The sequence below is a fragment of the Prosopis cineraria genome, unplaced genomic scaffold (genome assembly GCF_029017545.1).
Source record: "Prosopis cineraria cultivar Desert tree isolate PC_DT_omini unplaced genomic scaffold, ASM2901754v1 PC13, whole genome shotgun sequence".
Classification (NCBI taxonomy): domain Eukaryota; kingdom Viridiplantae; phylum Streptophyta; class Magnoliopsida; order Fabales; family Fabaceae; genus Prosopis; species Prosopis cineraria.
The window spans coordinates 36687075-36759163 of NW_026555344.1; the positions used below are offsets into that span (position 1 = coordinate 36687075).

At 31.2% G+C, this 72089-nt stretch overlaps 6 protein-coding genes across 7 annotated transcripts; 4 read left to right on the forward strand and 2 right to left on the reverse strand.

The window, feature by feature from the left end:
- Positions 1–5354: 5354 nt before the first annotated feature.
- LOC129290077 (uncharacterized) lies at positions 5355–7728 on the reverse strand. The gene is made up of 2 exons (XM_054926786.1): positions 7558–7728; positions 5355–6023 (listed from the first exon to the last, which is right to left on the reverse strand). The coding sequence occupies exons 1-2, from the start codon at positions 7726–7728 to the stop codon at positions 5484–5486; spliced, it is 711 nt and encodes a 236-aa protein (XP_054782761.1). The 3' UTR covers positions 5355–5483.
- Positions 7729–11573: 3845 nt separating this feature from the next.
- On the forward strand, positions 11574–15920 carry LOC129289785 (uncharacterized). The gene is made up of 5 exons (XM_054926541.1): positions 11574–11873; positions 12546–13479; positions 13740–13835; positions 13949–14085; positions 15529–15920. Exons 1-5 carry the CDS (start codon positions 11629–11631, stop codon positions 15704–15706), a joined length of 1590 nt encoding a protein of 529 aa, XP_054782516.1. The 5' UTR covers positions 11574–11628; the 3' UTR covers positions 15707–15920.
- Positions 15921–18570: 2650 nt separating this feature from the next.
- Positions 18571–23913, forward strand: LOC129291781 (vacuolar-sorting receptor 1-like). Of its 2 annotated transcripts, none has more exons than XM_054929308.1 (12): positions 18571–19028; positions 19309–20004; positions 20503–20591; positions 20716–20785; positions 20867–20950; positions 21264–21340; positions 21443–21524; positions 21718–21803; positions 22347–22413; positions 22576–22704; positions 22803–22909; positions 23597–23913. In XM_054929308.1, the coding sequence occupies exons 1-12, from the start codon at positions 18731–18733 to the stop codon at positions 23690–23692; spliced, it is 1881 nt and encodes a 626-aa protein (XP_054785283.1). In that variant the 5' UTR covers positions 18571–18730; the 3' UTR covers positions 23693–23913. The 2 variants fall into 2 exon arrangements, with proteins under 2 accessions (XP_054785283.1, XP_054785284.1); XM_054929309.1 differs by having other exon boundaries at positions 21721–21803.
- A 1503-nt stretch (positions 23914–25416) lies between these two features.
- Positions 25417–32184, reverse strand: LOC129291072 (protein FATTY ACID EXPORT 3, chloroplastic). Its single transcript, XM_054928192.1, is given in 7 exon segments — positions 25417–25890; positions 27389–27426; positions 27566–27612; positions 29780–29947; positions 30268–30475; positions 30477–30653; positions 31721–32184. Coding segments are annotated over 7 exon segments (945 nt in total). The 5' UTR covers positions 31937–32184; the 3' UTR covers positions 25417–25799.
- Positions 32185–39230: 7046 nt separating this feature from the next.
- LOC129290304 (leucine-rich repeat receptor-like protein kinase PXC2) lies at positions 39231–43225 on the forward strand. Its single transcript, XM_054927040.1, is given in 3 exon segments — positions 39231–40623; positions 40626–41283; positions 41416–43225. Coding segments are annotated over 3 exon segments (2892 nt in total). The 5' UTR covers positions 39231–39836; the 3' UTR covers positions 42863–43225.
- An 8266-nt stretch (positions 43226–51491) lies between these two features.
- On the forward strand, positions 51492–52745 carry LOC129290078 (putative pentatricopeptide repeat-containing protein At3g16710, mitochondrial). Its single transcript, XM_054926787.1, has one exon. The coding sequence runs from the start codon at positions 51492–51494 to the stop codon at positions 52743–52745; it is 1254 nt and encodes a 417-aa protein (XP_054782762.1).
- Positions 52746–72089: the final 19344 nt, after the last annotated feature.

Consider the following 72089-nt stretch of genomic DNA (forward strand, 5'->3'; position numbering starts at 1 on the left):
AAGATTCATTAAAATCTTCAAAATCATCGAGAATAGGAAACAAAGACAAGAAAAAAAAACCTATTGATAAGTTTTTATATTGTCATGCTGGTCGAAATTCTCTCAAAAGACCAATTGTTCCTATTAGTCCTAGGTTTCAAGCAAATGTTCCAAGGTGGGAAAGCCCCATAGTCAAAAGGACACATCAAAATAATGGATAAGGATCATTATCATAATGGGGTGAATAGAACTAAAAGGTCTTGTGTATAAAGTTTTTGATCATGTACAAGTATACCAATTTCATTATATGTACTATTCTCCTTTTACCTTTTATTTCTTTATTTCTTTATTCCATACTTATATTTTCAACAAAAAGACATGGCATTGATTAGGAATTGATGTATCATTGTGTGATCTAGATGCAATATAATTAAATATATTTTTAGTGTATGACTCACTAGATAATAAATGAACCAAAAAAAAACTAAGACGCTTAACCTTGTATATTTAAGGTGTTTTAAAAAGGGTTAAGGGCAAAAATTCCTTACAACTATTCTCAAAGAAGCACTCAATATTTTAAACTTTCAAGTGGAGTAATGTTGCCCTTAACTTCATAAAAATGGACCAATGTTGTCCCTGTCATCAAAAGAGAGAAAATGTCCATTATCTAGAGGTGTAGGCCCTACAACATTGTTTGGAAGTTTTATCAAAGGAGTGACCACTTTTATTTAATAATTATTTAAAAATTATTATAAAATTAATAGACTTGAATTAGATATAATTATATTTTCAATATGTATTAAGGTGAGAGAAAGTAAAAGAGTGAGAAGGGTTAAGAAGGATGAGGATAATTTTATAATAAAATTATTTATATCAAGCTATTCTATTAGGAATCAGAAAAAATGGGCTAAGGATGGCTTGGAAGGCCATCCCAAGCTATTCCACTCCCTTTTTTAAAAAATTATCCTAACAATAGTGTAGAACTTTTAACCATCCCACTTTATGCCATCCTATATATATATATATAAACTCCTAAACAATATCTGAGTGTGAAGTGTGATCCCCAGAACAAAGAGCATGATATGTACATAAAGTCTTCATCCCTTTTATAGTCTTCAGAGGCTCTCTTGCATTAGTATTCTTCTAGGTAGGGGTGTTCACTAGACAAGATAGGAATAGCCCTATCCCATATCTCGTCACAACAATCACAAGTGACCTCCAAGCTACTAGTATTATAACAATAATACAATTATTGAGTTACATAACTTAGTGAGCAAATAGTAATGTAAAAATAAAATTAAAAATAAAAAGCATATATACATTAAATCTAATTGAGTAAATAAAGTATTAAATATTAATAAAATAAAATAAAAAATATATAATAATATATTCAGGATAGGATATGATGTCTTAATAATGATCTCATGTCCCATTTCATGCCAAACATATGATTCTCCTATTCCACTCTTTTTTTTTTAGTTAGGAAAAACCCATCCGACTTGATCAAGACAAAACTAGGCCAACCAGGACGGAACAAGCATGAATGCCTCTACTTCCAACCACTCTTCTAAAATGGTGTCAAGTTCATTTGCAATTTTCTTCATGGCCTTTTCATGTCCATCCAAATCCAACCATCAAAGATGGGAGTTCTTCCCTTACATGAAAGGCGTTTACCTTTGGGAAAGAGGCGACAGTGAGACTAAGTTAGAGAAGAAGAAGTAGTTGCGCCTATAAGGAGAGCAAGTTAAGAGTGATTGTCATATAAAGGATGGAATCCAAGTGCAATGCTTATGCCAACTAGGACTTGAGAGATAGAGAGAGAGAGAGAATTGAGTTGGAGAAGTAGCTGTGCTTGTAAGGATGCAAGGAGAGAGAGTGTTCTTTTTCCTTAAATTTTTGTATAGTTTTCCAAGTTGATGCCAAGTGTATGCCACATATACATATTTGTAAGGGATATACCTCTAAATATTAAAGTTTTCTCTCCCTTGATGGTAGAGGTAACGTTACTTTGTTTTTATAAGGACAACATTGCTTCACTTAAAAATTTAGGATACTGAGTATTCCTCCACAAATAGTTCAAGGACCAAAAATGCCCTTTAATGTTTTTTTAAATTATTTTCCCTTTTAATAAAAGAATTGTTTGGATAGGTTCTATTTATTAACTTGTCCTCAAAACTTATTTCTATTTTTAAGTTTTAAAATGGGAAAATAAGAACAACAGTGGTTTTGTGCTTATTTTTATTTTTATTCTCATTTATCACTAATTACATCAATTACCACTAACTATTGCTAGTTAGGGATACCTAGGGACGAGCTTCACCTTAACTTGATGATTGGCCTAATGTTTGAAAATTGAGCTACTTGAAGGTTCAGGCCGAGTTTTTGGCCAAACCAAAAAATCATTATAAAAATTATTAAAAATTTAAAAATAATTTTATTAATAAAAATATAAAATATAATTATTTAAAATACATTAATTTTAAAACCAATACTAAGATTAAAAGTAATAATTTTTTAAATTATATATAATTAACAATTTTCCATTATTTTCACATAACATGATGTTAAAAAATCAATGTTAAATTTGGAAAAAAGATTAGAAAAATTGAAATCATTAAAATATTCATAACATAAAAACAATATAATACATAAAAAACTAAGTAAAATAACACTATAAAATAGTTAATTTTCAAAAACAATTAGAAAAAACAAAACAAAAAAGTTCAGGTTGTGATAGCTTTAAACCTAGCCCTATGCTCGGTTTGAAGCTAAGCTCGACTATCTCGAATAAAATTAGGCTGACAAGGTTGTTGGGCTACTTGCACAACCCTATTGCTTGGCCTGACTCAATATATTTGTTTTTATTTGAGTAAATAAGTAAATTACCTTTTGAACTTTAAATCCAGTGATACTATAGATCTTGAGCTTGTTTATTATGCAAATTATTAGCTCAATTTCTGAAAACGATGCAATTTGACCTCTATCATTAGCAAAAATTAACTTTAACCGTTAGTTATCTAGAAAATGATAGAAAAGAATATAAAAAATTATAGAAAATGATCAAAAATTTACAATAAAGAACCAAACAAAATTAAAGACAAGGACACAAAATCACAGAAAAGGAAAACAATTTTGTTTGGTCCTTTTCTATAATTATTGAGATTTTTTTCTATTATTTTTTAATAAATTAATGATCAAAGTTAATTTTTATTAATGATAAGTTTTGTTTGGTCATTTTCTATAATTTTTAAAATTATTTTGTGTCATTTTCTAGCAAACTAATGATTAAAGTTAATTTTCATTAACAATAGGAGCAAGAGTGCATCAATTTCAAAAGTTAAGGGAATAATTTACATGATAAATGAGTTTAGAGTTTATAGTACTACTAAACTTAAATTTCATAGAGTAATTTGCTCATTTATCCTTCTCATTTTTATGTTATGTTGGGCAATATGTTTGTATTATCAAATTTATTGTTTTGAATTATGAATGTTGGATAATGAACATTATTAGTTTATACTTTTTATGGACGCTAAACATTACGCCTTTGTTGCGTTATTTGTATTATTATTTTTGGATAATTAATGTTAGACGATTAGTTGATAGTATTATTTGTTGTGTCATATGCTTATGTTAAATGTTTGTTATTTGTATTGTAATTGGTTCAATAATTTCATATTTCTAGGTTGTTTTTTGTGTGTGACTTTTTGAAGTTTTCATTGTTGTTGATAACTAGGTAAAATCATTTTAGGAGTCAAATTGGGCATATAAGTCCAAGCAAGCTCGATCCGGCCTGCCGGGCCCATCCAACCGTGTGCATGGTCAGGCATTAAGTTGAATTTCATGCCTAAATGGGGTTTATGGTTGGACAATGAATTATTACCCTATTCATACAGAACTCTACTGATTACACTATAACAAAAAAAAAAAAAGTTTTTTTACAATTGTTAAAAAATACTTTTTACATTGATTCACAAAGTAATATTATTTTAGGAGATATAAAACATTGGTTATAATTAAAATTGATGTAGAAAGTGAATTTTTTATATCAATTCTAGCTACAACTCATGTAAAAAATGAATTTTTTATAATGGTTGTGGCCAAAACCGACAACTCATGTAAAAAAGGGTATTTAAAAAAAAACAGAGTTTTTTTGGTTGTAGGATTTACAACAAAAGAAAAAACACCCTTAAAATAAATAAATAAAATCAAAAGAGATAAAATTGATCAACAGCCATAACATAAGAAAGAAATATTTTATTTAGTCAAATACAAAACAATTCATGTCTAACTTTTATTTGTTCAAATCATAACAAAAGAATTGAAATGACAATTAAATAATATAAATAAAATTTTTGTATGCTAGAAAAACATAAAATTCCTTAGATGCAGATGCTTTATCATTCATATCAGGAACATATTACACCTAGTACAGGCACTCTTGAGTACGTTAAAAAACAAAAGAGTGCAGCTGGCTAAACTCACGACTTTGAGAAAACTATCATACTCTGATAAGGATTATTTCACCCAGTGCGCCTAAAAGAGTAATGAAATTCCAAGAACATATTTATCATTAAATTCCTACCGTTGGCATCAAATAACAAATTACAAGAGGAAGACAGCAAAATCCCAAAATTTAAGGCAGAAGGAATCTTTCGGAGAGAGTTACCATGCTAGAACCTAACTAATTCAACAATAAACTATGAACACAAAATACGCAGTGAGGGGAAAATAAACTGACCTTCACCACAGCCGAGCTTGACAGTCATAAAGCAAGTTTGAATATGGAGGAACTCAAGCAGAGTAGTTGAACTTTACATATACAGAGCATACAATAACAATATTATCTTTTTATTATCTATAATGCTCTTAAGAAGTGGCTAAACCATATTACAAGCAACAGAGTGAACTTTTAGAAATTACAAATTCATAACATGTTGTGGCTAAACCAGAGGAGGTGAACCCGTAAGAAGTGGCTGAAGTCGGCACGAGGTAGATGGAACCGAACAGTGGTGTAATAACAACAAGCATTTAGCTGAGCAATAGAGATGACGAAATGATTATTGGACAATCGCTATTCGATATTATCCATTAATGTGCTTAAAACATGTTTTCAAAAGATTTTTTTTCCATGTTTATTGATATGATTTTGAAAACAAATGATTGAAATAGATTTTTTTTTTTAATTTCTTGTTACCAAAACTTATATATAGCTTCCCAAAACTATTCCGAGAACGTAAAAGTAGAAACAGAATCATACAAGCACTTTCGCACTTTTACATCTATATTTTTACATAAGTATCACATTGGGAAAAGAGGTTATAATTCTATAATAAAATGATCTTTAATAAAAGAATCAATTACACGGCAGGAGATGTTGTAAATTCTATAAATAGATACAATGAATCAATACACACACACAGACATACACACTGATGTGTAACATAAAATTCACAAGAAGTTATGTTATTGGCAAGTGTAGCATCTAGTATCTAGTATTTATTCTATTTTGAAGTGATGCAATACTGCTTATGGGTATTTTTACAGGGAAATTTGGGGACAAAATCTTGCTGATGGAACACACAAATCAGAGCCAAAGAGGACAACGCGAGAGCAATAGGACCAAACATCCACAGCAACAAAGGCACACTAAAACACAAAACTCTGTTCGCAATAAGACCCAAAGCGAAGCCTCTCTCTAACACCGTCTCTGCGTGGTTTTCGGGCAAGAGATTGCCGGAGGCATTCATCAAGAAATTCGCGTCAATGAGAAACCCTATGGCCATGGAACTGCAGACGAAGCTAATCAGCACGCAGAAAGATGCGGAGGCGTACTTAAAGGCGTAGATTTTGTCTGATTTTGAGCCCAGCAGTGTGCCGGTGAAGAGCTGGTGGTGGTTGTGGCCGTGGCTGGCGGTGTAGGTGGCACTTGTCACGGCGGCAAAAGCGAAGTTGATGAGAACGGTTATGGTTGCTGTGAGGATCGTGGTCATAAGAGTGTTTCTCAGGCTTTGTACTACTAGCATTGCCTTCTCTTTACCTCCCTGCTCCAGCAAAACACAATCAGTGAGTGGAAATTCATGAATTCATATTTGCTGGTTTGTCTTCAAGCACAATCAGTGAGTGGAAATAAAGAGGTTGGTTTCGTATCTACATACATGGATCTAATCGAAATCTAGTTCACACACATTTTTCACCTATCACTTTCTGACTTCAATCATAAAATACTTCCTCCAGTTTTTATTATAAACTACTTTAATCATTTCATGCATTTAAAAAAAAAAATTTCATATTGTACTTTTTTGTTATCTTTAACTTTAAATAATAATATAACTATATTAAATATTTATACGTTAATCAAAAATAGATAAAATTAAAAAAATATAGTTAATTATTGTAAAGTATCTTATATTTTAAATTAAAAATTATTTTTAAAAAGTGTTTTATAAATAGAATCAAAAAGAGTATTGATTAATGAGAAATTGGGTTAGGACTTCTAGTTGGCCTTTTTAGCCCTTCTGTTATGCCATGCCTTCCCAACATCTTTTTTGAGTTATTGGCTATATTTTGATGTCTCAAAGTCCTATAATGATAGATTTTTGTATTTTGAGATAAGGATATTTTTATTCTTAAACTTAATATGAAAGGTCATAAATGTTTTTAAATTTAACTATGGGTCAATTTTGTCACTCAACATTCACTTTGTTATTACTCTAACGTTAAAAATACTTAACATTCATTAATTATTAGTAGGTTTCACTATTTTTTTAATAATATTTTTAGGTTAAAATATATATTACTCTTTTAAATTTTAAACCATGTATACATAACTTTTTTAACTTTTAAAATTTTACAATGAACCCTCTGAACTCTTATATTTATATAGACAACTCTATATGATTAATTTTATACACTAATTATCTACGCATAATTTTAAGTTTAAGAGAGTTATCTGTATATCAATCAAAGTTTGGGGATTTGAATGTACACAAAAATGAAGCTTAAGGTGTATATAATTAATGGCTTGGGGTTATTTGCAAAAACTTAAAAGTTCAAGGAGCTTTATTATTAATTTTTAAAGGTTAAAGAGGTTTTTTGTATATGATTCAAAGTTTAGAGAGTTGTGTATAATTTAACCTATTTTTTACCAAGTTAAGAGTTATTTTTATCTCTCTACTTTTATTCGAAGGGTTATTTTTGTCTTTTAACTCAAATATTTTATAATAAAAACTTGAAAAAAATATATAATGTGGGATTCACTAACAATGAAAAAATGACAAGGTAATGAGGAAGAGAATATTTAAAATTAAGGGATAGAATTGACCCTTAATTAAATTTAAAAATATTTTGATCTTTTGTGTAGAGTTTTAAGATAAAAATGACCCTTAACTTTTTTTTTTTTTTGTTGCCATTCTTCAATTATAAAAGTCACTTAAAGAAAAAAAAAAAAAAAGAAACAAATTCGAGAGGCAGGACACTAGCGAAAAACACATTAAACACCCAGGTTTAAAAAAAAATCTTTTAACAATCACATAGCTAAGATTTTGGATAGAACAAAATTGGGTTGAAGGGGAAGACCTGATTTAAGTGGAGAAACCAAGCGGATCTTCTTTGCCTCTTGATTCCATAAGCAGTTGTGGAGGGTTTGTTCTTGATGTAGTGACAGAGATAGCCATGGTACGCTGCTACAAGGAACACACTCACTGGGATCAAAACGACATCCAAATAATCACCTCCTTCCATTCCCATCCTTCTACACTTCTCATCTTTGAGGTTTCATTTGGTTCCTTCTTATAATGCCTTGCCTGTAAAACAAGTTCCAAATTGCTTGTTATAATATTGTTAGTGCTCTTCATATAGTGGAAATTCTACACTCTTCACTAGCTTTGTTGTGCAATTTGAGTCATATCAAAAATGGTGATAATATACTAAACGTCTGTGTATGACTGTCTTCAACTCTGCTTGCAATCTTACAGTTAATATTTTAATCTTCGCAATCTCAGTGACACTTCTTATGAAGATTAATAAATAAATGATGAGAGTTAAACAATCGATGCACTCAGTTGTTATTTTAAACTATGAAGAGATAATAACAACCATATGCATTGTGGTATGATTTCACATGTGCTTGGTGTCTTTTAATTTGCCAATAAAAAGCATAGTTAGGTCTCCCATTCTTTTGAAATTATAGAGGATAACTTTTAAAAATAATTAAGTACGGCTCCAAAAAATAACTAATTTTTACATAAGGAGTAGACTAAAAAATAGTAAAGATTATCTCCTTTAAAATATTTGAGGTAAATAGTAGGTCTCTCTTAATTAAATTATTACATAAACAAAAAATATGTGATTCAAACTCTCAATATTTATTTAAATGACAAGAGCTCACAAATAATTGAGATTCAAAGTAATATTCTTTCGGTGGGCATTGGCATTAAGAGACACTAAATGGTGGTGCTTAAGTCACTAGGCCTTAGATGAGAATAACTTTACTTTGGTTTCTTATAAATATGATTTTTTGTTTAATTGAGCCTTTTATAAAGTTTGGGTCATGTATTATACACATACTCTCTGGTTCATAATATAGGCATTTTCTAGAAGTCATGCTTGGTCTTAAATATTAGGTATGGAGTCATTCTTGTAGTTTTTTGGTTAAAATATATCCATGCTTCATTTTTTTTAAAAAAAAAGATCTATTAGAATTTCAATTATTACTATGACTGATGAGAGTATAATTAAAAAAATGTACAATTTTTTGAAAAATTAAAGTTTAAACTAATTGTTTTAGAATGGTAAAATATTTACCAAAATTTTATATAATAATAGGTGGGAGAAAGTATATATTACTAACAAACCAGACACAGAGTTCAATACATATATAGACACAGAACTGAAACAAAACCATGGAGCAGGCAAGAATGCTAACTAGAACAAGAATATTGTTATTGACGATCATAAGGAAAACATCCACCATGACAGTTGCACCAACCCAATTACCTAACTGAGTAATTATTCACAAATAACATATCTTTTAACCTCATCAATCATAAAGCTTTCATTTTGATTTTTCATTTACGAGTCCTTTTCATTTTTTTTCTTTTTAAATTTGGCCGCTTTCAAATAAAATTATTATCAACAATGATGTTTTATCAGTCTACTATAAATGATGATGGCAATAGTAATTAATGATATGTAGTGCATTTTTTAAAGACAAGTCCGGCAATGTAATGATAGTTTGGTAAAAAAATATGGATAGCAATTTCATTTGTGAAAGTTTAATTCAAAACTATCTTTGGATTGAAAAAAAAAATACTGGGGAGAACTATTCCCAATTTAACTCATCATTTGAATCTGGCAATATTCCTAAATGTTATTATCAATCAATATATAGGCATTATAAATGGGATTGAAGTAAATAATTAAAAGAAAACATAACTTTAGGTTATTACATTTTATTTACATTTTGCTTTTGGTCCTTGCACTTATTTTCAGTGTTCTATGTCTCTACATTTTTTTTTTTCATTGTTTCCACATTTTGTTTATGAAGGGATCTAAAATAATAAAAAATAAAAATACAAGGACTTAGAATATAAAAAAAAAGTGTAAGGTTCAATAATAAAATAAAAACAAAATGCAGAGGTTAAAAGTTATGTTTTCTTAATAATTAAACTTAAAAGTCACACACTCTTGCCTTCATGTTTGTAATTAGCCAAAAAAAATGAAGAGAACAAAATGTAGAAATCCAAATCTTACAAGAGAAATTAAATTAGAGATAGTTTTACGAAAAAAACGTTCTATCTATGTTCCTTAGGTTAAAAATTAGATGCATTCGTAGTGCATTGAAAGAAATTAGAAAAATAATATATAAAATGCATAACTCATGAATAATGGCATTTGTTAAAAAAATTATATTTTCTAAATAATAATTTTTTATAAAACAATCTAATTTTTTTTATTATTGTATCAAGTTTACTTATTGTCAAATCCTATTAAAATAACTCTCCCAATGTAATTTTTTTTCTATTCATAGGAAAACATCTTAGTTAAAAAGATTTGAATTCCTTGCATAAACACAATTTAACAGAATTATTTTTTTATAAACACAATTTATTTTATATGACCTATTGGGAAGAGTTGGTGAGAGAAACTGTTTCTGCAGTGAACATGAGAAAGGCTGGGTTGAATAACGAATCCAGTGAATGAAACTGAAAATGGGCTTAACCGCAAAAATGGAGCACAGATTCTTTATATTAGGGCCTCTGATTTTTGTAAAAATATAGGGGGATGGAATTTCAATCTTTTAAGTCATTATCTTCATTTTGATATGATCAAATGTATCTCTATTGTGCAACTTTCTAATCAACAGGACGATGAAGATATCTTTTTTTGGTGACCTTTCTCATATGGCAATTTCTCCATTAAATCTACCTATAGGGCTATGGAGTTACATAAGGAATAGCATCACTTTGATTTATAGACTAAGATTTAAAAATGACCTACATATAAAAAAATATTTTCTTTGAAAGGTTGCCTTAAATCATCTCCAACTCTATCTCATGCATGCAATTGGGAATACTACCCAATAATGTACCTATTTTTTTTGTTGTAACTCTTTCAACTCTTCAATGCATATTCTTCAGGACTGTGAGGAAGCTAAAGAGATTTGGAAAAAAGTTTAACACATTCTTCTCTCTTAATATGCAGAATTGGATTATCTAGAATGCAACGGTAGAAGTCGGAAGCTTAAAAATAAGAAGAACACCATGGCAAAAACTTCTTGCACAAACTTGCTAGAATATTGTGGACAGTGACATTGCCTTCTCTGACACCCAATAAATAAATAATGACTTGAAGCTCCTATCCAAAGCCCTTTGCTTGAACAAAAGAGATACTGCTAGTAAGGTTAAATGGATCCCTTCGTATTACGGATGGGTTAGACTCGATACTAACAGCCTAGTCAACATTAATGGAGTTACAGTTTGTGGAGGTATCGTCAGAGACAACAAAGAAAATTGGATCAAAAGATTTTTCAAATACCTTGAATATTAACCTAGCACTTTAGCTGAATTTATGGGAATCCTTGAAGGTCTTAATCCTTATTGGAATATGAAATTAACCAAAGTTAATGTTCACATTGACTCAATGGAAGCATTGTCACTTATTGTATGCTATGAAAGCCACCCCTTATCAGACGTTATCAAGAAGATTAAGGAGCTCACTATGAGAGGCTGGATTATTACCCTTGATCACGTCTGTAGAGAAACGAATATATATGCTGACCTCTTAGTCCATAGATCAATGCACGACATCTTTAATATTATGATTTTTGATGTTTACTTGATAGATTATATTAACCTCATAATTTTAGATATGATTAGAATATAATCCCTTTATACGGCTTTGTGGTGGCTTTGTAATAATTTAAAAAAAAAAAGGTGGAGTACGGATCAGAAGCTTAGAACGTCGCCGTTTTTGCAGTGGCCGGGTGTCTTTCATGTCGTTTTCAGCGCTGTGAGGAGGCATCAATTCGCTGAAGCGCCTTGGCCTTCCCATTTTACCCTTTTCAACTTCTTCCGAGACGCCTAGAAGAATCTGAAGAACATTAAATCTCGGCACAAAGAATAGCAATCAAGCAAGCTAGCTCAAGGGATGCTACGCAGTGGCATGAAGAAGAGCAAGAGAATTGAGTTCTTCCTCGAGTGCGTCATTTCTCTGTGCGTCATAATTCCGCTCGTGAATGCTTCAATCCACGAGTATGCGAACGAAGCTTTCATTCATAGGTCAAATGCTTTCTTCTTCCATGGCGGCAGCGAAGGACTTTACGCTTCTAAGATTCGCGATTCTTCTACTCCTGTTCCCCCAGACAAGCCTCTCAAGGGCAAGTCCTTTATTAGGTACTTCTCTTTTTTTAACTGGAATTTTGATCCTTTTCTAGGGATCCTTATTCCCTTGAATTGTTTGCCTAAATGCATTTCCTCTTCCAAGCCTTTGGTTTACACTCTTGATAATCGTTCCAAAGTCACTTTGTCGTTTCGCCTTTTTTTTTTTTTGTTTTGTTTTGTTTCTGCTGCATATTTTATATCGGTGTTATCGGAACGAGCTCTATTACCTTGGTTTTGTCTTCATTGCCTGGATTCTGAGTGCCCAGTAATGCAAAACGCCAAGCCTCCTAGGTTCTCAATTAGCCCTTTCTTGACTTACTTTGGATGGCCCTTTCTACCATATACGTGTAATAGAAACAGCAGGATTGCAACAATGGCCATGTAGCCTGGTGGCATGAAATGAAAGCTCCCAGTGGGTGGTTGTGAGTTTCATCCCGCTTGCAACCTGAGACCATACTTACTTTTGTTAGGACATAATTTTTTATCAAGCAGATACTTTTATGGCCTCGGACTTTTTCTCTGCTATGAGAAATTCTATACCTGATGTTAGCTGCGATAGGGTGATTATCAGATTTGGCTTATAATCGTAGATTTTGTCAATGAAAAAAATTAGCTGCCCGCTGAAACTGTTCATCTTAATTGGTTTAATTGAGGATGATTTCATTCTCACTTATAGAACTGCAGGTTTGACACCGTCACTTTTGTGAGGCCTAAGGAATATGCAAATAAGCATAATGAGATGCAGCAAAACACTGGCTTGGTGGAAGCCATAATACTTGAGGTAAAGGATAGAGAAAGAATTGGAGGTTCGTTTCTGAAGTCTGATTTGATATGCTGCACACCTACTCTTTCTAAAGAGGGACACTGCACTACTGGGGAAGTTATCATTCTGAAAAACCAAGAAAATTCTGAGTTTCCTAAACGGATTAAGACATTTTTCCAAGGAAATAATGAAGAAGTTAAAATGGAAACGCAAAGCATCCAAATAAATAGCACAGGGATGTACTACCTTTACTTTATGATTTGTGACCCTCAGCTTAAAGGGACAATTGTAAAAGGAAGGACTGTATGGAGGAATCCTGATGGTTATCTGCCAGGGAAGATGGCTCCTCTTATGACGTTCTATGGCTTTATGTCATTAGCATACCTCCTGCTTGGCCTTGTCTGGTTCCTGCGATTTGTTCAGTTTTGGAAGGATATCATTCAGCTGCACTACCACATTACAGCAGTAATTGCTCTTGGAATGTGCGAAATGGCTATATGGTACTTTGAATATGTCAATTTTAATTCTACTGGAACTAGGCCAATGGGAATCACTTTGTGGGCTGTGACATGTAGCTGTGTCAAAAAGACTCTTTCTCGCCTTCTTCTATTGGTTGTCTCAATGGGTTTTGGTGTGGTGAGGCCAACCCTTGGTGGTATCACTTCAAGGGTTCTTCTTCTTGGGCTGGTTTACTTTGTTGCATCAGAGGCTCTTGAGCTTGTTGAAAACCTGGGCAACATCAATGATTTTTCTGGGAAAACAAAGTTAGTTTTGGTCCTTCCTGTTGTTTTCCTAGACACCTGCTTTATTCTTTGGATTTTTTCATCCTTATCTAAAACATTGGAGAAACTTCAGGTAATTTGTTTTTTTCTGGATTTCAACCTTCTCATTGCTGCCTTAGCTCTCAGTTTGTTTGTTTAGTATGTCTATCCTTCTGTATTTGTGTGCTATTTTGATCGTGCCATAGTATGTCTGTTTTTATCTTCTTTTGCTGAGGCTAGTGGTTCTTCTTATTTTGTGTGCTTTTTATTATTCAAGCTTTCGTCTGTGAAATGTGCAGTACTATATTGAAGAATCAATTTTATTTAATCTTTGCTTTTAATTTTTGGATGCAGATAAGGAGAAACATGGCTAAACTGGAGCTTTATAGAAAATTTACTAATACTCTTGCGGTGTCTGTGCTGCTCTCTATTGCATGGATTGGATTTGAGGTAGTTTTGCTGGGGAAAAAAATTTATATTTTGCTATGGGATTTACTGCATTGGAGTACTTAAGGATTTTGCTTTGGTTTGTGAGTTATTGCTAACTAGGTTTTATTGACCAGCTATACTTTAATGCAACTGACCCTTTGAGTGAGTTGTGGCGAATTGCTTGGATTATTCCTGCTTTCTGGACGCTTCTTGCATATGCTCTGTTGGCGGTGATATGTATCCTTTGGGCTCCTTCTCGTAACCCTACTAGGTACCATCCTTTTCTATGAGCTTTATAGAGTTGGGTATTTTTGTTGAATTTGTATGACTGTATCATGAGTCCTCTCCTTTCAATTATGTTTTGCTTACTTGAAATAATAAATTAATTGACTTTTATGCAGTTTCGCAATCTAAATTCTAAATCATCCTGATGAACTACTTAAATGCGTATATCTTATTTCTATTTACTTTCAGATTCAATTACATTTACCTCTTCTGAAGTTTTGAAATCAATTCTTACACCTTCTCTGGTTTCAATTGAAAACCAAAACCTTCCCTAAAGTTTATAAACCCCACATTTAAACTCCGCATAGTTTTAACAATATTGCACAAACGCCCTTAAGTCTTTATAAGCATTAACTTGGCCTTTTGGTGATGCATTCTTGTTAATATGACGGAGGTTTCCATATAAACTGAAACTAGATGGTGGAGTGTAGGTTCTAAAAATCCCAGGGGAGGTGAACATAATTTTGCTCATCATTTTATTTGAGATTGTGTTTCAAAGTGGTTATTGGTGCCTTCAGGTATTCTTTGTTCATTGCAAAATTTGAGGATGTGTTTAGCTGGTTGAAGGTGTAATAGATGAAGGAGAAACTGAAAATGCATCTAGATATGAAGCTTGTTTTGATGCATTATGATTATAGCCCTTCTGATATCTTTCACTTTCACTTCTATCAAGCTGACCCAAAGTGAATGACAATATTACTGTTGTTGTTATATTAACTAGAGAAATGTCACCTGTGCTGACGCACAAGTAGCTTCAAATAGTTTTGAAATCACGTGTATTTCAAGAAGTAATAATGGCACGACAATGAATAAACAGTGGCGAAATATTTAGTTTTTATATAGATATTAGATCACTATCCTGTGCAGTAATGCATGGGTTCCCAAAAAAAATTAAAAGCAAAATTATATCTGCCTTTTTCATTAGATGTAAAAGAGAAGATAATTTAGTTTATATGTTTTTATTGCATAGAAATGGATGAGTGCTATTTTTATTTGGCATAAAGGGTGTCTTGAATTACATGGGATGTGCTCTGCTAAGGTGGTGTTAAAGTTAATTGAGAAGAGTTTAATTTTTCAAGTTGAATCGTTTATATTCATGTATTTCTGTATTAAGAGAAATACTGACTAGAAAAAAATGTGATTGTGCAATGAGTCTGTTGGAAGCATTAGATATTCATGCATTAGTCAAGGACTAGTATACATCAAGGGTCACTTGTCTTGTGCTAGAGGAGGGAGGCTTATTCAACATCTCATCTTTATACCAATCCCATATGTATAAAATATATATTTCCATTTTTATATCTCCTCTTGTACTATCTGCATATACTTTTTCTTTATCTATAATTGACGGTTCTGTAGGTTTGCATGTTTCTTGTATTGGTATTTCTGCTCTGGCATGTACCTGACAAATGAATACCTTGATTCCTAGGTATGCCTACTTAGAGGGAACAGGAGATGACTTTGATGAGGAGGGTATCTCTCTGACAAGTGGCGTAATGAAGATGAGCGGCGACGTGGCTGCTAAGCTGGACCGGAAAGAAAGAAAAGGGTCTAGTGCCACAGATCTTACATATGTGGAAGATATTGAGGAAGATAAGCGTGAGTAATATTGTTTAACCCCGCCTGTATAGCAATGGACATGGATTGGATTCCGTATGACTTCTTTTCTTTCAGGAGGCCCTTTGGTGTGTTCATAAGCATGTGTGGTTTATATGTAAGACAGAACAGACCATTTGGCAAATGGAAATTAGGCTAAAATTGTTCAAATGTAAAAGTGGTTCTTACCAACGTAAATGGATATAGAACAAGACTTTAGCACAAGCGCATGGTGTGACCAGATTCAGATCACAGTCATTCTTTCATTTTCATTCAATTGCCTTAATTAACCTTGCCAACATTCTTCGAACCTGAATCTTCTCAATCGAATCATCTGCTGAATTAGAGGGGTTCCCATGGAACTTAAGTTATACCATTCACGTACTCCCTCTTCGTCTTATTTATATGGTCATGTTAACTACTTTCATAAAATTAAGGAGATTGATTAAAATTAGATAATGTCAATATTTTTTTTTTTTTTTTTACAAATTTTCAATGTTATACCTATATCAAACTAAAGTTATTAAGCTGAGAGTGGAGGAGATAACTGGTAAGGGCGTTTTTGTGAATGTTTCATTAGTGTTTGACTAAATTTTATAAGTGATCTTATTTTTAGGAAAATTTACAGATACTTATAATTTTCTTCAACTTTTTTTTTAAATGGTAAAAGTTTTCTTTATTTTTGTTTTAATCAAATTGTTATGGTTTAATTCATTTGGTGTGTTAATTTCTGAAAGTTAAGATTATTAATAAATTGTTAATGAATGATTAAGTTAAAAAAATTAATTTAACATTTTTGGCCAAAAAATAAAATAAAATTTAATTTAATACAATGTTTACATTTTTATTGTGTTTTTTTTAATCAAAATTCTTTATCTATAAAAATTATTTAGAAAACATAATTATATAAATGAGTATAAAAATTATATAAGTGATTATAAAGTTATTTAATCTTTTAGTGAAAATATGTAAGTTTTTAATTTCATTTTTAAAAAAATTCAAGAATGTTAACATTCAGAAATTAACAAATATAATAGATCAAATTACAAATATTCAATTGAAATAAAATAAATTATAAGAATTTAAATTAAAAAAACTATACGAAAGTACAAATTAGTTTTTCCTCTTGTATCAAATGCCAACAAGTAGAGTCTTACAAATTACTCTCTTCAAGCCCAATTATATGGTGCTTTTTATAAGAAAAATTTTGGTCTTTAATCTAAAGTACTTGATAGGATATTAATCATATTTTTATAATATTATCTCTATTTAAACTCATTAATTATAAAAGAAAATATAAAGTAAATTTAAATTTTTTTCTATTTAAATAAGGATTAAATTAGAAGTTTACTATTATTTTCATCCCAACTTATAAGATATTTTTGAGAAGATTTTACATCTCAAAATTATAATATATTTTAACAAAAATATCGTTTCATTAATGAATTTTTTTTCAATAATACACTTTCTGTTATATTCTCTCACTTTAATATTTTTAATAAATAAAATATTAAATGGAGAGTATTTTTAAAAATTTATATTTTTATTTTAAAAAATAATATTGTAAAGTGTGTTTATGAGCTTTCTTAGTATAGGATTTGACCGACCTTTGTTGATAATGTAAAAATTAGCCTTAGGTCCCCAATATTTTAGTTGTTATTGATTGTATACATAATTTTTTAAAATTTTTTTATAATTTAAAATGAAGGAGGCATTATATCTTCAAACAAAGTTAATAACTTAATTTTGAGTAAAGTGATGGGAGGAACATTTATTGGTTCATTAAAAATTGCCCGAATCCGTACTTGTTGGTTTTAATTGTACAATTGAGGATGATACTCTCCCCAATCCTATTCATAAGATAAAAAAAGAAATTTTTTAAATTTTATTTATAAATTACCTCAATAAATTTTTATCACAAATTTTTTTATTTAACTTTCATTAAATGTTGGATAGAATCTATCTGTAATTTTAATTTACGTTGCATGGCAGTAATTTGGTCTCAGTCAGTATCGCTGAATAATGACAATGAAATGATTGTCATCTTTCCAGGGGGGCTCCCACGGAATCCAAACCCTTGAAAAACTTTGGTAATAATTTTGTCAAATTCTGAGTTCTGACTTTCATTTGTCGAATTCTGAAAATCTTCGTTTAGAATGTCTGTCTCATGAAAACGATGTAATTTCTGTAAATTACATGATTAAAATGAAGCCAAGAAACTTAGGATTATATGGATGGAATTAAAAGCCATATGATTAAAAGACCAGGGGTCTCTCTCTTTCTTTTCCTCCCTTTTCCTCCACTTCTCCCATCTCCATCATTTAATTTTTTTTATTAAATAATTTTTTTAAATAAAAAAATTAATAAATGGTGAAAATGAGAAAAGTGAAGACAATGAAAGAAAAGGAAGTGAAGAGAGTCAACTTCCATGATTAAAATGCAGTGAACTGACACTTCTGAATTTGAAAGTCAACGCCCCATTATGTTTCTTCTCTAATTTATTCCAATTGAAAATTTTCATTAACCAATATTCCATATTTTTAAAATAAATAGATAATATTAAAACATATAATAATAAAGATGATTAGTGAAAAGTGTCTGAAAATGTAACAGCTTTGATAATTTCAGAACAAAACTCGTAAAAAAGAGCAGTAGTCGGTGTACGTATACAAGTAGTTCACCGCATGGCGCATCGCATGCAAATATATACACATGCACGATCATCTTCTATTAATGGCCAATGAATCATCGATTCCGTTTTCTTCGTCAAATTTCACGTCGATATCGTCAAAAAAACTAACACTCCTACTTGCTTTGTCCATTTCTTTCGACGCTTGGTTAATTTCTTGCACTCTCAAACCTTTCCGCTGCACAGAACCCATTTTCGTTTTGGGCTCAATCGAACTAGACTTGGATGAAACTGTTGCTTGATGCGATTTAATTTGCATGATAGGTCTGTTGGGTTTTGTCTGATTTATTATTAGGATTTCGGATTTTTCGTTTCGGAGATAATAGGTTTTTATTAGGAGGAAAATATGGTAGAGAAGGTAAAGATTATAAGTTTTGTGTTTAGCGTTTGGATTTTGCTTTGGGGGTGTTGTGAGGGAAGGTTTGTGGTGGAGAAGAACAATATAAGAATCACGAGTCCGAATTCGTTAAAAGGAACGTATCAATGTGCGATTGGGAATTTTGGGGTTCCAAAGTATGGAGGAACCATGATTGGCTCTGTGGTATACCCCACAGAGAATCAGAAGGCTTGCAGAATTTTCGATAATGCTCCTTTTAAGTCCAGGCCTGGAAGTTTTCCCACCTTTCTTCTCATAGATCGTGGAGGTTAGCTTTCCTTCTCATTCTCTCTCTTGTTCATCCTTTAATCTCATCATTCGTTATGTTTATAAGCCCTTATAGAATCTCTACAATATTCATCCACGTGTTCTCTTTCTTATGCATGGGCCAAACAGTAGAATATTCGATGTTTGATTATATGTATTCAGTATCTTTCAAGGAATTAAAACAAAACAAAACATGAACAAGTTAGTTAATATTGAGAAGTCATCTCTGGAGGAAGGAAGTGAAGTTTATGCCTATGATCACTCTTCTTTACCATTGTTAGATTGCTTCTTCACTTTAAAAGCGTGGAATGCACAGAAGGGAGGAGCGGCAGCTGTTCTGGTTGTGGATAACAGGATGGAGCCACTAATAACGATGGACACCCCAGAAGAAGGAGCGAATTCAAATGATGATTATGTGGAGAACATTAACATTCCTTCTGCTCTTATCAGAAAAACTCTAGGGGATAGCATCAAGAAAGCCCTCTTGAAAGGAGACATGGTTAAAGTAAACCTTGACTGGAGAGAGGCTCTTCCACATCCTGATGATAGGGTTGAGTATGAGTTTTGGACTAACAGCAACGATGAGTGTGGGCCAAAGTGTGACATGCAAATCAGTTTTGTGAAAAACTTCAGAGGAGCAGCTCAGCTGCTTGAGAGGAAAGGGTTCACACAATTCACCCCTCACTACATTACTTGGTATTGCCCTGAAGCATTCATAAACAGCAAGCAATGCAAGTCTGAGTGCATAAACCATGGGAGGTACTGTGCTCCAGATCCTGAACTTGACTTCAGTAGAGGGTATGAAGGCAAGGATGTTGTTATGCAGAACTTGCGCCAGGCTTGCTTCTTTAGAGTGGCAAATGAAAGCGGAAAGCCTTGGCAGTGGTGGGATTACGTCACCGACTTCTCAATCCGTTGCCCCATGAGAGAGGACAAGTACACTGAAGAATGCTCTGATCAAGTCATTAAATCTCTAGGTAGGTTGGACACTTGATTTCTTTTTGCATTAATTTTAGTTTATATATGTATGTGTTATGTATGTATACTTGCATTTTTCTTTGTTGTTTTGAATGTCTAGCAAATATACATGAATTAATCAGTTTTAGTTTACTTGTGGTTGAGTTTCATAGATATTCATTATCAAATTCTTTAATACTCTGCAGATATTTTCAAGAACTAAAAACTATGTCCAAGACCAGTTTAAGGAATGCGTTCGAATGTCATCATTTTAATGAAAACTCGTTAGTAAATAACTATTATAATCTACACTTTATTTGTGTCATTTAAGATCCCTAGAATTCACTTCTCTTCAAATGCTGAATCTTTGTCACTATGTGAAAGAACAAAACCTATTGTCAAATCTCAACGTAAATAAGAATTATATACCTGGCTGTCCTGTTATTTTCTCTTGACATAAATTCAAGCAACATTATGCTAAGTTGAGAAATAACCAAACACTATTTTTCACTTAACAGGTGTTGATCTGAATAAAATTAAAGATTGTATAGGAGATCCCCTTGCAGATGCTGAAAACCCTATTCTCAAAGCTGAACAGGATGCACAGGTTGGTTTTATAAGCTGTAAACTATTTTTCCTTTTTTTTCTTTTGCTGCACTTGTTTTCGAACTGGGTCATACAGTTTATTTTGTTGGTATCATGTCACATTCTGTTCCACTTTTTGGCTTCAGATTGGGAGGGGTCCTCGTGGTGATGTTACTATACTGCCTACTCTTGTTATAAACAACAGACAGTATAGAGGTTTGAGGAAGCTCTTCTAGATATCTTGATGGCTATATAGTTATATTCTACTTTATAACATTTGTTTTCTACTGATTTTAGGTAAGTTGGAAAAGGCAGCAGTTCTCAAGGCAATCTGTGCAGGTTTCCAAGAGACCACTGAGCCATCAATATGTTTAACTCCAGGTCCTTATTCCATTTCTTTCTCGTTCTCTTTACTCTAAGGAAATCATTAGTCTCACAGGCATCCCTAGGCTCACGTGGTAATGGATTATGTGTATTGGCTATTTGGTACTTCCTGATGCTTCCTCATGTTATTTTAGCATGAAGGATTTTCTTCTTTAAAGCCAGCAAATCAGAAGGGAAAATTTCTGACATCCATCTCTTTAAAAAAAAAATGCATTTTATTTTTGTGGAGGCAAATATTTTGTTCGTAAAATTATCCCATTGAAATCGAACCTTGTTAAAAGCTTATGATTTTACTGATTTTTCTTTGAAGATATGGAAACAAACGAGTGTTTGGAAAACAATGGTGGTTGCTGGCAGGACCCATCTACCAACATTACTGCGTGCAGGGTATTTATTTAAGTGTTCATCACATTTTTGAGAAAAGATTTATCATCATTACTTCGTTTATTTCTCATGGGATCTGGTTCTTCTTGCTTTTTTTTACTACAGGATACATTCAGAGGACGAGTGTGTGAATGCCCTATTGTTCAAAATGTGAAGTTTGTAGGTGACGGATATACCCACTGTGAAGGTAAATAATTTTGACTCGTACGGAGTATAAAACAGTCAGACACGTTTGTACTGTCTTTTTCCCTGCAACCAAGTGCTGATTCATTTTCTTTTCAGGTGAAAGCTACAAGTGGTTGTTCTGACTTTTATGTCTTTCATTTTTAAAGACTGCATTTGTCACTTAATTCTTGTGAGTAATAGCTTGTTGAATCTAGCAGCTTCAGGAGCATTGCGATGTGAAATCAACAATGGAGGTTGTTGGAAGGGAACACAAAGTGTCAGGACTTACTCAGCTTGTATTGTGAGTATTTCTCTATGCACCAATCTGTACAGCTTATGCTAGCTTTTGTTCTTTCTTGCTTTCATTTTTCTCTTTTTGGTTTGGGACAAGGGCTGGAGAGTGAGGATGATAGAAAATAATTAGATGAAATTCATGATCAAAGATAAAAAGACTGAGACAAGTATGAATGTATTCAGGAAAAACATAACTTAAGTCCCTGTATTTTATTCAAGTTTTGTTATAAGTCTCTGCACTTTTTTGAATATTCTAGATCTTTATATTTTTGTTTTTTGGTGTTCTAGATCCCTCCATAAACTGTTATAAGGACCTAAAACACCGGAAAATAGTGCGGGAACCTATAGCAAAACTTGAATAAGATGCAAAGATCCAAAATTTTGTTTTCCATATTTATAAACAATGCTTAGATATGAGCATATCAGATATGCTTTTCAAGAGAATCCATTTACACTTTAATTTACACGTTCACATTCATATAATTCGATCGAGTCTAGTTGAGAACTTCTCTGCATGATACGTTGGTTCCCTGTTTAACTGACGGAGCAGGATGACCGTACAAAAGGTTGCAAATGTCCACCTGGGTTCAGGGGTGATGGAGTCCGGTCCTGTGAAGGTAATGGCATAAAGTTACAAGTTGAGCTGCACTATTCACAGCTTGTTAATAGCGCAGCTCCTTTTAACTTTTATGAATTATAGATCATAGATATTGAGCTTTGTCTATTGCATAGAGTATTAATAATGATATTTTTGTGGGACTCGTGTTGCAATGTTACAGATATAGATGAGTGTGAAGAGAAGATGGCTTGCCAGTGCCCAGAGTGCAAATGCAAGAATACCTGGGGAAGTTACGACTGTAGCTGCAGTGATGAGTTGTTCTACATACGAGAAAATGATATGTGTATTGGTGAGCCCTGAGATTTTTATGTTTCTATCAGCGTGCATGATAATTGCTGAAGTTTCTGTACAAATCATTGCCATTTTCTTAATGTGATGTAAATTCAGGCAAGTATGCTAGTTCAGGAGGCAATGGGGGATTTATTTGGCTGATTATGTTCATATTGGTTGCTGCTGTTGCTGGGGGATATGCATTTTACAAGTACAGAATACAGGTATTGTTCTTCTTGGGATAATGAGACTTTCAATCTTTTAAATTTGTTTCAATTCTCGACTTGGTTTTTCGAGTTTATTTTTTTTTATCAATTTAGTTCCTTGCATTTTCTTAATATATTATGTTAATCCTTTAAGTTTTAAAACACAAATTAACTCTTAAATTAATCTAATATATAAAGTGTGTTAATGACTTGGCACATATATGTAGCTAAATAAGAATAAATTAGCTAGAAAATCGATATTTTTTTTTCTTAATATAGTCTCTTACTCTATGCTTTGTTCTTTTTTATAAAAAATTTTTAATATACTTTTTTTGTACATAAATAATTATACTTTTTTCAGTAATCTATATGGTTGTAATTGATATTTCATTATCTATGTCAGCAAATTTTAACAATATTGCCTTCTCTTCAAATAATAAGTATCAAATCGATAATCAAAATAAACTTAAGAGACCAATTGATAAAAATTAAACTTAATAGACAAAATCAATAAAAGAGGCAAACTTAAAAGAACTAAAAATTTCATTACCCATCTTCTTCAATTTGATGGAACAACTTCACGAGGTAGATGCTAATATGTGGATCCCACAGTGAATGGTTAGCAGATTTTACTTGAATTCATTTTGAGCATTGACATCCTAAAATTGTTTTGTTTTGTTTTTTTTTTTAATGAAATATTTGCAGAGATATATGGATTCAGAAATAAGGGCAATTATGGCACAATACATGCCCTTGGATAATCAACCAGAAGTCCATAATCAAGCTCATAATGCAATCTAAGATTTTAGTGGACATCTTTTTGCTACGAGACCAACATATCCCCTGAAATCCTCTGCAGTTGTTTATTTAGTTAGTAGGGGGAGGGAGAGAGAGAGATCAAGATGATTTCTTGTCACGCATATAAATGAGGCAATTTGGTATCATGCTTCCCTTTTCCTTGACAATTTATATCAATTTAGGTGTTTGTAATATGATCTTCTAATAATGCATTAAGTTATCTTTTATATATAGCATTGATCGTCCTAACTGTGAAATTTACGATTATGTTACTTTTTTTTTCATTAACTACATACTTATATTTCCTAGAACAAGATAAGTCATATGAAAAAAATATAATTATTGAATAAATAAAAATACTCGAGTTTCATTATTAAATATTTAATTTTATTAGAGCAAGACCCGTCATAACTTGATTTCAACTAAACAAAAAATCTTTAAATTAGTATCATGGAAAGATTGACTTGAGGTTGTATCACATGGGAAATGTATACTTAACATGGAAGTCAAGGTTTAAAAAATGGTTTTTACTTTTATCATTGTGCAATTTAGTGAGCTATTATCAAGGCATACAAAAATAGAGGAAAAATTATAGTATAGATCTTGTGTAGTAGACTTATTAATAAGTAAATCTCACAAAATTAAAAAATCACAGCCATTCTTAAAACTTGAGTGTAATTTAAAATTAAACTACAAAAAGCAATAATACTTTTATTAAACATACATTACATCAATCAAATAATTAATTTATAACAATTTCATCATCAATTTACAATTACAATTTTAACCTTTTATAACTATAAATTTACATATCTAATAGTTAAAAATCATGTTACTAACAATGTTTAATATTAATTGTTTGCAATTACTTCATTAATAATTTACAATTATAAATTTAATTTTTTACAACTATAAATTTACATATTTAATAATTAAATTAATTGATTTAATTATTAAATATATTGTAAATTACTGATGAAATAATTATAAACTATTTAACTGATATAATATATACATATTTAGTAAAGACATTATTATCTTTTTATCCTAACTTCAAACTCAAATCCCAAGAGATTTACTTGTAATTTTTGAATTTCACAATCTTTATTTATAAATAAATCTATTTCACAAAACTTATATATAATTTTCCCAAAAAGAAAACCTTGTCACTGCGCGCAACTCCAAAGATATTTACAATAAAATTATCTTAATAGACTCAAATCAGTATGAATTGATATTTACAATAAAATTATCTTAATAGATAAGAGTTGAATACAAAAGCAGACTGCTGGTAAAAACATAAAAACAAAAGCATACTCCAAGGATTCTTTTTTAAAAAAATAATAATAAATACCACCACAGAACTAATCACGCCACTAAATTTGAGCGAAATTAAAAAAAACCCAAAAAATTGATGCCAAATATAATTCATGAGCACAATATATGGGGAAAAAATTAAGTTAATCTCAAATAAAAGCGTTAATTGTAATCTCAATTCTAGACTAACTGATGGTAACACATGCTAGTTGTACTGGAAAACATCCCTTCTTTGGAGGGGGAAAAATCCTTAACATTGAGAGCTAAAGAAGTTATATTTCATACTAGTTCCACAGAAAGGGAATTATATGACATTTTAATTTTAATGTTTTATATGTCACGAAATAAAATTTAGTCCAACAGGCTAAAATGCATTTTTCCAACTTAAAATTATTTTAAATAAAAAAATATTGAAGACAGAGAACCAAAAATTGCCCCCTACAACTTGAGATTAATTATCAGATTCGATCAAGATTCTTCAAGTCTTATATTTCATACAGGAATTCATTCTGGAACAACCGCAGTAACAAATTAAACTATAAATAAACATAAAAATCTGCTCTTCCATCCCTTCCCGGTTTTTTTTTTTTTTACGAAAAAAGAAATTTACCCTGACATTTTTATTTTTCAAGCAGATCTTCTGCCACTGAGTGGCAAATGAAAAATTAAAGCAACACCAACACCAACACCATAAAAGACATCTGCAGACATCTGACCGGCATTTTGTGTAAGAAACATATCTTTGTATAGCGAATTACAATGAACATCAAAATGTCAACCTTACGTGATTAAACTAATTTCCCGGTCCAGTTTCCAGATTTGAGTCCCCAAGTGGTTTGCGTTCCAGTACCAATCTGTAGACATAAAATGCCGCCACTGCACCGCTGCATAGGACAAAAAGGTTGTTACCATACAAAATCTTAGTCACTCAGAAAGATGCAATATAGCTCCAAGAACATGGATAATAAATTTATAGGAATGCTTGAGAAGAGTAGTTCAGCTAAAGGTGAATCCACTAATGTGACCCATGTCTTCTGCTTTACTGTGTCAAGATTGAGAAAATGATGGAGGTTTCAACCCATTTACTTGGGAAACTTAACATAGGTTTGGCATGATAAACACATTACACTTGCCAAATATATATTTGACACAGAATACGTGTATCATACCTTAACATTTCACACCGCTAGTACTTTTTTGTATGGTATGCTTGAAAATATTTCATTGAGGTTATTGAAAAATGAAGATACACACACATACCCCTCCATAGAGTCTAAAATTTTAAAAATTGTTTCTCTCTCGTATCATATTAGTTGCATTACAGCATCGGTGCTTCCTAGATTGAGAGTAAGGCTCGATGAATCTGATGTGGAAGACAGTAAAAATATGGAGAGCAGAGCCCACAAAGATTTTTCTAACAAATGGTGGGCTTACCAAATTTGGCAGCTCCATACAGTGGGTGAGATAGGAATAACGAGTACGGGGAAAATTTTCAATAAATTATGACAAGAAAAAACTAAACATGGAAAATCAAATACTCGTATATCATCTAAACAGGATAGTCATATATCATCCATATCAGGTAATTGAGACCCTGCTTTTGAGCCTGGTTTATTGATCGGCACAAATGATCAAAGCTACTGAAGAAAAAAGGAAACGGATCCTCTCAATACTTTCCTTTCTCTCCTACACAAATCTCCATGGTCAAACGGCTGTGCATTTATCACCATTCTGCTCTTAAAAACAAGATAAATAGATAATATTGCTTCTTTATAGCTGTGACTAAATGAATATATATTTGGTTATTGCCACAGATCAGTAATCTTCTACTGTTAAATCAAATGGATAATTAAATAAATGGAGGAGTTTTGTGTATGGAAAAAGATATGCAAAGAAATTACAGAGAGGGTCCATTTCCTTGAAAAGGCTGGCCAATTAATCTGTGTTAGCCCCAGTTATAACTCTATAACGTTAGTGGCTGTAAAAGACATGTCTTCTGACTGCTAGTACTTCTGAAGCACCTTCAATAGATGGAATATACGTGTGTGTGGGTGGGTGGTGGAAACTTGGAGCTTTCAACTCGTGATGCGCGAATCAAATCATTGACATTAGTAAAATCTGCTTTCAATCAAAAACTGTTATGTTCCTCTTAAATTTGAAACAGTGGTTATCTAAGACTATAAGAAATTATCCACATTGCAATTTGCAAGGTAGGAAACATTCTTCAATCAATGACCTAAGAAACCCTTTCATACAGAGAGGCATGCCTATTCAAACCTATGCACATGTAAGAAACCACTACGAAAGTAGGAGAAAGGTAAAACAGTTCTCAAACAATGGTCACATATATTACAAATATTATAACAAGAAGATTTCAAGAACCTGATCAAAGTAGTGAACCGAGTTATGGGAGGCGACCCCTGAGAAAAGGAAAGAAGGAATAGAAACCATCAGTATTTAAAAATTGTTTTCATGGTATGTGAGCCACCTTAAAGGTTATCTTTTTCTTCTATTCATGCTTTATTATATTTAAATCAATTTTAAATACAAATGTATTACCTTGCCTAGTAAGATTATCTCTCGCAGGAATAATATGCTTGCTATTGCTGCAAGTCCAACAATTAATTTAGAGTGAGCTTAAAAATCTAGAAGAAACCAATAAAACATGATAGAAGAAAATACAAATCAAGTAGATGTTAGGCTAAAATTTAGAACACAAAGTAACACCATCAGGTTATTACACCATGAGCTTTGATGCCAAAACAAATACGAGTCTATTTCTCCTTAAGGCTAGTAAAGTAGAAAGTATTTTACTAAGATTTTTCAAGAAAACATTTGCAATATTAAGTGTACAAAAAAGAAAAAAAGAAAAAGAAAAAGCAGATTGAAGGCATTTATAGCATTGATAATCAATGAAAACCAGATTCAATTAAGTGACCATTCATGAGATAAATGCAAGTCAATCTTATTAAATGGGGTCAACTATGGATTACAAGATGCCATTGTGCTCTATCATTTACAAAGTTTTTAAGAATGTCTTTAATTAAGAGATATCAATCAACAACTTCCATAAGTGTTTCCTTTGGCCTTCCTCTACCCCTCTTAACAAAGTTCAAAATTATTTATTTCACTCTCCTCACTAGGGCCTCCTATAGTCTTCTTTGTACATGTCCAAACCATCTTAAATGATTTTCTACTATTTTTTCCTCAATAAATGCTACGAACACTTTTTCTCATATACGCTCATTTCAAATTTTATTTTACGTATATACCCACACATCCATTTCAACATTCTCATCTTTGCTACTCTAAACTCTAACTATTTCATTAAAGCTCATCATTCATTACCATATAATATAGCTGGCCTTATAGTAGTTCGATAATACTTCCCTTTAAACTTATGAGGTATCTTTCAATTGCAAATAACTCATTTAGCCTTTCTCCAATTAAACCACCCAACTTCTTACATGCAACATCCCCATCGATTTCTCCATCATGTTGAATAATAACTCCAAAATATCTAAACTTTTTCACTTAAAGTATAATTCGATCTCTCAATTTCACTTTCAAATTACTATTGACAAACCTCTTATTAAAATTACAATGCAAATATTATGTCTTTTTCCTTCTCAAGCAGAAACCTTTTGACTCCAATGTCCTCCTCTATAATTCTAGTTTACAGTTAATCTCATCCATATAAAGCATGCATTTATAGTGGTCAAGTATATGAGAGCCAAAAAATATTTTGACCACATACGTCAGGATAAAAATGAAAAATAAAGCAAAGATGGCTCAAGCTAAGCCAATAGCACCTTGCCACCCTGATTGAGAGAACATCACAATCCTTGTCTCTAACTTAAAGCACTCCTCCACCATTTTTGTTTGGCACATATATTAAACTATAAGAGTTGAAACAACGCGTGTATATCAGATAGCTTGGCTTCAAAAAATTTATTTCACCCAACCAAAATTTAACAAAATTGAATGATCTTTTAAGAAAAAAGAATATCAAATTCCCCAAGTTCAATTGATTGTTTTCACAGTCAATTTTAAGCCCAAAATCAAACAATTAGATGTTACGTGACAAAATGAAATTCATTTTGTTATCTTTTAAAGAATTAAATTTTCACAATCAGCTCTCTGTGACTTTGAATCCTATTATGACTGTTGCTTGCTACAAGATTTATCTTCCTTCTTAGCTCTTGCTGCCACGTTAGTCAAAACTATAGAGATAGCTATCACAGAAAAAGTCAAGGAAAAGTAAGATAATACTTGAAATCACTTGAGTCGATGAAGAAAATACGATCAAATTAGAAGGAACTTCAAACCTGTCATAGCATATGGATGAGGAATGGATACAGAATCTTCAGCAAAATATTATGACACTAATAGTAACATCTTCTGGCAATAGCCAATTGAACTATCATTTAAAACATCAGCAATTCTTTTTAAATTGCACAAGCATAAGCTTTTTTGTACTCACAGCTCCCAATTAAATTTAATAAGCTTATTAGTTTAGCTGCTGCACCTCTTTTGTAAAATTCAGTACCAACTAATGCTTTGGCTTGTTACAATCAGTTTATGTAGTTAGTCTAATGATTATATTGAATTGATACAGACCAAATGTGGCATCAATTGATACATAAAATGATAGCATTGTATGATTGCTACAAAAATTGAGGATGGTTAAATTTGAATTTTGATTGCTCGTGTTTCATTATCTTTTTTGCTTTTTCATGATTCAAATTATTTTTTTCAGTCATATGATCTTACCTGCTTGGCCATTCAAAGCTCGGGGAGATGATTCTCCTCTCCTGTATGCTCTTAGACTTGAAATGCTTAAGAACAAGAGAAGACCACCTAAAAACATCCCAAATCTAACAGCTGCAAGGCTTCCTGTTACCATAAAGGAAAGGAAACCTCCAATAGAGAGTATCAAACCTGCAAAACAATAAAAATAATAAGATAAAAAAAGAAGAAATAGCATAGACCTATTAATCTTCAGCATTTGGCTAGCATAGAGGGTAATAAAAATTCCCCCTGAACACAGTAGAAGTCATACTATTACACTTAGGATATGTTTATTAAACCATTTCATGGAATGCCATCTGTATCAGCGATTGGATTAGCTTCAAGTGCTTCTACTCTGAGTTTTTTGAGTTTTCTCACTTTCTGTAAGTAAAAGGACTTTTCTACAATAAGTGTAAAATTCAGGGGAGAGGGGGGGAACGACTTGTTCAATCCCACCGTACAATACTTACCATAAGGTATACCAACATAGAAGTCTCGCACTCCAGAAAGATGACTGAGATCATCAGTTGGGGAGGCAAATGTTTCAACAATCTCCTTCACTTCAGGAGATTTTTCAGCTGCTGTGACGATATACTCTTTGCCTTCTTCACTAATTTCTTTTGCAGCCACGGTCAAATCATGCCTTGCCTTATCTGCTTGTACCTTCAACTGTTTCTGTAGCATCTTTCAAAATGACAATTGCCTTCTTTGAATACTCTTCATATGCTTCTTGAGAAACACCTTGAAACTTTTTGGCTTGTTCTCTAAAGGTATCTAGAGCTTGCTTCCACACTTCTTGTGATTCTTCAGATCCCACTCCAAGCTCATCTTTTCCACTACCCACTTCAATTTCTTGCTGTTTCATAGTTTGAAGTGCATCAGATAGATATCATCTTACAGTTCCAATCCAGATTAGCAAGAGGAAATGAAGAATATTTGCATAAGAGAAAACCAAGAGCAGGTCCGATGGGGGAAAAGATGAAACAAAAGAAAATGGCAGTTGAGGACCCATAATTTTGCACTCCCTCCATTATCAAACATAAGCAACAAATTAGGAGAATTCTTTGTTATCAAATATAAGGAATATTGCAAACTTTTCCAAGGATATTTAATGGAATCTTTACAAAAATGCTTCTCATAAATAACCACTGGACTCTCGTTTTTCTAGCAAAGAGTAATAACCATTAGCCAAACTACATACCTTCGTTGGGGTGAAATAGGAAAAACAAAATACTTTTTTAGGCACTAAACTGTGTCTTGATATGTTTGCCTAGCTTCACTTGTAGTTTATATTTGATAACAGAGGGAGTATTAATAATAATAGCTAAAGGCCAAAAAAAAAATCAAAATTCCCATTAATACCATATTAGTGATTCCAAAAGCCATAACTCACATTTCCTAAAGTTACAACCTAATCGTTTCGATACTGCAAGGGTATTTTAAATTTGTTCCACAGAAACAACCTTGTAATTCTGGATGAAAACACCTTTTTTACTTTGGATAATAACACTTAACGTCTGGAAAATAAATCACAACTTCAAGAAGAACAAAGGACAACTTATTTCGATAAGTCTGCAGTCCTTGAGCGCAATCTTGATTAGTAAGATACTGAGTCACCATTTTCTATATGATTAACATTATTTCCCCTTTTGCTGGGGGAGGGGTAACCTGTAAAGAAACCACATAACCCAGCATATGCATCCAGAAAATATAAACGAACAACTATATAGCAATTGAAAGATAATTCAGAAGAATATAGACTGCAAATATCAATCATAGACCTTCCTCAAGGGTAAAAGCACTGGTTTTCACCATTACAACATCGTAACAAACATTGCAAAATGTCGTTCAAGCATTTCCAAAAACTCGAGCTCAATAAGAGAAGCATAAGACTCTTCATTTTTTGGTATTTTATAATCTTACCGAGTCATCAGGCGCAGCTGCAAAAGCGAGAATTAACGGAGTTGATGAGGTACGGCGATTGAGTGTGAGAAAACCATTGGAGACAACCGAGCGCGTGGAATTAGGAGTTTTGAGCAAAGGATGGAACTTGAGAGAATCCGGAGCCTTGCTCAACGGCATTGAGGCATGGGAGAGTTTAGGGTTTATGAGAGAAACGGATTTCAGAGTGGAAATCATGTCTAGGTGAGCTCCAAACAAACGAGACGAGGGGGAAGGGGGAGAGAGAGTTTGAAAGGAGGCGAAGCTGACGAGGGCGTTGAAATAGGAAAGAGGAGGGATTTTGTGAAGAATACAAAAGAAAGAAAGAATAAAAATGGAAGGAGAACAAGTAACAGGCCTTTGAATTGAAGAGGACGTCGTCGTCCAATTTCCCCTGCACAGGATTTGCCGTTCGTAATTTGGAGTGAAGGCCGAGACTTGTGAACATGACACATCGCATCATCAAAGTACTCTCTCTCTCTCTCTCTCTCTCTCTCTCTCGTACTATTTTTTTGTCAAGATTATGATTTTCCAGTATTGAAAAAATTAATATCCTATACAAGCAGTTTAAATATAAAAAATTATATAAAACAATAAAATTATCTCTAAACTCTATGTCATATATATTAAAGTTGCAGTGCATTTATTATACTAAAATTATTTATTATTATGCATAACTAAAAAGTAAGAATACTCCCTTCATTCTTTATTAAAAGGCATTTTTTAGTCTTTAATATAAAACATGCTATAAAAAAATAATAAAGACTAACACTACAGACAATTAAAATTTTAAGACTTGGAACAACAAAATAAAGTATAAGAGCTCAAATCAAAACATGTTAAAAATATGGAGATTAACAGTGATATTGTCCCTATTCTTTGTTATTAATTTTTTGCCACTTAGTATGTCCTAGTTTGAATGCATATCTTGCTATGTAAGTCTCATTTGGATTGCCTAGATATCGTTATTTATTTTTATATTTTGTGTTAAAATGTTAGTAGTATTTATTTTATAGGTTGATAGTTCAGCAACATCAATCTTATGTATTGTGTCTTTTTTTTTTTTTTAACACCAGAGACTGTAAGCAATATGACCAAGGTTACTCCCATTTCTTAAATTGCCTTGTGCCCTTTGTGATTTAAGAAAGCTGATGTAGGAATTGCAAGCATGATAAGTGTAGGGAGAGAAGGAGGGAGGGTGAAGATGAATGAAGAAGTGAATATGATCAAAATTCAGTAGAAGAAACTTTATTTCTTTTAAATGAAATTGAGAGTTTGAATCTTGTAAATAAAAAGATTATATTAGAGCTCTATGTCTAATTAGTCTTCATGACTCATTGAAAAAACATAATTATATTGCACAAGAATTATAACCACAAATGTGGCTATAACAATCTAAAAGAGCAAGTCCTGTACCAGGAAAAAAAAAATAGGTCAAGTAGAAGAAATTGATTTCCTCTAGATAAAGTTGAGAGTTCAAATTTTGTAAATTGTAAAAATTATATTAGAGAGCCATGTCTAATTAAATTAGACCATTCTTAAATTAACTTTGATAGTACTAAATCCCAAATAATTATATATATATATATATATATAATTTCAGTGGCTATGATATATATTGGATTAATATATTTCATTAGGCAAATGTAGGCCCTGATTCCAACAAATGGAAGATTGGAAAGCATAATATAATTAAAGAAAAGAGGCAAGTAAGGCATAGATTCTATCAACAACATCATATACACCCAGAGCAAGCAAGGAATCTCTACCCGCTATTCCTCAAAACCAAGCACAAGAAACCGAATTAAAATTTCACCACATCATATCAATTATCTACATAACACACGAAGTGCATGTTTGGGAAAAAAATGAAGTTCAAAAACTTAAATCAACCTGAAAAAAAAATTCTAAAAAATTAATGCCACCCTCTTGGTTTTATAAATTTCATAATTTTTTTTTTTAGCTTTTACTCTGACATTCTATGTCTTTGACATAGATTTTATTTGTAGGTATTTTTTTTTTAGGAACATATCTCCTCCTGAAAATATAATTGCTGCTGCATATTTAGGGCTCAACCCCAAAACCTCTTATTAAATTAAATCAATCTTTTTAACTAGTTGACTCAAGCGCTCGATTGTAATTTTACAATTGATAAGAATGCAATGTGAAAAAAATACATTGGCGTGCTCTTGCTTGGATTGTTTGTATGATTTTTTCTGTTCATTTTTTTTTAATAAAAGACCACGAAAAAATCCATATAAAATGATGACAAATCAAGTTATGTCAAAGTATAAAAAAATTTCTACACCCATTCGATGGAAAATCAAAGATCCTAATGTCTAAATTATCATATGAAGATTATTGTACATGTCATCAGTGCATTTATTTGTTTCTTTGAAGACGTGATCAAACACAATTATCCAATTTTTCATGATGAATTCCTTGATTTTCTTGATAATGTTAATGAGAGGATGGTTATTTGAGCATTTATGTTGGATGAGCATTAGAGTTTCAAGAGAGTTAGAATAAGCGTTAACTTTATCAAACTTGCTATTCGAATAGATTTTGATTCCTTCAAGAATACTCATTAGTTCTATAACGGTAATGGGGTGGTAGCCAAATTATTTTAAAAACCGCTTAATTCAATTACCTTAATTATTTCGGATGAGGCCACCACAAACAGTAGCATCATAATTGTTAATTGAGCTGTTGACATCGAGTCTTACTCAGTTTGTTTCAGGGGTGCACCATCTAGCTTTAACTCTTTTGCCTTGCAACCAAAAAAAAAAGAGAGAACGGGGGTCTACTGTTTGTATGAGCTTGTCAAGGCTTTTATTAAAAAAAGTGGGGGTGAGTGGCAATAGTAAACGCGATCTGATCAATGGCCCTTGGGAGCAAGATTGCCAGATAAATGGAAATGGGCCCCAAGTTATGGTCTACCATTGTTTTTTGTGAAATCAATTATTGGGCTGGGCCACCAGAAACTCTAAAAACAAGATACAAGTTTCGGGCCTAGATTTTTAGCCCAACTTAATATCTATTATCAAATAAACCAAGACCCAAATTTTTGGGCCTTTAGGTGTTTTTTTTAACGCTTTTGATTTGCTTTTCGGCTGCAGCGCCAATTCCGCCACTGACACGCAGTAAATGGCCATGTCCAATAAACAAGTAACACTTTACAGATACACTCATGAAATTTTGCAGCACAATACCTACAAGTGTACACCCGCATTTACATTTTCGTAGTCAATAGTACTAGCTTAGCTGTTTATCATGTATCAAAAGTGGAATTTCGTGTACAGTGCATCATGGTTTGGCATATTAAAAAAAATTCTAAATTTTAAAATTTAATTATAAAATATATGGATAACAAATTTCAATTGAAAGTTTCGAGTTTTAATAATTTTTTCTACTCCGTTCAGTTATAATTATAGAACAAAGTTTACAATCTTATTTGACACTAAGTATAGGGCAAAGATGCAATTAATTAATTTTTTTATAATTTTACCCTTCATTAATTGCAACAAGTTGTAATTCTCATGTACTCCCTCAATATCAAATTATAAGATATTTTTAAATAAAATTTATATATTAATAAATATCATTAAATACACTTAACCGCTTTATTTTTTTAAAAAATATAAATTTTTAAAATACCTTTCATTTAATACTTCATTAATGATAAAATATTAAAGAGAAAGAATATATGAAAAGGGTAGTATTAAAAAAGTATCATTAATAAAATTTTATTTTTATCAAAATGTCTTATATTTTAAAAAGTTGAATATTTTCTAAAAGTATTTTATAATTTGGGATGAATGGAGTACATCTTATCGTGATCATTAATTGTTTTTAATTAAGGATAAAAGTAAAAAGTTAAATATTTTTACAAGTTTAATAATATTAACTATAATTCTTTTTTTTAACAACAGTATTAACTATCATTATTTAATAACCATGAAATTAATTAATTTTACAATATAGTTATGACCAATGGAATCCTCCATCTGGTTCTATATATAGTAAGTGGCTTCTAATTACCTTACAAAAATCAATAAAAGATGATTAAATTATTGATATTGTTTGAAAAAAATAATTTTTTAATTTATTTTTATTAAATACATCATCTTTAAAATAATAAAAATTGTCATTTTTTTCTACTATATGTAACTTTTTTTTATTTCAACGATAAAAAAAGAAAAATTATATTAAAATCTTACACAAAAAAATTAATTATTGCAAGGTCCATTGATAATTAAACTAAACTACATTAATACCAATTGTTAATGTAGTTTAGTTCAATTGTTAATGAATCTTATAGTAGTTAATTTTCTTGCGTGGAATTTAATTATAATTCTCCCTAAAAAATGCAAAGGATTAAAACTAAAATAAAGTAATTAATTATCTAACTTTTTATATAAAGTGATTAATAAAAAACCATTAATTTTTTTTCAAAAATACTTTCTTTATTAAAATATGTAAGGTATTTTTAATTAAATTTTATTCTCAAGAAAGTAATTACTAGTCTTTAAATTAACTTTATCTTTTCCTATATACCCTTATTTAATAGAGCATTTAACCCTAAAAAAATATAAAGTGGTATATTTAATATGAACACTTTTAAAAAAAAGGGGTAATAATTATATCTTAAAAGATTAAAAATATCTTATATTTTTTAATATCTAACTCTTTAAAAATGTTTTATATTTTTGAATGGAGAGAACATAATTTATACATAAAACTGAGGGAGATTATATATTTTAAACATGAAGAACATGAATTAAGATAATTTGAAAGTTTAAATGTTTGCATTAATTTTTTAAAAAACATGAAAAGTCACCAATACCAGTATAAGAGGCACGTGAATTTAACTTGATGATGTTAATGTAATAATTAAGAAGGATGGAGGAGGAGGAGGAATGATAGGTATTCAATGTTGATCAGGGAGACAGCATATTTGCTTGCCTTTGAAGGCAATAAGAGTCAAAATCAAGAACCATGCCCAGCATGTGGCCTTGGGACTTATGATGCTTCAAGACAAAACAGAACAGAGTTTAGATTTTTCAAAGACTCTGACTACATATTTCTCCACCTTTGACCTTTTCCCTAAAACCTTAACATCTCTGGCTTGGGACCATTCAGATGTTGGAGATCGGTAGATGTACTGTTTATTATATGAGTGTCATTATAGTAATAATTCCCCAAGTCAAACTCCCCATAAACAAATTAATCAAGCAGGATTTTGTACGCTTCTGCCTCCACATTCTATCTTTTTGCTTGTTCTTCACTTTTTGTTGCTGTGAGGCACAGTCACGGTGTTACTGGTTTGCCAATGGTAAAGCCTAATTTTTATTAAAACAGTGAGAATAAAAAGTAACCCTCCCTCCCTCACTCGGTTAAAAATCAAATTCTCAACAAGAAGTCTCATCTCATTAAATGAAAATGGCTATATAATTGAATGATATTATTGCCCTCTATTAATAACCAAGCCTTTATGTATAAAGAACAAAAGCCTTTGTGCTTGTACCCGTCTAAGTTTGTTGGGTGTTTTTGACAATGTATGACATGTAAGCAGTACTATAAATTTATATAATTAACTTTAGAAGCAATGTAAATTCTATTGTTTGATGAAAAATACATCCACATTTTATAAGATTATCTGAAAGCTAAAAAGGTATTGCTTAAATTGGTCAAACAAACTAAGCTAAATACTTTCTTTGCTTACATTTTGCAAGGCTGGATTCAATATTGGAATGTGAAAAATGAAATTGGAAGCCCCAACACAAGGAAAATCGCTTGGCAAAGAGTACTATATGCACAAACTTGCTAATCAATGCATAGAACTCTTTATGCTAAAGATGAACTCCTTGGAGGAGACATTGCTTTCATAACTGCACAGAACATCATTAATGACCTCAAACTAGAAGCAAGGATGGCAATTTCAAACACCAAACATAGGAACATGCATTTCAAATGGTCACTTCCTCAACTTATTGGGTTCAACTAGATGTAGATTATTCGATAAACTTTAATAGAGTAGCTACATGTGGTGAACTAGCTCATGATAATCAAAAAAATAAAAAGTTTTACCAAATTTCTTGATTGTCAATCTAATACTGTGACAGAATTTTTTAAAAATCTTAAATGACTCAATATTTGTTGAGATGAAAATTATCCCTCTGTTAACATTTTCTGTGACTCAATGGAGGTTATCAACTTAGTCTAGAATGAGCACTGTCATAATCACTCTCTTTAATACTATCAAAAGGATTAGGGACCTCATTATGTGCAATTTGATTGTATTCTTCTACCACATTTTTAAAGAGGCAAATTGTTTTTGACTCCAAGAAAGGGAGGCAAAGTGTTATACCGACTAGCTTCCTTGCTAAGTCGAGTATAATAATTATAATAATTATAATACTAGGATCTTTAACGACATATCCAAAGGCCATATGAATCTTTTGTTATTTGATTAGACTTAATTTGTTGTTTCTCTGCAGGGTTTTAAACATGGCCTTATAATTAAAAAAAAAAAAACTTTAGGAAGTCAGATTGTATTCCTTGACTTTTAAATCGTGCCTTTTGAAGGGTTCGCATTTGCTATTGAAATTGCAACTGGAACTCAAAGTTGTATTTTTATAAAATACAGTGTCTGCATTTTTAGTTTTTGTTGAACTGATTGAGCAATTTTTAGGGGAAAAAATAATTGAGTATCCCCTAAGGCTTTGAATTAATAAAACTGACTGAGCAATTAATTAACTCTCAACTTTATATAATAGATTATAGATATATATTAGCCCAATTCTTAACTCTCATATACGGAAGATCCTCTAAGGCTTTGAATTAATTAAAGGCTAAGTATAACTTTTAGTTTATATATTTTATTCACATTTTACCTTTGCTCCTTATATATATTTTTTGTTGTTTTAGGTTTTACAATGTCTTTTTTTATTATTTTTGCTCCTTATATATATTTTTTGTTGTTTTAGGTTTTACAATGTCTTTTTTTATTATTTTGATTTTTTATGAGCAAAGTATAAAAATTTTAAAAGAATTTAAAATAATAAAAAATAAAAGTATAAAAACTTAAAATACAAACAAAAACGAGAATAAAGTGTTGAGATTAAAATTACGTTTTTTCTTAATTAAATAATACTCTCTCTACTTCTTTAAAGATTTTTGCACATAAATTAAGATCAAGAAATGTGGCTGGGAGAGCCTAGAGTGCAATTCATTCACTTGGGTGATTCTGAAGTTGGGAGGGAGTGAAACGAAAAAGTGGCAACATGGATCATTCATTCATAGGATTCGGGTTTGACCCTATGACTATTCACATGCATCACACCCATGTCGTAAAAAAGAAGCCTCCCTCTCTGTGTCTGTCTCTGTCTCTCTCTTTCTCTTTATATTAATGCGTCGCTGCCATGAGAATTGAAGCTTTTATACATGCCTCTCTCTCTCTCCCCCTCCCTCCCCCTCCCTCCCCCCGCCTCTCTGTTATTTACTTATTTATGCTTTTCTCTGTCACTCTCTCCTTCCCAGCAACACTCACTCCTCACCTCGCTCTCTTCCATTAATGGCTTCTCCGCCCCCAATGTTCCTTCCATTCTCTTCCTCCTTCTCCCGCCTCTAATCCCCCCTCTCTTTTCTCTCTCTCTCTCTCTCTCTCTCTCTCTCTCCCCTTTTGTAATTTTTCTTTCAATTTTACGCCATTACTATTTCATCCCCTTCTTATCCGTCCTTCTTTCTACCACTCATTACTCCACAACCTCCTCATTCGTCCTACTTCACTGTTACTGTTCTACTTCTGTGTTTTCTTCTTCTTTCATCACGACTTCTTGAAACTGTAAACCGGGGAAAAGTAGAAAGTGAATTTTCTGTTCAAATTTCTTTACTTTGCTCCCCCCCTTCTTTTGTTCATATTCACTGAGATTGGTATTCTTTGTAACTTCTCCCACCTCTTGCTTGTCCTTTCCACCGCCTTCGTGCTTCCTGAAATCTTGTCTCTTTGTTATGTCAAGTTCATGTGCTATGCTTTCTTCTCAACCATTTCTGCCTTCTTGTGTCTGAATATCTCTCTCTCTCGCACTCTCTGAAAATGCAATTCGGCTATTTCCTGTTTCTTGTTTTTGCTCCAATCCTCGTTATCTCCGCCGACCCGGCGTTCAACGATGATGTATTGGGGTTGATTGTGTTCAAAGAGGGTCTAAAAGACCCAAAGGCGATGCTCTCTAGTTGGAATGAAGATGACGATAGTCCCTGCAACTGGGTCGGAGTCAAATGTGACCCGACGACCCGTAGGGTCTCTGCTTTAGTACTTGACGGGTTTTCTCTTTCAGGGCATATTGATCGAGGGCTTTTGAGATTGCAGTTTCTTCAAGTTCTTTCACTTTCCAGAAACAACTTCACAGGGACCATAATCCCTGATCTTCCTCGTCTCTGGAATTTGCAACTTGTTGATTTGAGCGAGAACAATCTCTCTGGATCAATCCCACAAGAATTTTTCCAACAATGTGGGTCTTTAAGAGCGGTTTCATTTGCCAGAAACAATCTTTCAGGTAAAATTCCTGATTCTTTAAGCTCTTGCTCTATGTTAGCTACTGTTAACTTCTCCCACAATCAACTTTCTGGAGAATTGCCCTCTGGGATTTGGTATTTGAGGGGATTACAGTCACTTGATCTGTCCAACAATTTGCTGGAGGGAGAGGTTCCTGAGGGAATTGAGAGCTTGAATGATTTAAGAGAGTTAAATCTACAGAAGAATCGATTTATTGGTAGGCTTCCGGAGGGTATTGGAGGTTGCTTGCTCTTGAAATCACTTGATTTTAGTGATAATTTTCTCTCTGGGAGACTTCCTGGCTCAATGCAGAAACTCAGTTCATGCACTCTCTCAGTTTACAGGGAAATTCATTCACTGGAGGCATTCCTGATTGGATTGGAGAGCTGAAAAATCTGGAGATATTGGACCTTTCTGCAAATGCTTTTTCAGATTGGATTCCCAAATCAATAGGAAATCTTGATTCACTGAATAAATTAAATCTCTCGAGGAATCAACTTACAGGAATTTTGCCTGAGTCAATGGGCAACTGTGTTAAGCTTTTGGCTCTTGACATGAGCCACAATCAGTTATCAGGCCGCATTCCTTCATGGATTTTTAAGATGGGTTTAAAAAGTATTTCACTTACGTGGAACAACTTCACGAGCAATAGTTCTTCGCTTTCATCCACATCGACGTCTTATTATGGCCTCCAGGTTTTGGATTTGTCATCCAATGCATTTTCTGGTGGCCTTCCATCTATTATTGGGGGTCTTAGTAGCTTGCAAGTCTTGAATATGTCCACCAATCATATCTCTGGTGCTATTCCAGTGAGTATAGGAGAGCTTAAATCTTTGTTCATTCTTGACCTAAGTGGCAACAAGATTAATGGAAGCATTCCCTCTGAAATAGAAGGGTTGATTTCACTGAGTGAACTGAGACTGCAGAAGAATTTCCTGAGTGGGAGAATTCCGACCCAAATTGACAAGTGCTCATCCCTGACATCTTTGTAAGCTCTCTGCCATAACTTCTGTTATATGTTCTCCTTTCTTTGCTTAGATTATATAAAACTCTGAAATGTAATTGTAACATCATTTGAAGAGTCTAATTTCTGTTTGTTCATTTGAATTGAATGGTGCAGGAATCTTTCTCACAACATGCTCACTGGTTCAATTCCTCCCGCCATTGCGAACCTAGCTAATCTCCAGCACATAGACTTGTCATGGAATGAACTCTCTGGAAGCTTACCAAAGGAGCTGACAAATCTTTCCCACCTTTTCTCCTTTAATGTTTCCTACAACCACCTTCATGGCGAGCTACCAGTGGGTGGCTTCTTCAATACCATCTCTCCCTCATCTGTCTCTGCTAATCCATCGTTATGTGGTTCCATTGTTAATCACTCCTGCCCATCCGTCCATCCCAAACCAATTGTCCTCAACCCAAACTCTTCTGGCTCAAATTCTGGTCCTTCCGCTCAAAACCGTCATCATAAGAAGGTCATTCTCAGTATCTCTGCCCTTATTGCTATTGGAGCTGCTGCTTTTATCACCATTGGTGTGGTGGCTGTTACACTGCTAAATATACATGCACGTCACTCATTGTCACGTTCCGCTGCACCGTTTGCGCTATCTGGTGGTGAAGATTATAGTTGTTCGCCCCAAAATGATCCAAGCTATGGCAAACTTGTAATGTTTACTGGTGATGCTGAATTTTCTGATGGCGCTCATAATCTTCTTAATAAAGACAATGAGATTGGTCGTGGTGGGTTTGGAGTTGTCTATCATACTATTCTCCGAGATGGGCGTTCTGTTGCAATCAAGAAGCTTACAGTCTCTAGTCTGGTCAAGTCCCAAGAAGACTTTGAGAGGGAAGTGAAAACACTTGGGAAGATGAGGCACCATAATCTTGTGGCACTTGAAGGTTACTACTGGACTTCATCCTTGCAGCTCCTGATATATGAGTACCTGTCCAGAGGAAGCTTACATAAGCTTTTACATGATGAAAATGCGAAAGATATCCTATCATGGCGGCAAAGGTTCAAGATTATTCTTGGCATGGCAAAAGGGCTAGCCCATTTGCACCAAATGAACATAATTCACTACAATCTCAAATCAACAAATGTTCTGATTGACTGCTCTGGTGAGCCAAAAATAGGAGATTTTGGCTTGGTGAGGCTATTGCCAATGCTAGACCATTGTGTCTTGAGCAGCAAAATTCAAAGTGCACTCGGTTACATGGCGCCCGAGTTTGCTTGCCGCACAGTGAAGATAACCGAGAAATGTGATCTATACGGGTTTGGGATCCTGGTTCTGGAGGTAGTAACTGGAAAAAGACCTGTGGAATATATGGAGGATGATGTGGTTGTCCTCTGTGACATGGTAAGAGGCGCATTGGAGGAAGGGAAGGTGGAGCAATGTATTGATGCAAAGCTTCTGGGAAATTTTGCTGCAGAAGAAGCAATTCCTGTGATAAAATTAGGGTTAATCTGTGCATCACAAGTGCCATCAAACCGTCCAGACATGGCTGAAGTAATCAACATATTAGAGTTGATACAGTGCCCTTCAGAAGGACAAGAGGAAATCGAATGAATGTAAGCTGTAGAGTTTGAGAAAACAACACACATGGCAGAAGTACATGGCGAAGAACAATCCAGTTTGCTTGCTTCAAAGCTAAAGCTACATACCACAGGCAAAGAATCTTTAGCAGGATCATCTTCAAGACTTTACTTTCTTGTTTGAGATTATGTGTTTGTTTTTTTTGTCATATTTTTTTCTTCTTTTATTTATTTTGTTCTTCTAAACTTGTTCAGCTCACCGTAAATTACTGGATTTTTCTTCACCAGTTTTTCTAGTCCATACATACCATGGTCTCTTCATCTTACTAAACTGTACTTTCTGAATTGAGTTGCCTTTTTCCTCCTGTTGTATTTGGAAGCAAATGGCTCCTACCAAGTTCTATGATTTAAATTCTCGACATTTAAAAATATATATATATATATATATATATAATGCAAAGCATTTGGATTAGAATTAGTGAAGTTAGAGACTTTTAGAATGGTCTTACATTTGAAAAGGTAATGGCAAACTGATAAAATATTGGCTTCATTTCTTATTTCTTAATTTTTTTCCCCTTTTTCCTTTTTCCTTTTCTTACTTGTGAGTGTGAGGTTGGAATGACTGATGCATTCAAATTCAATTGCTTTTCAATGGCATGGGGAAAAAAGAAAGTGATGCTTTTACTTTTCCTTTCTATATGGAAGTAACTGAACTTGAGAAGAGATTTTGAATAAACCAAAAGAAATGGGAAACAAGGCAGGTGCAAGATCAAAATATCAAACTATTGGTCATGATTACAATATACAAATTATGCAGGAAAAAGGGTGGAGAGCAGGAAAAGGAAAAGTTAAAAAGCACTATCTTCCATTATTGATACTTTTAGCTTGAATTTATATTATTTAAGATTTTTGGGATCATTTTCACTGGAAGAAAATGAGAAAAGAAATTGTACAGAATTTTAGTTAAATTAAAACTAAAAAGTAAATTATACGATTTCTAAATTTTTCTAACTACTATATTTTTTTTTTGGAAGAAGGGCGTATTTTTTAAAATGAACTAAAACTAAAAATACTCCTGCATTGCTTTGGATATGGTGTAAAAAATTAGGGAGAATCATCTAAGGATTTGGCAAGAAATTTAGTTATATTTAAAAAGATGAGTACATGTTATCTTTTTAATAATATATTTTGTATTGATCTTTGTCTGCGAGTGGGTTTTTGGTCAGGTCCTTTGATGTATTTTCTCAAAAAACTATAATACGTTTAGTAATTAGATTAACTATATTATTTCATTCAAATTTAAATCACTCAATCACCCAAGGGCCCAAACAAGTGCAAATGCAAAAAGTAAGTTACGTCATTTGGAAACTACTATTCAGTATTCACAATATAAGCAGCGTTAGTTGACTCCGTACAGAATTCATGTATTAGTAGTGAATAGATGGTAAATTAATATACATTGGCCCAAAAAAAAAGATGGTAAATTAATATATTAGTAAATTAAATTTCTTTTTGATTACTTTAGTAAATTAAAATTTATTTCAAGGCAAGTTTTATTCGGTTTGAAATAAATTAAAGGAGGTGTTAATATAATTTTTATAAAAATTCAGATACACACACAAATATACGACATAAATTAAAGGAGGTGTTAATATATTTTTTTTTTAAAAAATTCAGATATGTATATGTATGTTTGTATAATTTATTAGATTGAGAATAGCATTACCTAGAATTGGGTCTAGTGAAAGCGACCAATTTTTCATACCATATTGCATAAAGATCCAAACGTCTATTAAGAGAGGTGTAATATTTAATAGGTATAAAAGTACTTTTTTAAAAAGAAAATAAGAAATGCACCTATCATATTTTCTTCTTAAGTACATGTTCAAATTCTTTTCATGAAAACACATTTTTATGTCCTAAACATTGTTTTAATATTTGATTGTATTTCAAACATGATTATTTTTAATAAAAAAATACTTGTAATCTGTAGACAATTTAAAAATAGACAAAGATAAATATAAATGATTTTTCAGAATAAGTGACTTGCTTCATTGATATAAATGATAAAGGGATGTCAATTCAATAATTAAAGCTTGGATGCGAAGTAAAATCGGTTTAAATAGATAAAATAAATAAATGGTTGCTTATGAAATAGGGGATCATGTTGGGACATCATAATGAGAATTGATCACAAGAAAGAGTCCCTAAAAGCATAAACAACTCAGAAACTTTATTTGTAAGTGGCAACATTATCCCAAGTTCCCACAAATGTGAACTGTACATCACAAATAAAACACTTAAATATTTTAATACAAAGAAATAACATCAGATACCATGTCTCCTCTTGTTTTTATTTCTTCACTCATTCACATTAATGATGATAATCCCATGTACTTGGATGATTATGTGTCCACCATGTGTTGTGTTATGTACAAGACACATTGAAACATGCACGCCATGTATTTTTTTTCTTTTCAAATGTCTAACTAACAGAAAAGTTGCAAGTGATGATGATTATTAAAAAGCAAAAAATGAATGGAATGAATTGAAATATTGGAGTTTGAAGCAGAAGGCAATCAAATGCATTAGCAATAAGATAATAAGGTGCAATGATTCGCCCTGCAATCCCACCTCTCGCGATACTTTGTGGCGACAGAATCATGCTTAACCCATTGATTCAATAACCACATGCATACTGGACAATATGATGGGGCATTGCAACTTTTTATGAATTGCTTATTATTATTCATTTTTATTTGTGACTGTACATATTTTAGAGTTTTAACTTTCTATTCGTCACTTTGGATAATGTATGCTATATTTTTACATATTTATTAGGCTGCAATGACTTTAAACGACAACTATAACGAGACAGAGACAGAGAGAGTAAAATTTAGGATTGAATAATGTTGCCTTAAGATGATAAGCCTAGAAGCGTTGAGAGCCTAAATTGATTTTTAATATAATGTTCTCTTTTAAAGTGCAATGTCAATCCTATAATTAATAAATATTAACTTTAACATATATTCTTTCTTCCTTTATATATAAAAAGTTTTTTAAAATTTTTTTATTTCTAAATATAAGACATTATGAGCATATTTTTTAATAATTGGACTATTATACCTTTATTATATTGTAAACAAAAAGATAAATACTCATAAATTTATTTTAAAAAAGAGATTTATTTTTATTTACAATAATTAGAGGTAAAATTGAAATATTATTATACTTTTAAATAGATAATTAACTTTTATTAGTTCATATGATTAGATTAAAAACATCTTATATGTAAGGATGGAGGGAATATTTGACTAGAAAATTATAAATTAGTACCACATAAAAAAATTATTACAGATTAAGTTTCCTAAATTATAAATAAACATCAATAGACAAATACCATTTCTTTGAAAAAAATGGCATTTTGTCTCTTGGTATTTTATTATTTTTAATTTAAGAAACCTAATCTATATTAATTTTCTTATATGGTAGTTATTTGTAACTTTTTGTTTAAATAACGATCAAAGTTAATATTTATTAATGGTAGAAGTGATATTATACTGTTTTTAAATGTTAAAATGAGATGTTATATTAAAAATGAGTTTAAAATTTCAAACTCTCCTAGACTTATAATATAAGGGCAAAATAGTCATTAACCTAAAAATTATAATAATGCTTGCTGTATTATATTTTCAGTTTTTTTTTCAAACTTTTAAGACAAAAAATTAAGGAAACTCACTCTTGCTGTTTGGGGAAGACAACATCAGAGTGTGTGTGTGTGTGGAAGCAAATGAAATCTTGGGGTGATTATGCCGTGGCGTGCGCGTGCATCATGTGTGTATGTGACTGAGAGAGAAACAACAGTAGAAGATTGAGTAAAACTAAAAACATACTGAATATGTTTTCAATATATTATTAGTATTATTATTTTGGCAAGCTTTTTCAATACCTTATTATGATTATTAATTTATAATTTATCATGATTCCTTACAGATGTAATAATACGAGGCATAAGCAAAACCACCTTTTCAAGATAATACCATTATAATTAAATTCACTCACCAATTATAATGATACAGCCTTACCTTATCTGATATCTCATCACTTCAGGGACACGACAAAAAAAAACAGTCACATCATATCAGTCGTCAGATGCATTTCAAAAGAATTATCCCCAAAAGAACAAGAGAAATTAAAAATAAATTATAAATTTTAATTAATTGCTCATGCATTGATGTAATTACCGTATGCAACCAAGACAACGTTTGTTTAGTCGGCACAAGCGTTGCAATATTTGAATTTTAAATTTTACTAATGCCTGGTGTTAATCACAAGGATTAAATATGCAAGTATTTGAAACTTTAAGGGCTAATATGATATGAATTAAAATAAAGGGACTAAATTGAAAATTGGAAGAAACTTTGAATGAATACCAAAAACTTTGGGGTTAACCCAAACAAAATTTATTCTCGGAAATATATAGTAAGTGTAAGGCTATATGTATGCGTATTGTTACACTAATAGTCTCAAGGACAAAATTTTAACAAATTATTTTTACACAATTTTACTTAATTTTCTAACACATAACTTCATAAGGAAATTTGGTGTCATATTTCTATCCAAATGCCCTTAAGATCATGTTTGATAGGATGAACCATTTTTTTAAAAGAAAATATACAGAGGTCGGAAAACCAATCATGATTAAGCCTGTAAATGAACGAACAAAGCTTGTAAAAACGAGCCTGTTTTTTATGTGGGTGAACCCAGTTTTCCCCGTGAAAATGTCGCTGGTATATGACCAAATTATAAGGGTGAAATAGAAAATTACTACTCTCTCTATTAAAAAATATAAAATATTTTTAATCTTTTAAAATATAATAATTATTTTTTTAAAAGTACTCCTATTAATGAATGACTTTACATTTATTGTAAAATATTTAATATGAGTAAATATAAAAAAATAAGATTAGCTTAAAAGTAAGTAACTACTTTATTGGGGGTAAAATTCAATTAAAAATGCCTTATATTTTTAAATGAAAGGAGTAATAAATATTTTATACAAGGAATTAGGGTTTTTTTATAAATAAAATCGAGAGAACCCTTCTTAATGTCTCTTATAATGTTAGGCATAATTAACCATTTAGTATGGTAATTTATCATGGTAAAATAAAATAATAATATTAGGAATGATAAAACTTTAAATTTAATTTCTATTAATTAGGTGCTTTAAATTTGCCTCATTTCTTGATTGGTCCTTATTGTTTAAAGATAATGTAATACTATTAAAAAAATTAAAATTGGTTCATATGGATTACAAGATATTGATGGCAACCATTATAAATTAAAAGAAGTGTAATTATTTATGTTCATTTGAGAGTTAATCTATTCCTATTTAATTTCCTGTACATGTCAAGTTATTAATGTATTTAACATATTAGATTGATTTGAAAATTAATTTGTGTTTTAAATTAAATGACTGACATTATAATTTTAAAAAAAAATGTAAGAATCAATAAAAATTAAATTCAAAAAATTAAATCAATAATTGAGAAAAATTTGAGAGACTAAAAATTGTATTATTCTATAATATTATTTGTTAAATAATTAGAGTGGAAGAATTTGGGAATAATAAAATCTTTAGTTCCTCTAGTTTGTTTTAATTATTAATTTAATCCCTCAAGTTTAATTTTTATCACTTTAATCATTTACATTTTTTAAAATTATCATGTCAGTTTTTTAAGTTTTAAAAATAAATTTTCTCTCGAGTTAATTTAATATATGCAAAGTAGTTTAATGACTTAGCATGGAATATAACTAAATGAAAATAAATTAGACATCAAATCAATTTAATTTTTAATAATTTAGCGTGCTGCGTTTCATTCTTTTCTTTTTTAAATTTATGAGTTTTTTCTACCTAAATACATATATTTTTTTATTATTAATCCACGTAGCTGCTGCGATCAACATTTCGTTATTCATCTCAACAAATTTTATGAGTGTTATTTTTATCTAAACAATGAAGATCAAATTAATAAAAAAAATGATAAAGGGGTCCTAAAAAAATTAATTAATTCAAGTTAGGTCTCGAGTGTCAAATTTAAAAAATTTGCAACTCAATTTCTCAATTTTATAATGACATTGTGATAAATTTATAATTTATTTTTAAATTTTAGCATGGTTAAAAACAATTTTTTTTTCACTGATTTGAAATATAAGTTACAAATTCGTCATAATAAAATTGTAAAGTTGAGAGATTGAGTTATAAATTTTTAAAATTTAACAGTTGAGACCTAAATTAAATTACTTGACCCTTTTATGACCTTTCTGTCATTCTCCTAATTAATAATTGATGCAAACTTAAAAGATTAAATTAATAAAAATTAAAATTAAAAAATTAAATTAATAATTATAATAAATTTAAGAAACTAAAATTTTCATTCTCCAATAATTAAACACTTGAGAGTGTTTGGAGCAGGAGCGTCACACACTTGAACAGGGGGTCGAGTTTCAGCACATTTGGTGGCTAATTAAGTTGGTGGCTTCATTAACTACCTCAACCTAAATGTCGCATAACCTGTTCATCTACCTCTTCAAGCCATCAAGTTCCGTTAAGCAGGCAGGCACGCATCGATCTGATGAAAGCAAAACCATGAAACATGATCGATTAGAAGCAACGAGTTGAAGCCCCAGACCCAATGGAGGACAAGGCTGTGGTTGGACGCAAGACATCGTTCGGTGATGAAGAGAGCGATCTCTTGGACCAGTTCGAGAGGATGTGGTTTGAGGCGCACCTGAACCGAGCCATGCTCACTCGGAGCTTCAGCCTCTCTGTCTCTGAACCTGTTACTACGACGCAGCAGCGGCAGCAACAGGGCAAGCAACGACGTCGTACTGCGCATGGGTTCCGCTGTCTTCTCAAGAAGTTCATCAATCCCATTCTTGGCATCAACTTGAACTTGAAGAGCAATGGGTCCAGACGACAAGTTCATCAGCCTCATAAACGACATCCACTCTCTTGGAAGGTTTTCAGCAGATCTCTTCACTTTTGAACAATGTATTTGTTCGTTTGTTCAATCTTTTGCTTGCAGCGACTGTGTTGAGTTTGCTCAATTTATCTCAAAGAGTTGGATTCCCATCTATTGGAATTTTAGTCAAATCTTTATTTGAACTTTGAACACATCAAAAATTTAAATTCATTTTTTATCATAATTTTTTATAATTTTATCAATAAACTAGAGATTTAAGGGTGTTTGCAATCCAAAATTCATTTGTTTTTATGTAATATTTTTTAATATTTAAAAAGATATAATATCACTTTATAATTAACGAATATTAACTTTGATAATTGTTACTAAAAAAATTATAAAAAAACTTAAAAATTATGAAAAAATATTTAGAAAAATAAAAATAAATACTATATCAAAAATTTATATTTTTTGTCATTTTATGTAATTTTTGACTTCCTTTATTTCTTTTGATTAATTAATAGTATCAGCGATATTATATTATTTTTAACTATCGAGAGAAACATTATATAAAAAAATAATTTACATTTTTAATTATTTTTGAACCTATTGTTTAACAATAAAATTGATTTTTTACCTTTTTAACATTTTTTTATAGGCTAATTATTCAAAAAATTTTAGTTATTCTCCAGGTTTTCGTAGTTAGTTACTCTCCCTTTTATCTTATTTATTATTCTTGCATATACAATAATAACAACAAACTTTACCTCTTCACATGAGATCGAATTATACAACTATTTTTGTCTATAGTCAAATAAAAATAAAAATAAACTTCTCACTTCTTAATTTTTATTTTTATTTTAAATCTTAGCTTGTCTGTTTTTTCACTTCTAAATCTTTTACAGTATTCAAATACAAAGTTTTAGAAGTGAAGTTTAAATATAAAATTTTCAATTTAAATTCAAATCAATGAAGACTTTAGCTATTCATGTCTATCTGTTTTATTTTTAAATAAAAAAAACTCTTCTCACAGTGAATCGTGAAAAAATTGTTTATTGATTCCATGTTACATATTATTTTGATCTTATTTATAAATTATTTTTAATACATTTTATTAGAATTAAGGAAAATATTAAACCTTATTACCTTTATCTTAAAATTTAATAAGTTTACACATTTATCTCTAATAAATATCTTTAAATTTTATTATTGATATTTTTATTTAAAGTATTTAATAAATATAAAAATATTAAGAGAAATATTAAAAATTAATAATTGTTGATAGAATCAATTTAGAGCTAGTCATTCAAGCGGGTTAGACTTATTTGGATTAAGTTCAATTCGAGCTGGCTTATTCAAATTAAATTTAAAATATTTTATTAGTTTAAAAAAATTTATATAATCAAGCTCGATTCTAAATTTTTTAAGTCAAATTCGGGCTATACTGTCGAGTTTGATTAAAATTACCAACTATATATATATAGAGTTGAAATTCCAACTATTGAGTTCAATTTAAGTTAAATTTATTTAAATTAAACTTAAAATATTTTATTTTATTAAAAGTGTTTATATAACCAAAATCAATCTTAATTTTTTTTGGGTTGAGTTCGGACTTGTTCGAATTACCGGTCTAAATTGTTTTCCCCCTTCCTTGCGCTGGAGTATTTATTTTCTTCCAATTTCTTTCTCTTTCTGGTCATGGCTTCTCAGTTTCTTGTTCCTGCTCTATTTTTTCAATCTCGTCTTCAAACTGTTGCATCGCACAGCCCTCTTTTTATGAATCTTAATAGCAGAAGCAACTACGATGGACACAGTATTGCTATCCGAGCAGGTAAGCAATTATCGCTCCATATCAATACATCTAATCCTGCAGAAAACTCACTCAAATATGGTTTGAATCTCGACGAAATTAGCTTCTCGCACACCGAAATGGAGATGAAGGACTTTCGATTTAAAAGTCTGGTAAATAGGATTAGGTTTTTGTCCTCCAACAGTAAGAATGAGAAAATTGATCTGGATGAAGCCGAACGAGTTCTGGGCTCGATGTTGGAAAATGGGTTTCAGCCAGATGCCGAGACACTCACGATTCTCGTAAACTCCTTCTGCAAAAGAGGAAGGATGAAGAAGGCTGTAGAAATTTTCGACCTCATGAACCGAATCGGAACAAAACCTACAATTCAAACTTACAATTGTTTGTTAAAGGGACTCTGCTACGTGGGGAAGGTGGAAGAAGCGTATGAGATGTTGATGAAAATGAAGAAGATGAAGATCCCATTGAAGCCCGATATTTACTCATATACCGCTGTAATGGATGGGTTGTGTAAAGTGGGCAGATCCGATGAAGCTAGGGAATTACTCGATGAAGCTGAGGAATTGATGGGTCTAAAACCAAATGTAATCACTTTCAACACTCTGTTCCAAGGGTATTCTAGAGAAGGGAGGCCATTGGAGGCTATATCTGTTCTGAAACTGATGAAGAAGAAAAATTGTGTTCCTGATTATATAAGCTATGCCACTTTGTTACATGGGCTATTGAAATGGAATCAGATTAGGGATGCTCTGAAGATTTACAAGGAAATGGAGCGATTTGGGTTTGAAGTGGATGCGAGGATGATGGGGACTTTGGTGAGAAGGTTGTGTAGAGAATCACGTAAAGAAAAAGGTATGCTTGAAGATGCATGCCAAGTGTTTGAGAAAATGACGAGAAGAGATTCAATAGTAGTAGACCAGAGGACACATGAAGTAATGATTCAGGCGCTTTGTGCTCGAGGAAGAACAGAAGAAGCAGTGTCAACTTTGCTTTTGATGGATGAAAATGGAAGAATTCCTAGTGGACTATGTTTTGATGCATTGATCAAGGAGCTCAATGCACAGGGAAGATTGCTTGGTCATCCCGATTTGTTTGGTTACGCAATGAAGCGAGGTGGCGTCCAAGTAAACTCCTTTGTGTAAAATCCAATTACTTTATCATTGAATTTCTCGAACAAAATTATATGCACCATAACTTCTCTTGGGGAACAATAGTGTAGGATTTTTACATGATTTTGAAGGTTTTGACTACTCAAAAAAGGTTTTGACTACTAGAAGGTCTAGTGAAGAGTCATAAGTAACTTGAAGCTGACAAAAATATTGGTTCTCAAACGAGAATACATTGTTACGAATCTTATTTTAGAGAGCCTCACAAAATAGATATAGTTTTTAAGCATGAAAAATTATCCAGCCCAACGTGCTAGTTTTTGGGGATGAATATTCTTCCCTTAAACTTACACTCGTAACATATTCTTCAACAAACTTCAATTTTAAGTACCACAAACCATGTAACAGACAAGAAGATTTAGTTTTGCATCAATTACAGACAATCATTGATGTCACAAAGTATATATAGCAAATATTTGAAAATTGAGATACAAGAAGAAAGCAAATCATATTGGAGCTAGTTATCTCTGTAAATCCCATAATAACGCAAAGAAGTAGCAAAGAACTTCTCCAAGTACTCTCTCTCTCACAGATTGATCGAAGCCTTGAAACTCAATCTTCAGTTCATAGTGCCTCCAGCATTTTTGGGGAAGCTGATAGCAGCATTCTTCCACCTTCGAATTTCTCGTCTCTACTTCGTTACCCTATTTAAACTACAATATTTTCAAATATCCTCTTCACTTACTGATATTGAAATCAAACATACACGTGAACATGGAGTTGAGTGGTAAAAGATCGATGAAACATATATACCTTCAAGGTGCTGGTCGTCTTTTTTGGATGGGGAGGACAGTGTTATAGTCCAGGGTTTTAGCGTGAAACAAAGCAAACTTTCCAATAATTTTGTCAAAGTTTGACCACTTGGTAATGTCTCATTTCTCGCTGCTAATAATTTTACACGCCTCGAATCTTTTTTTTTTTTTTTTGGTTTTTGACCGTAAGAAACACGCCTCAAATCATATAGTGGAGATCGCATTTGCTGACTTGGAAAGATCATTTTCTTCAAATTAAACCAAATCAAACAAGTCAATGCTGACATATACCAAGAGGACAGGAAACTTCTGCTAATTTGATAAGTACTTCACGTTAATATATATATATATATATATATATATAAAGTTAGTTAGATTCCTAATCTTTTTTTTTTAAATACTCTTTTCGTTTGGTATTATAAAACATTTTTGATTAAATTACACCTTCAATTAGTTAAGTTATGTTAATTAATTGTCTTTAAAATTATATTTTTTTATATTTATTTTTATTTAATAGGATATTTTAATTACAAAACCCTGTTAATTACACCCTTTATTTAATGGTAGTTTAAAAAAATCTTATTACACCTTGAAAAACCATTTATGCCATATGTTTTTAACATGATGCTAGTAGTTCGAAAAAAAAAAGTCTTATTTGTAATACTAAATGGAAGGAATACATCTTTTTCAATTATATTATTATTAAATGTCATACATAAATGCTTTAATAATGAGTTAATGATAATTAAAATTCCCACAGAAAACTTCTTCAAAAAATAATGGTAAATAAAATTAGGGTATAGAGTATAGTAAAAAAAAAAAAATTACAAGAACAACCAAATGATTTATATTTTAGAAAAAATTAATCTTTTAATCCTTCAACTTTTAAGTCACTTGTAACTTAGTCCCTCAACTATGACTCGCTGTGATTCAGTCCCTCAACTATAACTCGCCTATGACTCAGTCTCTTAACTTTTGAATCACTTACAAATTAGTCCCTTAATCTTTGTTAATTTTTTTTTATATCAGCTTATATCTCACATTAATGAATAAGAAGAGGGAATTTTAAAATAATATATGAGCATTTTTTTATCCCTCTTATTTGATAAAAAAATTTAAAAAAATTAAAAAATAAAGATCGAGTTATAGGTAAATCAAAAGTTGAGGGACTGAGTTGCAGCGAGTTATAGTTGAGGGACTGAGTTACAAATGAGTTAAAAGTTGAAGGACTAAAAGAGTAATTTTTCCTATATTTTAAATAAAACTGACTGTCCGGTTCAACCACTCGTCCGTTAACCATTTTGGCCGTTGCACTGATCATGGTCAGTCTCAAAACCCCAAGAGCCACACAATCTGAGATATCCAATTGTTGGAGTTCATGACCCTCAAACTTGAAACTCTGCTAATTTTTTCCCTCCAGTATCTGAAATGCTTTCAACCCGTTGCAGCATTCTACTTCAACTTGCTTCAGTGATAAAGAGGAAGAAACATTTATGGTTTGAGACCCATCACAGTGCTTTAATAGTAGTTCTTTCAATGATGGGCATTTTATATAAGCATCATCAACAAATGAAATCTTTATCCCATTAAGCTTGAGTATAGTCAAGGATTGTGAAGAAAATAGAAGAAGAAGTAAGTCATTATTCACATTATACCCAGCAACAATGTCATTCTTGCCTTCCGATTCTGAATTTCTGTCCTCTAAATCCCTGAGGATCGGGACTATGATGTCCAAGTCTATCTCTTTGACATTGTTTTCTACGACGAAGTTTAGCAACACATCAGAGAATTTTCGATAAGAGCGAGAATCGGGTAGTCTTTCTTTTATTTTCGGCTGACGAAAACTAGGACGGAAGAGTCTGAATCTGTCCATGTAAGATAAGCTTAGGTTGTGGAATAACCATTTAAATAAAGGCCACGAGATTGGAGGGTTTCTTGAACAGAATTGAAGAATGTGTGATGTGAAACAATGTTTGATGATAAGGTGAATTTGTAAGTGAAGTTCAGAGTTGGAAATGAAAGCCAAGAAGAATAAACTGCTTCCTCATAATAAGGAAGCAAATGCATGATATGGTGGATGAGATTCTCAGGCAGGTCTTCCAGCTTCATATTATTGTTTATAGTGTTATCAGCAGCTCTGCAATTTTCTTCAGGTCGTTTCATCTCCTTAATTAGTTCCCATTATACATATATAGTCTCAATCCCTAGCAGTCATATCAGATAAGAAATATTAGAGTCCTTATTTATAGGTGTGCTAGGTTAACAAAGCTCAAATGCGCACACGGGAGATAGAATCACCTTTTAATTTGGACTCGGTCCTGGTTTCACCACTGATGACACCCACTAGAAGAGAGGGACTTGGTTTCTCTCCACCACACCTCCACTACAAATATATATGGATTATTCAGATTAAATTTTAACAATACAAATTAATATGTTCTTTTAAAAATTATCAAATAAATCATCATCCACAGTGTTCTCTACTGCAGTAGACAGTAGTGAAGAGAAGCCAACTACAGAAGGGATAAAAAATATGAGAACAGTCCCCGTATTCAAAATAAATGGGCATATTGCAGCGAGTAACCCTACTATTAAAAACATGCAGTATATATGTTAAAAAAAGTGCAGTATATATATACATGCATATAATTCATGTCTAACAGCGCAAAAGACATATACAGGAATGCTCTAAATTACCAATTATAAGGGAAAGTGTAAACCATTTGTAACATCCAGAATTTTGAAACTAAATAAAATAATAAGAATAAACTTAAATTAAATAGGCTGCTAATTATCTAAAGAAAGGGCTAGAGCAAGAAGCACTACTATAGAAAATACCCATACTTGATGCTTTTTTTTCACAATACTTGATGTTTTTTAATTGTCAAGTAAAGGTGCGACATGTATTAAAGGAACCTTACTTGACGGTTAAAAACTGTCAAGTATTTAGCTAATATTTGATGGTTATTTGAAAAAAATTATTAAATATATGAACTAAATATATACTTCTTTGAACAAATACTTGATACTTGTATCCTTATAACCATCAAGTATTTTCAAATACTTGATGCTTGTTTGGAAACAAGCGTCAAGTATATTGACACTTGACGGTTATTTTGAAATAATCGTCAAGTATTTATGGCATTTTTTTCAATAAGGCGGTTGCTTTTAAAGTAGCCCCACTGCATAAAGATATAGATATATCTAGATAAAAAATAGCCAGCCTGTAACAAAAATAATACAATATAATGAATGTTTCTAATAGTATTTGCTATTTAATTAACATTAAAATTTCTATACATTTAGCTTTAAAATCTAAAAAATTTATATTCAACTTATTTGCAAACTAAAGTTTCAAAACTAAGTGACCTATCCTATAAAAATTGGGCCAAAAGATGTGTGTATATACATAATTAACTATTGTACCAACCTAACTACTGTTGCTACCCACATATTGAAAACATATGTGCAACCATATAACCAATGTAGTAGATATCCTAAAAGTATTGTAAGTAAATAGTCACAACAATTTCAAGTTAATAGGTAGCTAATTAAAATTACTTAAAATTTATAATTGAAGTATAATTAAATTTAATATATATATCTTGTCAGATAATATGGTAAGGGCATGAGTGATAATGTCCTTTATGAACTTTATCAAGCAATAACCATATTCATTGCTCTGATTTGGCTGGAGTGGACACTGTAAAAAAAAAACATGTCAATGAAATTGTAAAATATAATATGAGACAGTTTCTTAATTAAAAACTTAACCAATTAAATGAATACCTTAACAGTGACCCATTTCTCTTATGATTCAAATGCCTTCATCTTAGGGGACACAGTCTTGCCGTTCGCAGTGCGATATAATGCCATAGCTCTAAGAAGGAATTATGGAATAAATGTGAGAAATATATATGAATGGAAACTAAAAATAAAAAGAAATAACAAGTGAAAAAATCTAACTTATTCGTTAAAAAATACCATCATATCTTCCCTGTTGCTTGGCTCTCCATTAAGGGGATCAAGATGCCATATTTTTGGAGCAATGGGATTAACTACAATAAGCATCCAGTGTCCCCTAACAAGAAATAGCACGTGTTACCAAACAAGTAAATAAAATACCATGATAAGCTTTTCGCAACTTTTACACTACTATACATGCGTCTAAATTTAAGCACAATTGAAAAATACCATAATGCCTTCATGGGACTTGTAACACTCTAAATTTTTCTTTTTAAAACAATTTAACTCAACCATGGTAGAAAAATATTTACTATGGTAAATAGAAGTCAACTTATCTTATATATATTTTTTGAAACAATTCTATAATTTAAAACACTACCATGGTAAGAAATGATAAAACATACCCTTATAAATATTTCATCTTTTAAATTAACAACCATGGTAGAAAAGATTAAATCCCTTTTCAAATAATACAAAATAATTTTATACAACTAATACACATTTACAACTATAGTTGAATTACAGTCACTCAACACATTTTATATCAATAAATTTAATATAAAAATATTTTATAATTTTCTTAAACTTGCATAATATAACATCTCAGATAAATTTTTACCTCCACATTCCATTAGGCTAAAACCACAATTTTTTTCATCCTTATACTCCCAATAAGTACAAACCATAGACTAACAACTAAAATAAATAACTTAATCAATTTTCAAAACAAGCTAATTATTTGGCCTCATAATCATGCCATTTCAAATCATCCAAAATAAATTAGATATCAAAGTTACAGTCATCCAAAGTATACCAAAAATAGAAATAGTTTGAAGGGTATTATTACATCATTACATTCATATAATTGTTAATAAACAAAAAGCCCTAGTATTGGCAATATAACACATTAAAAATTATAAATCAAATACCCAAAAGAGATAGTGGATCTATGTTATTAAGCCTCAAGGACTCCTCCACACGCTACTCGCGGCTCTTCTCTTAAAAATTATTAACCACATAATGAGACTCAAAAGTTTCAATAACTAATGCCAATTTATGATAGTGTATATAAATAGTTAAATGTGTGCTTGCTAAATGGGAAAACGATAAGAATATAATTCTAACAAAATACAAGAAATATTACAATGCATAACAAACAACCATCATTATTTCCCTTCATTAACCTCGAGCCGTAATCCTCACTCAGTGTTAAATTACCCAGCCAAAGGTAGATTAGCCTGAGTCCTTACAAGCCACCTATTGGGCTCCAATAGGGGCATATCACGTGACACATAAATACAATAACAACAACAAGTCTTCCAATACCTTCCACAATAATCAAACAAATTCATAACAATATTGTACAATTATACAATATTGTAATTTTCTCATTTTCAACAATATTATAATATGATATCCCACTTGGCAAAAATACTTCAAAATGCATATCTACAATTTCACAAATTTTTATAAACATAACAAGGTAATTTCTCAACAACACTTCATAATTTTCTCAATAATAACCTAATTAATATGAAGCAACATTAATCACAAATTAAAAGCATGATTATCTCATGGCTTTTTTAATAAATTATTCCTTACAATTTCTTTCCCATCATAATCTTCACCAACAACACAATCTATAAGTTATATATTATTTATAAATATTAGTTTCAATTATTAAAACTAATAAAATAACGCTAATAATATAATTAGAGAATATAACATAATTTTTAATGTCGATCTTAATATAAATCTAGAGTTAGTACTATTAAGTAAAATTTTTAACTCCTCTTTTATCATCAATAAATATTAATAAGCTAAAATCAACCTCTAAATCAATTTTTATTATCAAAATTTTTCTTTTTATTTCATAAATTCGAACCTAAAATATTTAAAAATTAAAAATTAAGTCTCAAGCTTAGAATCATCATCCTATAGCCATAATAATCTATTTTTATCCTAAATAATCATCTAAACCTTAATAAATCAACATATATTTCAGATTTAATAAAAATCTAGTCTAGGGTTTAATCTATAAGCCTCAAATTCAAAGCTCACCAGTAAATTTATACTTTAGAATATTTATTATATTACTAACAATCTCAATAATCATATTTATTCAACATAAATTTATTTCTCTTCTAAACTTTAAATTTTTTACCATCACAAAATCAGAAATGAAAGGAGTTAGATGAATAAAATTTTTTTAAAACACTTATTTAATCTTAAAAAACTTAAAATTTCACATTAAATATTTTATTAGGGAGTCTGACCTTTGAAACCCAGCTCCCTATGTCAGTGAACGTGTTTTGATGTTGTTCGCTATTCGCATCGCATGAAGGGAAAAGAGAAAGTGTTTGGAAAAAGAGCAGAGACTAAAGAGGAGGGGCTGGTTTAAATAAATAAAATGTGGGTCCCACCTTTTTTTTTGCTTTCCTTTCCTTGCTTTTATATATATATATATATATATGTATATGTATATGTATATGTATATGTATATGTATATGTATGTATATGTATATGTATATGTATGTATATATGTCCAGCACGTGGAAAAACATCTGTCTCTCCTCCTCCTTTTCTTTTTTTTAATTTATTAATCTCCCTCTATTCCTCTCTCTTATACATTTTCATTTTCTTTTTGTTTGATGTACCTACACCTACAAAGTACACACAGCCACGGAAAATCCACTCCCAAACCCTTCATATGTATATATATATATATATTAATTTATATATATATATATATATATATATTACATTTTTCAATATCTCTCTCTCTATTATATTTCTTTTTTTCTTTCCTAATAATAATAATAATAATAATTTTTCTAAAAATCTTAACTTAAAATTATATATTAAATTACTCCAATAATTATCTCTTAAATAAATGACTTACTTCTAAATATATTTCAAAATTTCTATTATCTCAAATTAACTATTAAAATTTAAATTGGGATGTCACAGGACTTGATTTGTTTTACTTGTAGCTTGAGGCATTATACTTTGGACACTCGGTTAATGACGCATATTCATTATGAAATAAAAGGCAATCATTAGGGCACGTGTGTATCTTTTCATTACTCATGCCAATTGATCATAGTACTTGTTTTGCGTCATATGTTTGATAAGGAAGCTCATTTTCCTTAGGAAGTAATTCTACTTTCAAATACCTAAGCAACTCAGTAAAACTCACATCACTCCATCCATATTTTGCCTTCATGTTGTACAATTTTAACACTGCTGACAACTTTGATGTACTAAAACCAGTATACAGTGGTGTGTTTACATCAGTTTTCAACTTTTCAAACATTTTTGGACAATCGTCGAGGTCCTCTTCAACTACTTTGGCCATCTGTTTAAGACAATCTTTCTCAAGTGTGCATGTGTTGAAATCATCAGGAGATGATGCATAGCTTTCATTATGCTTCTGGCTACAACCAATATCATCTCTTATCTCACCATATATTGTCCAACACTTGTAACTTTGATCCATTTTATTAATCACTAAGTGTTCTTCACAAGTATGTGGACTAACCCGCTTTACAAGACCACACTTTAAACACGAGAAAACAATCCTAGTAGGGTCCTTCGCATGCTTAATTGCAAGTTTAACAAAATTTGCCACCCCATCCCAATATTCCTTAGATAGATGATTGGTAGACATCCATTCCTTATCCATAATTCTTAAAAAGATTAAGAGAAAAATATCATTAGTGACTTTGATTACTCTTATATAGTGGGAAAGTTAGATACAAAGATCAATTAGTCAATAAGTCATTAACCACATGTTTGCACATTCTTTCTTTAATTTTGTTTAAAACTAATAATTACATTTTAATATTAACTATTGAAATAATTTCGACAGCATAACTACTTAAAAAAGAGAGTTTCTCAGGCTTTATCCCTTCTCTCTATTATCTAAATGACAACAACAGTAGCATCCATAACAATAATCACATAAAGTATATTCAAGAATAATTTAAAAAAATTGATAGTATATATAAGGCTTAAAATGAGAATTACTAGGGCTTTATGCCTTTAAAAAAATCAAGTTATCCATAACGAGACTATATATGATCCAACAGCAATAATAACAACATTAATGAGAAGCCTAATTTTAATTTAAATCATATAAGCCACATCAAACACTATATATATATATATATATATCAATTTAAAATCTCAAAAATATTTTTACATAAGCCAATTTTCAATCAATTGAAAAACTAGTAATGTAAAAATTGATAACTTAAGGATATAAATTTAATTTAATCATTCAATTACAAAACAAACACCAAAAACTCAAAGATATGTGTACCAGTAGAGGAAATAACGTAATTAGGTGGTATACTATTTTTATATGCTTAATGAATCTCCTCATACCAGCAGAACAATTGGATGATCCATTAATTCAATAATTAAGCACCCAAAACTTAAAAGTTCAAATACCCACTAATAAGAACAACAATGCAGATCAAAATAATTAACACAAAAACTATATATTGTGTATGAAAATCAAAATCAGCAATCCATACATTCAAAATGAAGATTAATGATTGGGAAAGCAAAACAATCTCAACAAGAAGAGGGAACACTAAATGTGTAGAAAAACAGAGAGAGGGGTGTGTTGGACAATGATGGAGGCTGAGAATCCACACAAATGAGCACCCACGAGACTTATAGAGGCCGAGAATCCAAAACCCCCCAAGAATCAAGACTAAAAATGTGTTTTTAGCAGTTAGAGTAATGAAAAATGGGTTTCGATGACTCTGGGTCTGTTTTTGAAGATGAATGATTTGCAAAAATGGAGAGAAAAAAAGAATCTAAAAGAAAATTTAAATAAAAATACTTGACACTTGTTTTGAAATAACCGTCAAATATATACTGGACGTACTTGACGATTATTTCAAAACAAGCGTCAAATATGTGAATAAATTTATTTTTTTAAATTATTAATTTGACATTTCTTTATCGAAGATCAACATATAAATTTTACTTTTATTGTACAATTATTTTTAAAAACATCAAATATAAATACTTGACGGTTATTATAAGATAATCGTCAAGTATGTGTTTTAATAATTGACGCTTGTTTTATAATAATAGTTAAGTATTCTTCGTCTTTTTTATTTGTTATTTTTTTAAATAAACGTCAATTATAGAATGCCAACTACCCTTTTTTTTACAGTAGTAAAGTAAGGGAACGTGGAAAAATAAATGAATTTTTCATGGCATTATATTTTGCTAGAAGTTGAAAATGTGTAAATATTTTCATGAGCTGTGTAAACTAAATGATATGACCTTAGCATATATAACTGATGTGCTAAGATTCATAATGACCAGAGTGGAGTCCTAATATAATCTTGGAACCATAATTTTATGATGCATATGTTCAAAATTGTTCAGTTTAAGCTCTTTTCAGAGCATGATTTCTAGTCGCTAGTACAGTATAAAGTAGCCTAATGATTTAATACTATTGAAGAAAGATTCTGCACTATAGTGGCCAATAACAAACCACAGAGGTAGAGGTGTTATTAATGTAGACTTCCACACTAGCGTTTTGAATATGTAGTTGAGTGTTGAGTAAAAGAATATTTCAATTTCAAGTAGATATTAATTTCACATGGCTCAATTCATTGTAAATTCGTGAATCCAGTATGCAGACACTTGCGTGAATCGGTTCATAGAGCCAGGTTTCAGGATGGTTAGTGTGTGTGTGTATGATTTATGCGAGTCATTCTTTTTTTCTACTTAGATTAGATATGTGAGGAATTTTTAAAGTTGCAAATCATCAATAATGTCTATTTCGAGGACACATATATTTCAAACAAAATCAAAACAATTAATGACACATCAGAATGACTTAGAATTGAATAAGAGATGATTGTTCATTTTTTGTTGGTTTCGCCGATTCTCTTTTACACTGACAATATAGCCTTCCAGGTATCCATCCAGCTAGAATTTATATATAGGAAAAATATAATCATTGATTATATAATTTTATCATATTTTATTTTTAATTTTTGTAATTTCCCCCAGTATTATCAGTCCTTGAATAACAAATGTGACCCAATCTTGTTAAAATTATAAAGACTAAAAATAATAAAAAAATTATAAAAACTAAAAACTAATCTAATAAAATTGTGAATCGATGATTGTGCTTTCCCATTTATACATAAAAACTAATGCAGTTGAGTTTTTTTTGATTGCTTCAATTCATAATTAATACCTAACAATAAAATTTATAGGATCGATATTATTACATATATACTATATTTATGATTATTTATTTGTTTGCTTTATTACATATTTACATCTTTATGGATATTATTAATTTGTTTTCTTTATGTATCTGTTTTCAATAATTATATTTGAATGTTTCCTTCAAACAGTTCCGAAATCCTACGAAAAGGCCAATACATTAATCAGTCAAGGGTTTTTGAATCTTAATCCGTTCAATGGATTGGAATAAAAGATAATTATTGGCCAAAAAAAACTTATAACTCAGAGATCCTAATTATTTGAAATCAGAGTAAAAGATATCCTAAATTACAACTTAGGATTATATTGGGAAAAAAAACTTAGGATTATAATATCCTGAGATTCTATCGCCAATTTAGGAATTGCTTAATTGAAATATTACTGAAATGAAATAATTTATAGCTCAGAGATCATGATCGATTTTTCTAGATAATAAAATTAAAAAGTTGTGTTATATATAAAAATATTTAACTGCTCATCAAATATATGATTTTTCATTGCCAACAAATTATTTCGAATAGTGTTAATATATTTTAAATAAATTTAATTATTTAACTAATACCATAAAGTTTATATATTTCATTAATTAATTAAAATAAAAATTCAATTAATTTTCCTTTTGTATATATAAATTTTTTTTGATGATATGTTTATGTAAATATTTTATTTACATAAATCTTAAGTATCTGCATTGGGATATGTGAAATAAAAAACTGTATTTTTAATTATAAACAATTCTCATTACACAGCACATTGACCAGGTAATACCACTCCCTTTTAAATTATAAGATACTTTTAGATAAAATTTCACATATCAATAAACCTCATTAAATACACTTAACAACTTTATCTTTTTAAAATAAAAATATAAACTTTTAAAAATATCCATCATTTAATATATTCAAAAGAGAAATGATGAAAATTAATTATAAAGAGAGAAAGGGTAATATTAAAATTTGTGTATTTAATGAAATCTTAATTTATTTAAAGTGTCTTATATTTTGAAATGAAAAATTTTTTTTAAAAATATCCTATAATTTAAGACAGAGGGAGTATTATATACTTGATTTATTAAAGAGTTAAAGGTTATAATTCAATATTTTTTTTATAGTACAGCATCAGTCATTAATTATTACTCCATGACTGCAAATAGTCCAAATTAACCCTGTTTTTATTTGCTTTGGAGATCCCATGATTTTATTAATGCTCGCAGCTTATATAATATTATAAAAAATTTTTTTTTCATGTTGTTTTTTTAAGGATATTTGTATCCTTATTGTGGAAGATATAGATATTTTTTTTTTATAATTAGAGAACTCATTTTTTTTTAAAAAAGTTAAGAAAGTTTTAAGAAAGTTTTAGATTTATCAGCATTAGGGCATGAGTCAATGCTTAAATTAAAGCACTTCAGTTACAGAGGTATTTAATTATTTATACATGGCCTGCCAACATACTATCAATTTAATTGAACAACAATAGAGAATAATTAGGAGAAATTTGCATATATGCAATTCGTCTACAAACCTTAAAATAGTGTGAAAGAATTTACATAAATACTGCAAACCATATTACCGACAAAAAAGTTTTAGGACTTCGAAATATAATTGAAGCACTTAATTTACAAACAAAACCATATATATGACTGACAATAAGTTTTAGTTTTGCGGCAATTAAACGGAAACACAATTATAATTAACCATTGATATAAAAATATAATGTAGCAAATCATATTGAGTTAACCATGTCTGTAAATCCCAAATACAAAAAGGTCGCAAAGAAGTTTTCCAAACACTGTCTTACGGATTCATCGAGCCCTTGAATTTCAATCTTCACTTCATAGTGTCTCCAGCATTTTATGGGAACATCATAGCAGCATTCTTCCACCTTCATATTCTTCGATTCCACTTCATGTCCATATTTAAACTGCGACATAGAGATTTCACTTGGCCTATGAGTAATAGTATTTTAAAGAAGAAATTAAGGTAACTACTATAATCAAACATATGCGAAGGGTAACTTTTAGTCGCTAAATTTTCTCTCAATTTTTTTTTTTTTTGCATGAGAAACCAGTATCTTGGGCCTACTTCACTTGAACTGTAAGGACTTGACTGGGCATGGCAAAGCACCACAAGTATCGGTGTCCCTGACTACTTAATCCACTGCATTAAATTTTTAGGATTCAAACTTGAGACCTTTCGTTAAATTGGAACAATTTTTGCCCATTGATCCAAGTACTCATGGTTATTTTTCAGTCTTGGGACAACTCTTGCTGGAACAACTTGTGGTTATGCTCTCGGTTATTATTCAGTCACTAATTTTTGATTTATTATAATTCAATTCTTATAATTTATTAAGTTAAGAAATTATAGAAATTGACTTGCATGGGGTCAAAAAAATGTAACCATTGAGATGTTATGAGTCAATAAATAATAAGAATTCAGTTGTTTTTAGTCAAGAAATTATAAAAATTGAATTGTTCTGAATCAAGTTTAAAAATTGAATTGATAATTGGGAAAAAAATTTGGGAACTAAATATTACACTTCCCCTACTAGATCAAAATACAAAGATATTACATAGTAACATAGTTGAATGAAACATCTATACCTTCAATGGATCCTTGTCTCTCCGAAAGGGCAGGATAATGTTACTGTGTGGGGTTTTGGCACGAACCAAAGCAAACTTTCCAACAATTGTGTCCAAGTTGGACCATTTAGCCAGTGCTTCCCTGCTTGTAATTTTACATGCTTCAAATCATACAATGGTGGTAAATTGTTTAGTTGCTTATCCTGTCTCGGAAATATCATATCCTTCAAAATAAACCCAGTCCAACAAATGAATATATCATATATGTCATGCTTCAAATACTAATCAAGATAGCAACTATATATAGCTCAAAATTTTAGAGTTGCGAATACCAGTGATGGACCCAGAAATTTTAAGCTATAAGGGCATCACATATTGACACAAACAAGGGTGCACTAGAAAGTAATATTATCAAGAGCAATTCGTACATATGAAATGAGGGCAACTGACACATATTACATAGAATCAAAATCCTCTAAAGTTTCCTAAATTTGAGAGGATGCACTTGAACAACAACAAAGAAGAAGCAGCTTTATCTTACAAGCTTAAAGTTGGTTATATGAATTGTACGATGACATTATGTTCTATCAGCAACCAAGTTTTCAAAAATATTGTTATTTCCAAGAGGTCTTGTTGAGTAAATCAAGTGATTTTGATTCATAAGCGACAATATGTGTATATGGTAATATAAATGTATAATCTATATGCAAAACGAAGGGAAAAATTGGAAGCATTTGGTATGAAATATTACAACATTGAAACCACTCAAAAGCAAAGCACATGATTTCATTTATTATGTGGTAAAATCATGAATGCTTGTTTAATCAAATACTCTCAAATTGAGGAAACTTTAGAGAGTGAAGTTTAGAGGATTCGATCCTATTACATATATATGTGTGTGTTTAAAAAAATAGATAAAAGTTTGTGGGTGAGCTATCCCCGCTATATTGTGAATAGGTCCCACCCTGGTAAAAACAATTACGTACGTACCTCAGCTCTTGAACAAGATATAGTGAGGTCTTTGAAGTGATCAAAGCAACCAAGAAATTGCTTCACTGACTCAAGATCTGATCTGCCAGATGGCAATTTGATGTTGCCATTGCACTTGGCTGATAAAATAAACATCGGGTAAACCTGTAAACTTCCACTGTAGCAGAACTAGTAAGTTCGAAACATCAACATTTACTTCCTTTAGTTGTAAACATTCATACAATGAGAACTTCTCAAGGCTGTCATTTTCAAATTCAATCTCCGTCAACCTATTGCATTCGCGTATGTCTAGATTTTTCAAACAAAGCAGGACCCATATTGTCCTCTTCAACCACCCGTCCGTTATGGTGGTTGCTCTGACCAGTTTCAAAACCCTGAGAGCTAGACATTCTGAGATATCCAATCTACAGTGTCGTGTCTCTGAAGCTTCTTCATAACTAAACCGTTCAAGATTGGGAGTTGAGAGGACTATGTTTTCAAGTTTACGATTCCTCTTTAGCTTCAATACTTTGACGTGAGGATTATGAAGTCTCAAGTTCTTAGGCATGTTACAGCAAACTAAATGCAAAAAACTCTACTTGTGGGACTACTTTATTATATGTTCTCGGGGATCTCTACGTTGGTGAGATGCAAATATCTCAAGGAATCACAACTAGGAATGTTAATGTCACATGGGTGTGTTTTGAAACCCTCAAACGTAAAACTGTGTATACTTTTTCCCTCCAATAATTGAACTGCTTTCAACCCTTTGCAGCATATTACTTCAACTTTCTTGAGTGATGAGGATGAAACATTTATAGTTTGAAGAGCATCACAGTGGCGAATTACTAGTTCTTTCAATTCTGGGCAAGTTATAGAAGCATCACAAAATAGAATATTCTTTATCCCACTGAGCTTGAGTACAGTCAAGAATTGTGAGGAGAATAGAGGAAGAAGCGAGTCATAATAACTAGATTCCCATGTCATTGCTTATGTCAAAGTTTATCTCTTTGACATTGTTTTGCAAGGCGAAGTTTAGTAATACATCAAATACTTTACGATGATGTTGTTGAGAATTGGGCCTGACAATTTCCATGTAAGATAAGCTTAGCTTGTGCAAAGAACCCTTTATATGAGGGCCACGAAGTTTGAGGGTTTTCTGCACAGAATGGAAGAAGGTGTGATACGAAACACCCTTTGATAAAGTGGATTTGTTAGTGAATTTTAGAGTTGGAAATGAAAGCCAAGAAGAATAAAAGGCTATGGATAAGACACTGAACTTGGCTGCTTCTTTATAAGGAAGAAAATGCATGATATGGTGGAGAAGATGCTCAGGAAGATCTTCCAGCTTCATATTATTGTCTCTAGGGTTTTCAACTCTGCACTTTTTTCTTGGTTGCATCTCCTCAATTTCCTTATATATATATATATATAGTCTTGATCCTAGCAATCATATCAAATAAGAAATATCAGAAACCTTATTATTTATTTATAGGTGCCTTCTGCAGAAAATGCATGATTCAAATTAATTACAAAATTTAAAAAAAAAATGAATTTGACATTTGCCCAAAGAACCTGGTCTCTTCATAGAATTCATAAACCAATATTAATTGATGCACTTTTAAATGCTTTTGAGACTTAGTATTGTGTAGAATGCAACTAGGTTTGATGAGTCAATTCTTTTCCTCAGATGCATGAGGAATTCTTAGCGTTGCAGATCATTCGCTATGTCTATTTTATCTCAGAGGCTATGCTTTCAAACTAATTAAATCAAAACAATGGCATATATAAAATGAAATGAAAAACATGAATACATATAAGAGATGATTGGATACCTGTATGAATATTATCTCAAAGATGAGCGTTCCTTTCTTTGTTTGTTTCGCCGATTCTCTAAAAGTACGGGCTTTCTATATTCCAGAGGGAAAAAAAAATTGAAGACGAATTCAGCCCCTTTCGCTCCCTCAATCCTCTGGGTTTTTTTTAATATATATATATATATATATATATAAATTGGGAGCTTTTAATATATGGAGCGTGATTTGCAAAATCTTTAAATGAGAATATTTGTAAAATCTCAATAAATATTTGAAAATTTGGAAAAGCAATTAATGTTGGGATATCCGTGATCATGTATTTTTTTAATCTTGATTTTTCAATTGCTTTCTGATTTTTTAGATGATGCTCCTAAAAGAAATAATATTGTCTTGCGACATTAATTTTCCTCATTTTTTTTTTTACTTTTGAAACAAATAGATTAATTTAAAATATCCTTGATTGATTTTTTAAAAAATTAATGAGGTTGAGCTGTCACAAATTATATTTCCAGCTATAATGCTAAAAATTTCAGAGGGAAATTTCACGTTATTAGTATAATTAAAAATATGTTTTAATTGCTGCTAAATATAGACTAATACAAGGAAAAATTAATAATTTAATCATGTAATTTGACTCAATTACAATTTATATCAGTCCATGAAATTTAATTTGGTGCAATTAAGTCCATCAAATTTTAGCCATTTAATGCTTTGAGTCGGTAAGATGAAGTAGTTAGAAGCACGCTAGAAGAGAAGGGAAGGGAACGGACGGAAACGGAGACACTGTCAAGAAAAAAAAAAAAAGGCTTTTCGCATGACTTGTTTCAAAAAGCTACCCGAATTATCTTATACAAATAATTTGATATTTAATTTTTTTAGATTCTAATTATTTTAAAAATATTAAATAAAGACCTTAAAAATTTTCATAAGTGCTTTTTAAAAAACAAAACAGCGCTTTTTCCTTAAAAAAACTGCTTAAACAAGTTAGTCATACATATCTTCTAAATGATTAATTTTTTCTTAAAGGAGTAAAATGTCATTTTATATAAGAATTAATTTAAAAGGAGAAAAACAAAATTGGGAGATGAAATATTAAATGACATTAGAGACCTTAAATCCAAACGATCAATTAACTATATCCATAATAAAGAATGATATCGGCATATCCCCTGAGCAATCTAATGAACTACCAATATAAATAAAAAATAAGCACGTAAAAATAAATAAGAGAAACTTGTCTATGCTTCATATGTATAACATATTAAACAAGCAAGAAGTACCACAGACCACATTATAAACAACAAGTTTTGAAAGCAATTCAAGATAATACAACAGAAACAGAGTCACTGACAGAAAGCAGCAGTTACACCAAGTTTACTTGAAAACATAAAAAGAAAGCAAATCATAATATATAAGAGATATGTTGGAACATTTGTAATTTAAAGACTCTGCTCAGAAAACGTGTGTCGGTTATGCTGTCCTTAAGGTGTTACTCTAGCCTCCACTATATTTGCTGCAGTGATCAGGCGAACCACCCCCTAAGAGTGTGACCTAAAACGTGTTTCTGAGCAGAGTCTTCAAATTATATCTGTTTCTAACATGATCTCAATAAATTAAACCCCATAATAACGCAAATAGGGAGCAAAGAACTTCTCCAGACACTTCTTTACAGGTTCATCGAAGCCTTCAAATTTAACCTTGAGGACGAAGTGTCGCCAGCATTTTATTGGAACACCAGAGCAGGCATTCTTCCACCTTCCTGCCTCCACGATCCTCCCGTACCCCAACTGCAATATTTTAAATCTTATCTCAAGAAAATCTCATCAGCTAATCAAGGCATGCATTATTATTATTATCATTTTGTAAACATGTCAAATATATAGCATTTATGTAGATGATCTTGGCTGATTCGATATGATTATGATATTGATACCTATTGATTCGTCCTCGGTTTTCTGGGGGGGTATTTATATCGTGCTGTAGTAGAGGTTCACATGGTAATAGAGCCTGGGTTTCTTGACTTCTTGGAAGCCTCACCATATCATGAGCAGGAATCTCGACACGAAAGAAGTAATGATGAGAAAAGGAATCTAGAGATCCAAATATCATATCTCGCAAGTAGAAAAGTGTTTTCTAGTAAGGAAATGAAAATATACGTATCATATTTTCTTTCTAGGTACATTTCTCATCTATTCCAGAATTTTTTTTCCCGCGTATTGCTTGCAGATGCAGTAGAGATACCTAGTGGGAGATTCATGGGAAACGAGCCAAGTGGAAACCGTGTAGAAGAACAAATTTCCTGGTTATCATGCTATACTGTTGAGCCATACCAAGAAAGGTGGAATGGAAATGCTATTAACTCTTCAAGCCTGAGGACAGTTGCAGAAAAAATATACCAAACAACGATAGTAGCAAAGAAAGGTGATTACCCTTAAAACTTAAAAGAACTCATGAAATAAAAAATTCTAGGATTGTTTACTTTGGGAAATCTGACAATAGGACAGATTATGATAAATTTTAAATGTAAAGATTGCATACGGTTCCTCAGTCTTAATAACAAGAAAAGGAAGCATTCGCATTTCAGATTCTATATCTTTAGAGCTCGTTCCTAGCTTCATGCGGCCAAACTTGACTATTATTAATATACATTAGCAAATTGACCAAACAGTTCAAATTGTCATGCAGTCTTGGTAGTGTATATGGCATTACCTCCTGATTTTTAGTAAATCAAGCAAATTTGCATGTAATAAAGTTTGCAATCTGAGAAAGTCCTTATATATGAATTAGTAATCTCTTAAAGCATTGTTTGAGAGATTCACAATATGAGTATTAAAAGGAGAGGCTACTAGGAAGGCAATATGATCGCACTATCTTTTTTTTAAGCGTTGTTCTTACGAAAAGCCATCTTGAATGTCTATATTTGTGAAATTATTCTAACTGGTGATGATACAGGAGATGGGGAAAT

Excerpts from the sequence above, each read along its gene's own strand:
- LOC129289785 (XM_054926541.1), top strand. The coding sequence starts at position 11,629 with ATGCTACGCAGTGGCATGAAGAAGAGCAAGAGAATTGAGTTCTTCCTC. Across the intron at positions 13,836-13,948 it reads TTGCATGGATTGGATTTGAG|CTATACTTTAATGCAACTGA; the intron begins GTAGTTTTGCTG and ends TTTATTGACCAG. Across the intron at positions 14,086-15,528 it reads CCTTCTCGTAACCCTACTAG|GTATGCCTACTTAGAGGGAA; the intron begins GTACCATCCTTT and ends CTTGATTCCTAG.
- LOC129290077 (XM_054926786.1), bottom strand. The coding sequence starts at position 7,728 with ATGGGAATGGAAGGAGGTGATTATTTGGATGTCGTTTTGATCCCAGTG. Across the intron at positions 6,024-7,557 it reads GGTTTCTCCACTTAAATCAG|GGAGGTAAAGAGAAGGCAAT; the intron begins GTCTTCCCCTTC and ends TTGCTGGAGCAG.
- LOC129290078 (XM_054926787.1), top strand. The coding sequence starts at position 51,492 with ATGGCTTCTCAGTTTCTTGTTCCTGCTCTATTTTTTCAATCTCGTCTT.
- LOC129291781 (XM_054929308.1), top strand. The coding sequence starts at position 18,731 with ATGGTAGAGAAGGTAAAGATTATAAGTTTTGTGTTTAGCGTTTGGATT. Across the intron at positions 22,705-22,802 it reads AGAAAATGATATGTGTATTG|GCAAGTATGCTAGTTCAGGA; the intron begins GTGAGCCCTGAG and ends ATGTAAATTCAG. Across the intron at positions 22,910-23,596 it reads TTTACAAGTACAGAATACAG|AGATATATGGATTCAGAAAT; the intron begins GTATTGTTCTTC and ends AAATATTTGCAG.